We start from the raw sequence: 71,199 nt of genomic DNA, 5'->3' as shown, positions 1-71,199 counted from the left end.
GAGGAGGAAGGAAGAGGAGGTGAAGGAAGGAGGAGGAAGGAGGACGACTGACTGTGGGCTCCTTGGTGCTCTCTGAACTTGGTTGCTTTTTGCAGACGTTTCATTACCCAACTAGGCAACATCATCACTCCTAGAAGGGAGCAGGGTTTATTCTTTCTTTCTTTCTTTTTTTTAACATACTCATGAACCGCCAGAAACACTCCCACCATCACTGACAGGGCAAGCCAAACAAGGATGTAAAAATAAGAGCCAATCCCACTCTCTTATAGCGCTGATGATGTTACCTAGTTTGGGTCATGAAACGTCTGCGAGAAAAACCACCAAACTCAGAACAGGACATAGGTTGTGGTGGTGCGGGGAGGGCTTTCCCCTCTTGTGTTCCTGCTACATTATTATTATTATTATTATTATTATTATTATTATTATTATTATTATTATTATTATTATTATTATTATTATTATTATTATTATTATTATTATTATTATTTCTTTTCTGGACACAAAGCCAAATGTTTCCGGAACTGCAACCGCTGCCTGACCTCAAACAAAGCCAAAGAGGAGAATGAGGGAGCTGTTAAGGTGATGAATAACTCACAGAGCCGGTTGCAACGCACTGGGTGATGTCAGCATGCCCTTATCACCCAAAGGTTGAAGAAATGACTTAGAAGATTGGGGGGGGGGAGGAAGAGGAGGGGTGGTGGTGGGCAGACAGATGACACTGAGACAAGGTTCTTTGGGAGGCTGAAGCCGGGAGAGAAAACCAAACCAAGCTTAGCTTCTCCTCTCCATCCAGTCCCCTCCTCGCAAGTGGTTAGAATTTGCCTCCAAACCGAGTCTAGGAAATGCAAAAGGACCAAAGAGCCGAGTTGGAAGGGACTTAGGAGTTCTGCTCAGGCAGAAAAACCCTACACCATTCTGGACAAACAGGTCTCCAATCTCTTCTTGAAAGCCTCCAGTGATGGAGCACCCACAAATTCTGCAGGGTTGTTACCAAGTTGTCCCGCGGATGAATCGCTCTCCCTGTCAGGAAATTCTTCCTTCCTTCGGGTTGCTTCTCTCCTTGGTCAGTTTGCATCCATTGCTTCTTGTCCTGCTTTCAGGTGCTCCGGAGAAAAGGTTGACACCCCGCCTCCTCTTTTTGGGGGGCAGCCCCTCAAATATTGGAAGGCTGCTATTCTGTCACCTCTAGTCATTCTTCTTGTTAATCTAGGCCTTGAGGGCATCAAGTCCAGCCCGATGAAAACACCGGGTCAATCTTCGGCTTGAAAATATCCACCTAAGGGGGAATTTAGCGCTATCCTTAGTCGTTCGTTCCCCGGCTGAACTTTTTGCCTCTAACTTTCCTCTAAGACCCGTCATTTTGGAACTGAAGATGGTTATTCCCTACCTTGTAATCTGAAATTAAGAACTGCTCTTGATGGACTGCCGTGCAGCGGGTTTACCTATATAAACGTTCAAGAAAACAAAATGGGAATGCTTCTCCGTGGGAGAAATTTCCCCCAAACTTTGCAACAATGCGGTGGGAAATTTAACGCAGGATATAATAGCAGGGTTTCAATATTTGAAGGGCTGCCACAAAGAGGAGGGGGTCAACTTATTTCCCAAAGCCCCAGAAGGCAGGACAAGAAACAATGGATGGAAATTCCTCCAGGAGAGAAGCAAGCTGGAAAAGGAAGGAAAAGGTTCCGAACAGGGAGGATAATTAACCAGTGGAACTACTTGCCACCAGGAGTTGTTGGTGTTTCATCCCTTTAAGAAGAGATTGGAGAGCCACTTGTCTGAAATAGTATAGCATCTCCTGCTTGAACAGAGGGTTAGACTAGAAGATCTCCAAGGTCCCTCCCAACTCTATTTTGTAACTAACTAACTAACTAACTAACTAACTAACTAACTAACTAACTAACTTTACCAGTTCTCTTTATACATGTCAAGATTGTTTCTTTCTGCTCTGTGAATTAGACAATCTTGCAATGCCAAGATTATCTCAGTTTCCACAATCCCTAGTTTGCAGTCCTGGGTGAAATAATACAGTTTGGTGTTTTTTTTTAAACCTATTATGCTTGTAAAAAAAAATGCTCCCCTGGTAACCTGAAAGCTCCCTATGATCCTTTTTGATTCTCCATCGTCGTCCTTACATCTTATTCGTCTGGAAAAGAATTTGCAACAGCCCTGAAAAAATCATAGATTCCTCTCGGTTAAAATGATAAGCCGAAGTCGGGCAGCTGACATATAGTAACATGATTCACTTGGACAGTTAGTGACTGTACATCCAATTCATTCCTCCTCCGAAGCACGAAGTTATTATCTGGAATGCGCACGGTGTCTGAACTAACGTATGATCAGGCTGGGACCCCTCCTGACGGCTGGAAGAGCAATCAATAAGAATTGTCTCCGGCAGTTTTGTAGACTATGGAAGTTGGGGTGGAAATGAAGTGATGGAGATTAAGTGGTGGAGGGAATGACCCGGCTCTTTCAACCTTGCTTTTTTAATTAAAGATCCAACATTGCTTTGAACCAAAGTGGGGGAAATCCTCTCCTCATCTTCTCCCTCCTCCTCCTCCTCCTCCTCCTCCTCCTCCTCCTCTTTCTCCACCTCCTCCTCCCTCATTCTTTCCTCCTCCTCTTCCTCTTTCTCCTCTTCCTCCTCTTTTCCCTCCTCCTCCTCTTCTTCTTCCTCCTCCCTCATTCTGTCCTCCTCCTCCTCCACCTCACCTTTCAAACACCCGTCCAAGAGGGCAACCCACGTCCATTCTCATAATGCACAGCCACAATCTGCCCCCGCTCCCCTAGAAATCCTTAGTCAATTTTCTTTTGGATAGAAGAGGGTATTTGTAGCTCAGGGTCAAACTGTGTGGGGTCCTTGCTGCTCTCTGAGCTTGGTGGTTTTCTGGCAGATGTTACGTTAGTCAACTAGGACCTACTAGGTGTTACTAGGTGACATCATCAGTGCTACAAGGGAATGAGGTTTGAAGAGGAGGAGGAGGAGGAGGAGGAGGAGGAAGAAGAAGAGGAGGAGGAGGAAAAAGAGGAGGAGGAGGAGGAGGAGGAGGAGGACTGTGGCATCCTTGGTGCTCTCTGAGCTTGGTGGTTTCCTGGCAGATGTTACGTTAGTCAACTAGGACCTACTAGGTGTTACTAGGTGACATCATCAGTGCTACAAGGGAATGAGGTTTGAAGAGGAGGAGGAGGAGGAGGAGGAGGAGGAGGAGGAGGAGGGAGGAGGAGGAGGAGGAGGAGGAGGAGGAGAAGGTGGAGGACTGTGGCATCCTTGGTGCTCTCTGAGCTTGGTGGTTTCCTGGCAGATGTTACATTAGTCAACTAGGTGACATCATCAGTGCTACAAGGGAATGAGGTTTGAAGAGGAGGAGGAGGAGGAGGACTGTGGCATCCTTGGTGCTCTCTGAGCTTGGTTGTTTTGTAGTAGTTTCTACCTTACCCAACTAGGTAACATCAACAGGGCTGGAAGGGAGTGGAGTTTGCTATCTGTTTATACACAGTTCCTTGGAACACCTGCAGGAAAACAACCAGGCTCAGAGAGCAGCACCAAGGACTCCAAAATTTCCTTTCCATCCTGAAGTTAAGCCTTAAACAGGACCTCTTCCCTTCCTTCCCCCCTCTTCCCCTCCCCCAATGTCCCACCTGCATCCTTTCTGGCTGCTAAGCCTAATTTTTTGACACCTTCTGCACCGCACTTCCAATACCACAGGCTGTCATTGTGAAATGCAAGCACAGTATGGATCCTGTCTGACAACCCCCCAGGTCTTTGATGGGAGGGGGGAGGGACTGGGGTGGGGGGGGAAGAGAAAGAATTGAAGTCGAATCACTGAACTGAGAAAATGAAATGCCTCACTTGAAGCTCGCCCCTCACAAATCTCACCACGGCCCCTCCCTTGAAAGCGGCCTTCTTCGGGCTCCAATTGTGAAACCTCAAGACGGAAAGGAAAGGAAATCTCTTCAATGGAACGTTAGGTGACATTTCTCACGTTTGCAAATAATGCATTGGCCATTCTTCTTCTTCTTCTTCTTCTTCTTCTTCTTCTTCTTCTTCTTCTTCTTCTTCTTCTTCTTCTTCTTCTTCTTCTTCTTCTTCTTCTTCTTCTTCTTCTTCTTCTTCTTCTTCTTCTTCTTCTTCTTCTTCTTCTTCTTCTTCCTCCTCCTCCTCCTCCTCCTCCTCCTCCTCCTCCTCCTCCTCCTCCTCCTCCTCCTCCTCCTCTTCCTCCTTTGTCCCCAACCTCTGGCTCATTTCCTTCACCTCCATTAAAAAGAAAGAAAAGAAAAAAAAAGTCTCCAAACAATAAATGCGGAATTTATTTATTTATTTCCCTCCCTGTCGTCCAAAACATCTGTTCTGGCAATACCCAGGCAGTCCAAGTTTTGTTCTTGCGGGGATTGGAGATGTGACGTATTCGTTGTGATTTAAAGCTGCAGCTGTGTGCGCATGGGTTATTTTGGCTGGTAGGTTAACAGGAGGGTTCAGCCAAACACACATGGATTTTGACACACTGATTGCCCATGTTATTTCGGCATTTCTGTGTTGGGAGCCTCTCTTCCTCTCTCTCTCTCTCTCTCTCTCTCTCTCTCTCTCTCTCTCACACACACACACACACACACACACACACACACACACGTCCTTTTGTGCTGCTGGCTTCCACCCATCTCTAAATCACACTGCATGTTTAAATAATAGATAAGGTTAGAAACTCAGCACCCTTAATATTCTTCCTCCGTCTTATCTTATTAAACTAATATTTCAAGAGACATAAAAAGAGTTGGGCATGGTTGTGTTTCCGGATGGATTTGGTGGCCAGGTCACTTTTAATCACTGGGGGGGAGGGTGTGGAGAGAGATTATGGGTTGCAGGGATGAGGGGTGTGTGTGTGAAATGATCCCTCCTAGTGGAAGCAATAATCGGAGAAAAATCAATAGTTTATCCACTAAGAAAGGAAATGCGTAAAAAAACAACAACGGACGAAAGTATTGTGATGTACAGGGACAAATGGTGTAGGGTCTCCTGCTTGGGTGGAGGGTCAGACTAGATGACCTACAAGGTCCCTTCCAATTCTGTTAATCTGAATCTGTCTTGAGTTGCGGCCGCCATGGAGCCCAGCACTGATGTTGCTAAGTGAAACATTAGTTGAGGGGAGTTTGTCTCATGTTACGGCGGTTGGTAAGTGAATCTGGATTCTCCATCGGAGGTTGCAAAAGGCCATCACAGGGGACACACGCACACACACACACACACACACACACACACCGGGGACCCACTGCAACTGTCGTAAATACGAGTTCGTTGCCAAACGAGTGAATTTTGATCACAGTGACCGTGGCCAAGCCCCAACGGTTGTAAGTGTGAAAAAATGGTTATAAGTCACATTGTAGCTTTCAATGGTCTCTAAATGAACTGTTGTAAGTCGAGGAGTTTTTAGGTGGTAGGACCTCTTTCTTTCTTTCTTTCTTTCTTTCTTTCTTTCTTTCTTTCTTTCTTTCTTTCTTTCTTTCTTTCTTTCTTTCTTTCTTTCTTTCTTTCTTTCTTTCTTTCTTTCTTTCTTTCTTTCTTTCTTTCTTTCTTTCTTTCTTTCTTTCTTTCTTTCTTTCTTTCTTTCTTTCTTTTTGGCTTTCCCAAAAAGCAGAAAACTAAGTAGAATTAAAGGGGGAAAAATTATTTTAGACCATGCTGGAAAACTAAACTGGCTCCCAGTCACGCTGGATTCTTAGACCTTAAGTTTGAGCAGGGCTTAAGATCCAGGAAGTAAATACAGGTAGCCCTTAAACTTACAACAGTTCATTTTTAGCGACAGTTCAAAGTTACAATGGCAGGGGGGAAATGTGACTTATGACCTGGGGTGGGATTCAAATTTTTTAACAACCGGTTCTGTGGGCGTGGCTTAATTGGTGGGTGTGACTTGGTGGTCATGGTATTGGCTGGGCGTGGCCAACTCAATATCACTCACATCGAGGCACGCATCTCCTTGCCTGGTCTCTCATGACTGTGGGGATGCTGCAACAGTTGTAAGTGTGAAAAATGGTCATAAGTCACTTTTTTCAGTGCCTCTGTAACTTTAAATGGTCACTCCACACAAGCAAAGTACCAGCAAAGGAGGGGAAAAAAACTCCAGAGAAGTTCCTGAGACAGGAAGTCTAGTCCTGCCAAGAATGTAATAAGGGTTAATGGAGAGGCAGTTTCTGTAAGCAACACCAGAATGTTTCTTTCCTGCCTTCCTTACAGGATTAGCCCAGTAAGGAGTCGTATTTCCTGCAATCAAGTTTGGTGCGGTTAACATTGAGTTTGTATCTATTGTGTGCTCTTGTATTGTTATGGTTGAAGCTGAAGTATTCATTGACAGGTAGGACATTGCAATGTATGATTTTATATACTATACTTAGATCGGACTGAAGGCGGCGTGATTCAAGGTTTTCTAGGTCTAGAATTTCAAGTCTGGTGGCATAAGGTATTCTGCAACGAGTAGAGGAGTGGAGAACTCTTCTTGTGAAATATTTCTGGACTTTCTCAATTGTGTTAATATCAGATACGTGATGTGGGTTCCAGACTGATGAGCTGTGTCATCACAGGTTCTAGGTTGGAAAGTGAGGCAGAAGTTTAACAGTGCCGTTTTCATCGGCATTCTCTCATTCAGCAGCTCATCGGATTCCTCTGAAATGACTACAAGCGAGGAAAGAAAGCAGGGGATAATTATGCTAGTCCAAAGTAGGGATAAATACGATGCATCAAAATTTACAGTGAATTAAAAAATCTCTAACATCTGTGAGGCCAGCACGGCGCTGGCGGCCTGATTTGATTGGCAAGGGAGTCCCCAGAATATTAAATCTTGGCTTGCAGTTTTATTGGCTTATATCCTTTGTTTTTTTCTAGAACACACAACCGTTGGAGGAAGGCAGAAGAAGCTGGATACTGGGAATGAGATGCCAGGGTAGCCTGGAACGGCATTTAGCATCCGTGGCAAATGGTGGTGCAGTGGTTAGAATGCAGGATTGCAGGATGACTCTGCCCGCCGCCAGAAGTTCGACCCTGATGGGCTCAAGGTTGACTCAGCTTTCCATCCTACCAAGGTCAGTCAAATGAGGACCCAGATTGTTGGGGGTTGATATGCTGACTCTATAAACTGCTTAGAGAGGCTGTAAAACACTGTGAAGAGGTACATAAATCTAAGCGCTATTACTATCCCTCCTTCTTTTTCTCCTCCTTCTCCCTCTCCCTCTCCTCCTCCTCCTCCTTCTCCACCTCCACCTCCTCCTTCCCCTCCTTCTACTTCTTCTCCATTATCATGAACATCCCTTGTCCTCATTCTCGTCCTCCTCTTCCTCCTCCATTTTCTCCTCCTCTTCCTACTTTTCCATCATCATCATCATCATCCATAATGGAGCAGTGGTTAGAATGCAGCATTGCAGGCTGATTCTGCCCACAGCCTTGAGTTTGATCCTGACCTGCTCAAGGTTGACTCAGCCTTCTATCCTTCTGAGGTGGGTCAAATGAGGACCCAGATTGTTGGGGGTGATAGGCTGACTCGGCAAACCACTTAGAGACAGCTGTGAAGCACTATGAAGCGGTATCTAAGTCTAAGTGCTGTTGCTATTACTATCCCCTTCTTCTCAGTCATGTGGGTAGCAATCCCTTCCAAACTGTACATTGTCCTCAGTTGGATTTAGGTTTCATTCAACCGATAGAAAAACTTAGACCTGTTGCTCCGCTGTTGTTCCCTTGTTTGATGATCTTAGCTCAACCATGGCCTGTGAATGAACCAAGTCTTTTCTCTTACGCAGTTAATTTTCCACTGTGCCCATTGGCACCGTTTGAGATCCTGTTGGGTGCAGGGCTTAAGGTGCTGACCTAGAAACTGGGAGACCGTGAATTCTAGTCCTCCCTTTGGCTTGAAGTTGGTTGGGTACCTGTCTGGGTTTAAAACGGAGAGTGTACAGTGTACAGAGAAATTTTGTGATAGCGTCTAGCATCCAATCTGGAAATGGGTCCAATACAAGTGGTTTAGAGATGTATCCTCTTTCCATTACTGTTTGGGCCATTAGCTGGATAAATAGACACTAATATTCAGATTTCTCTGAATAATTCAAGTAGGAGGATTCCACAAACAGGACAATATAGGAAGGTAATTGTCAGCACCTGGTAGTTAAGCTCTGTCAGAGCAAGATAAGGGTGTAAAATATACTAAGGAGGTCAATTATTCGATAATCTTAATTTTCTTGAGCGTCCTGGTGGTTAGCGAGAGTCAGCCCCAATTAAAACTCTTCATCCATTAGGGAGCAGAAATTTCCTTCCCTTACTAAATCTATATGAGTTCTATTCACTTTCCCCACCTACCTACCTTCCTTCCTTCCTTCCTTCCTTCCTTCCTTCCTCTTCCTTCCTTCTTCTTTTCTTCTTTTTTCTTTCTTTCTTTCTTTCTTTCTTTCTTTCTTTCTTTCTTTCTTTCTTTCTTTCTTTCTTTCTTTCTTTCTTCTTTCTTCTTTCTTTCCACAAAACCTACTCCCTCCTAGCACTGATGCCGTTACCTAGTTGGGTTGGGAAACTTCTGCAAGAAAACAGCCAATCTGAGAAAGCACCAAGGACCCCACAGTCCTACTCCTCCTTATCTCTGCCTGGTTGAACGTTATTCTGAGTTAGCTCCAACCTCCAAATATCTAAATCATCCTTTCCCTGGGTAGGTGGGTGGGTGTTTTACCAGGCCCAGCCTACTGGCCTACCACTGCCTTCTTTTTAATCCCCCCCCTCCTTTGCTTGATCATCCCAGTATTTGCTGTCTGTGGCCACAGCAAGGGAACAATCCTTTATGTAAATACCTTGTAAGTGGAGTCCCTCATTATTAATGCGGACAGTTTCGAAGAGGAAGGCAAACAGCATTTGGCAGCCAAGCTTTTTAATGAGTGTGTTGTTAAGCCTTTGAACCCAGCCTGTGATTCTCTCAAGCCCTCCTAATACCCCTCCTCTCTTCTGTCCACCAAACATAAAAACACAGGCTTATGTTTTTCTACTTCAAAGAGCTGGACCTTGTCTTCTTTCCTCCCCACTTCTTTTGTGTGTTTGTGTGTGTTTTTAATTAACCAATTTATTAGCCAGACACGTGTGCAGACATCGGGTGCTCTGGAGGGCTGACTTTTGACCCTCGGTGACGGATATATTTTTTGTCTCTCTCTCTCTCACTCTGAAATTCGCAACCAACCTCATTATTTATAGCATTCAGACATGAGGCTCGTGATAAATCTGGTTTTCTTGTGTCACGGAGGCTGGCATGCTGGATGGAGTCAGGAGGTAGGGCTGTGCGTTGTGGGTGCCCGTAGTTCTTCTGGTGGCTAGCAGATATTTGCCTGCCTCCACCAACATTTCCTCCTTATGGTTGAAGGGAGTATTTGTAGCTGGGGGTTGAATTACAGGGTCCCTGGTGCTCTCTGAGCTGGGTGGTTTCTTGCAGATGTTTCAGAAACCTCTTCCTCCTCCTCCATGCAATCCCCACTTCTGTCTAGCACTGATGACATTGCCTAGTTGGGCAATGAAACATCTGTAAGAAAACAACCAAGTTCAGAGAGCACCAAGGACCCCACAGTCATTGTCCTCCTCCTCCTTCTCCTCTTCCTCCTCCTGTCTGCAATCCCCACTTCCATCTATCACTCATGACGTTACCTAGTTGGGCAATGAGACATCTGCAAGAAAACAACTAAGCTTCTTCTTCTTCTTCTTCTTCTTCTTCTTCTTCTTCTTCTTCTTCTTCTTCTTCTTCTTCTTCTTCTTCTTCTTCTTCTTCTTCTTCTTCTTCTTCTTCTTCTTCTTCTTCTTCTTCTTCTTCTTCTTCTTCTTCTTCTTCCTCCTCCTCCTCCTCCTCCTCCTCCTCCTCCTCCTCCTCCTCCTCCTCCTCCTCCTCCTCCTCTTCCTCTTCTTCCTCCTCCTCCTCCTTTTTTCCTTCTCCTTCTCCCTTCTCCATCCCTACAATTCTAAGAGTTTGTAGTGGTCTCCTCTCCATATACTGTTTAGAAGTGCTTTTTTAAAAGTCTTCCTCTTAAATGAGGTATTTACTAGATTCCAGCAAGACTATTAATCAGGCTGCATCCAAGAGAGATGATCAATAACAGATCCAACCCTTCAGCTCTGCTAAAAGACCAGCTCATCTAGGCTCTCTTCTCCTCACTGAAGTTTAATAAATCAGTGTCTAGCAATTAAGAACTAGTATTCAGCTTTAAGAATCAATGCCAAGGCTGGATTTTTTTTAATTTTCCCTCTTCCCTCCTTCCCCCCCCTTTTTGTCTCCTGGCCAGCAAGAGGGGGTTTTCTTCTTTTGTTGGCACATCAACCATCCAGGGAGCCTATAAAAGGGAAGAGAGTTCTGCAGAATCCTTTCCTATATCAGCTGAGCCAACTGATTTCAGCTAGCCCTATATGCAGCCAAAAAAAACAACCCAACACAATCCTGTTGCATTACCAGAGGGACACAATCAAGATCGTGTGTGGTACTAATACTACTCTATAAAGCCTTAGTAAGACCACATCTAGAATACTGTATCCAGCTTTGGTCACCACACTATAAAAAAAGATGTTGAGACTCTAGAAAAAGTGCCGAGAAGAGCAACCAGGATGATGAGGGGACTGGAGACTAAAATATATGAAGAACGGTTACAGGAACTGGGCCTGGCTAGTCTAGTGAAGAGAAGGACCAGGGGAGACAGGAGAGCAGCCTTCCAATATTAGAAGCGCTGCTCCAGAGAGGAGGAAGGGGTCAAGCTATTTTCTAAAGCACCTTTGAAGGCCAGACAAGGAACAATGGATGGAAACTGATCAAGGAGAGATTCAACCTGGAAATAAGGAGGAATTTTCTGACAGTGAGAACAGTCAACCCATGGAACAGAAGTTGCCTTCAGAAGTTGTGGAAGCTTCATCCCTTGAGCCTGGACTGCCATTTGTCAGAAATGGCGTAGGGTCTCCTGCTTGAGCGAGGGGGTTGAACTAGATGACCTATAAGGTCCCTTCCAACTCTGTTAATCTAATCTATAAAGCATCTTTAGGGCACTGGGATGGCCCATATTTTCTTCAGCCCAAGGCTAAATAACTTTTTTCTTCTTACAGAACCACCATGGGCACCTTCTCCTCCCTGTCTTAGCTAATTTGACGTCTTAATGCATTTCTGTGGGCTTCAGAAGATTAGTTCAGAACGACAGTGGAAAGTTTCTCTCTGGGGCTACATCCCTTTGCCTTCGGATCTTACACTGAACCATGGCTGTTATTCCCTCATGGACTTCCTCATCTCCATCGGACGGCCGTTGTCTCCTTTCTTCTAACCAATCCTTGTCAGATTGTGCCCTCTGGCTTCATTTGCAGAGGCAAAGTTTCCGTAAATCAATAATGCAGACCAGCGACGGCTTAGGCAGATTTCCGTCAAGAGAAATTGGATCTCATCTCCACCACAAAACATCTAAGCCAGCCAGTCAACCCAAACATTCCCTGGATCTCCAAAGATCTTTAATGGAGTTGTTGGCAGCACGCAATGCAGACACTCAAGGTCCGGCTTTTGGGTTGGGAATGATTGCGTCTTTGCAAAGATAGGCATCTCGCACAGAGGTTGTGCCAAGAAAACTAGACACAATTGTCCGGACAGTGACTACTGACCTAAATGTGGTTAAAGGTGTTGATGTACAGTGGATAGAATGATAGGTAGAATTAGATATACGGTAGATAGATAGATAGATAATAGATAGATAATAGATAGAGATAGAAGAGATAGATAAGATGATAGAATTAGGTAGAGATAGGTAGAGATAGAATTAGGTAGAGATAGAATTAGAGATAGATAGATAGATAGATAGATAGATAGATAGATAGATAGATAGATAGATAGATAGATAGATAGATAGATAGATAGATAGATAGATTGATAGATTGAGATTCGTTCAGAAGATTTTGCAAATAGTGTAAAATTAACTTTCCAGAGTGAGATTTTGCAAAGAATAGAAGGTCTCCACCAAGATCAGGTAAATTGTCTTCACATGTTTAGGACAATGTGAAAGCTCTTTTAGAGACAAACAATGTGTTTTGTGCCCTTACTCTGATATGGTTGTGATCCTTAATTAGTTAGGATCATCCCCTGGAGAAGCTGAAATCTCTTTGCTACTGTTGTGTTTTAAGAAGCAGCCAAACCACACTCCTGAGCGGGAAATGAAAATGCGCAGGGAACATAGAATAATAGGGTTGGGCGGGACCTTGGAGATCTTCTAGTCCAACCCCCTGCTCAACGAACAGACCCCCAGATGAAATAACTGATGAAACCTCCCCCCTCCACTTCCTCCTCCTTTTTGTCCAGAGTTGCTACTAGATAGAAAACCTGGCACTAAGTAATATCATTTGTGACTGGTTTTGCTTCTTGCAAGGTAACCTTTAAATTCTGTTGGTGGTTTAAACTGTCCTTGTTAGCCCACCTTCCTGTCTCACCTACATTTAATTCTTCGAAATCTTGCCAGGAGCCTTAGATGCTTTTGTGAGGTGCCAACAGCTCCATCGTGTGGTAGAAGTGCTGAAATTGCTTGATTTCAAATGAATTGTGCAAGTGTTGAGTACCGAAGGGGCCAGGAAAAAAAACAGAGAAGAGAATGCAGAATACAGAGAGAGGAGGATATTTATAGCTCGGGGTTGAAATGAGCGGGCCTTGTTGTTCTCTGAGCTTGGTGGTTTTCTTGCAGACGTTTCATGACCCAGCTAAGTAACACTACCAGTGCTAAATGGGAGGAGGAGGAGGAGGAGGAGGAGGAGGAGGAAGATTTTAGAGTCCTTGGTGCTGTCTGAGCTTGGTGGTTTTCTTGCAGAGGTTTCATGACCCAAACTAGGTAACATCATCAATACTCAACATCTGCAAGAAAGCATCCAAGCTTAGAGAGCTCCAAGGACCAGAATATGGAAGGAATCTTGGAGATCTTTGAGTCCAACTCCTTGCTGAAGCAGGAGGCCCTCTGCTAAGGGTCTTAGAACTTGGGAACTTTTAAGACTTGTGGACTTCAATTCTCCAGAGTTCTCCAGCCAGCAGGAACCCTGGGAGTCCACCAGCCTTAAAGTTGCCAAGGTTGGAGAGTCATGCCTTATACCAATCCAGACTAATAGCGGTCCAATCTCTTCTTCAAGACCTCCGTTGATGGAACAGCCACAACTTCTGCAGGGAAGCAGTTCCACTGATTAATCATTCTCGCTATCAGGACATTTCTCCTTATTTCTAGGTTGGATCTCTCTTTGATAAGCTTCCATCCTTTACTTCTTGTCCTGCCCTTCTTCTCTGTGGCAGCCCCTCAAGTCCTGGAAGACGGCTATCATCTCACCCTTAGTCTTTTCATATTCCTGAGCCGTTCGGCGAGACTTTCCTCCTTCAGATTAATTGGGGATGTTTTTTGCTATAAAAATTGCTTCCATGCAACCCCTTTGGAGACCAGCTCTGCGTTCAGCAAGCAACAAAGAGAGCCACCGCTGTTCCTTTCTTCTTTCTTCAGTAAAGCAAATAGCATATCGCTAGACATGACACCTCTGAAATACCGTAACAACATACACATTCATTTCCATTCCGTTCACACCTAGAAGGCGGGAGAGGGAGGGTAATGCTGGTTCGAAATTGGTTGAAAACACTCGCTCTGACCCAGTTGGGAGCCGCAGGAGAAGGCCATTTTGTCAATGGCTTGATTTACACATCTGGAGGTGTTCCTTGCTTTAAATTGCAGGGCGAGAATCTTTTGGAGGGACTACTAGCCAAAGGATGAATCACGAGAGGCCTGCAATGCGTTGCTTATAAAGAATGGAGGGCTTGCAGAGCAGGGGTGAAATGTGACCGGTTCGGGCTGGTTTGCCCGAACTGGTAGCAAAAATTCAGCTGAGGGGAGAAAGAAAAGCACAGGATCGGCCCTCCCATCTTCCCCTGCACTTTTCTGTTCTTCATCCTCTCAGCTGGCTCAGTAAAGCCTCAGTTGGTGTTTGGAAAGCTGCGCGCGCACATACACGTGTTAGGTGTACAAACGTGCACAAAGCGCGCCATCATCAAACCGGTAGGGAAACTGGTAGAATCCCACCACTGTTGCAGAGCTGCCTTTCTTAGGCTGCCGCCTCTCCGTGCTCTGATCCAAATTTTCGTCGTTTGCTTGTTCAGAAGATTAGGAGAAGTTCTGTTAACAATGCCCTCCAGACTTGGACAATTCCAGATTTTAGTTTTAGACATTTTAATGGGTTTTGTTTTTTAAATTTAAAGGTGCTTTAATGATTTTTGTTGTTTTTATTTTAATTGTGACAGTGGCGTGGTGGCTATCTATCATCTATCTATCATCTATCTATCATCTCTCCTCTCTCTCTCTCTCTCTCTCTCTCTCTCTCTCTCTCTCTCTCAATCATTGTGAGCCACCCAGAGTTGTTTGCTGAGATGGCTATAGAAATTTAATCAATCAATTAAATTCCCGTAATCCTTGGGCAGGGGATTGGACGAAAAGACCTCCAAGGCTCCTTCCAGGCTTATGGCTCTAGGACTCTGGGACTCTATGGTTCTATTATTTGTTGTCTGGTGAGGCTGGAGAAGCTCAAAGGTGTTGCAAGGACTCAGCAGCAGCCACCATAGGTAAAGGTGCGTTGCTTGAAAGAGCCGACCTGGAATTGCCACTAGGTGGAGTCCACCCTCCCCTCACACCATCCCAAAATTTTAATTTCCTGGACTCTTCGGGATCCCTTCTCCAGAGCTTGAAAGATGCTCTCGGGTCTGCTTCTTGTGGGGTGGCAGGATCTCAGCTGGCAAACGCAGACCCAACCTTGCAACCCCACTCCATTGACTTGATTGTTGTCCTAACATCCCCCCTCACCCCCCTTGAATAAGCCCGGCCTTCTTGATACGACCTTTCCTTAGGCCCCCGAGGGGTCAACGGGGGCTAACACGGGCCAGTCCTCGCCGCTTCTGCCGTTCCCCTGACGGCTTTCCTGAATGGCAGCCGGCAAGCCGCGCCGGGTAGAGGAGAGGCAACGAGGCCAGTTGTGACAAACACTCGCAGGGAAATAATAAAGTGGCAAACTAATTTTGCATCGGACACACTCACCGGAGCATAAAGAGCCTCTGAAAGGGATACGTCTTGAGCCATCTATCTTCCTTAAACACCCAAGCTGTGACAAAGTGGAAAGCAAAATTATGATGAATGATGGGAGAGGCTTGCAGTGGTACCTGGGTAGTTTAACCGGGCAGGATGGACGCTAATGGAAAACAGAACTTCTATTGGCAGGAGAGTTATTGGGGGGAGAGAGATGGGGGAGGAGTAGGTGATCTTAAGACTCGCACACATGTGGAGAGAGAGAGAGAGAATGAGAGAAAGAGAGAGAGAGAGAGAGATGGAGAGAGAGAGAGAGACAGAGGGAGAGATGGAGAGAGAGACACACCAGAGAAAGAGAGAGATGAAGAGAGAGTCAGAGAAAGAAAGAGAGAGACAGAGAAGAGAGAGAAAGAGAGATGGAGAGAGAGAGAGAGACGGAGAAAGAGAGAGATGGAGAGAGAGAGAGACAGAGAGAGACAAAGACAGAGAGAGAGACACACACAGAGAGAGAGATGGAGAGAGAGATGGAGAGAGAGAGATGGAGATGGAGAGAGAGACAGAGAGAGACAAAGACACACACACACACACACACACACACACACAGAGAGAGAGAGAGAGATTCTTTATGATAAACCACAGCTTCGTTTTCATCAAAAGAGCATAATGAAGGTGCATCTCGTGACATAAATTAAAACCAGCAAGGGATAGGTCAGCCCAGCGCTACGTTGTGTGAAGACAAATAATCCACGATCCCTTGACAAGGGGCTGTATCTCATTTACCATTTCTCTCTGGGTTTTTTTTCTCCCCCACCCTCTCTTTTTCCCCTTTTTTTAGTACATTTCGCAATGGCAAAACAACAACAACAACAATAACAACAAGGTTTTGTTCGTCAACAACATTGCCGTCATTTATTTTACTGCCTCATTTGAATATGATGAATATGAGAGACGTTGATTTCTTCACCGCCGCCAAATAATTGTAGATCCGCTTGTTTCGCAGCAATTAATCACCGGGATGGGGCTCAGCCCCCCCCTTTCCCCCCCACTCCACAAACAATTCCTTTCCCCCTACAATTGGCTACAAACATGACATTGAACAATAAAAAACATTAACCTTTGCTTTGCGGCAACACACACACACACACACATACATACACACACAATGCATGCATACATTTGACGATTAAAATTACTGTAGCTTTCCAGAGGCCACGTCTCCAATTTATCATTGACTTCGTTAGTTCTAGCAGGGGGCTCTATTTTCACCAGCAGCTAGGGCTGAAAATATAGCCCAGGGGACCCACCGGAAGGGATGTGGCAGGGAGGAAAAAACTTAAAAGAGAAGTTTAAATCTGTGGAACAAAATCCCTCATTTTGAACGGTGGAGGTTTGGGAGGTTGTGATTGCGCACAATGAAACCAGTGGTTCTGCCTGAGAATGCTGGCTATTCCTCGCCACTGGTCCATGTTTCAATAGAAGGGAATGTTTGCAGCTCAGGGTTCAACCCAGGGGTCCTTGGTGCTCTCTGAGCTGGGTGGTTTTCTTGCAGACGCTTCATGACCCAGCTAGGTAACATCATCAGGGCTAGAAGTGAATGGGGTGTATGGAGGAAGAGGAGGACTGTGGGGTCTTTTGGTGCTTTCTGAGCTGGGTGGTTTCCTTGGAGACGCTTCATGATCCAGCTAGGTTACATCACCAGGGCTAGAAGGGAGTGGGGTGTGGGGAGAAGGAAGAGGACTGTGTGGTCCTTAGTGGTCTCTGAGCTGGGTGGTTTTCTTGGAGGCGTTTCATGATCCAGCTAGGTTACACCATCAGGTGAGAGGAGGAAGGGGAGGGGAGGAAAAGGAGGAGGAGGAAGAAGAGGAGGAGCGGGGAAGGAAGCGTACTATGAGGTCCTTGGTGGTTTTCTTGCAGACATTTTGGTCCATGCCTGCTTGTGAGCAAGTAGAATCATATCTACAAAAGGGAAAGGGCATATATTTATAGCATGTTAAGTCCCAGGTCTTTTTTGGATCAGAAAAAAAAAAAAAATGATAGGTTCCCTATTAGGGTTTTGGCCACAGCTCTGAGACGCCTGAGTCAGCATAGTTAGAATCCATTTTAATTTCTTGGTCAGCGTAAGGTTCTCTGACATTTGACACAGCAGTTGTTAATTCTCTTTATTGCCTGCTTGGATGAAGCCACAAAAGCAACCAATTGCTCTTTATGAACATGAAGGTGCAATTTCTTTTCTTTTCTTTTTTAATAACCAACCGAGTTTAATTCTGATCCTCTTTTCCCTGCCCATCCCAGCCTTAAAGCTGGCTGGTTTTGGGTTGCTGACTTAACCGACATCTCTGCCCTTAGGAAGTCTGACTTTCAACTCCAGATTTGAAAGAGACGGGTAGCTGAACAAGACTTTCAAATGGTTTAGGAGAGACCCAGGAAGAAGTTGGGGGAAAGTTTTCATTCCCCGCCCCCCCAAGTGAGTTTGTGTGTTTCTGTTTATAGGCCACTCTGCAAAGCAACTCTGGGTGGAGTACAATGAAAACGCTTTGCATTTTATCTGGGGGGAAAAGGTGTTTGCTTCTTTTCTCTTATCCTCAGCATCTTTGAAAAATTTCTTTCAAATTTCTCCTGGTGATAGCAATAGCACCTAGACTTATATACTGCTTTACAGTGCTTTCCAGCCCTCTCTAAGCGGTTTACAGAGTCAGCCTCTTGCCCCAAACAATCTGGGTCCTCGTTTGACCCACCTCGGAAGGATGGAAGGCTGAGTCAACCTTGAGCTGATCAGGATTAAACTCCTGGCAGTTGGCAGAGTCAGCCTGCAGTTCTGCATTCTAACCACTGTGCCACTACCACTCTGTTATGGTCATGTTTTTGATCTGAAAGGATGGTTGAAAATGGTGGAAGATGAGACGCTTTTGGTTGATCTTACTATGTCCTTCCAAGTTTCCATGTTATCTAGATTCCGTGGGTGTCCAGGTTTTCCCAAACTAAAAAAAGCCCCCTCCCCTTAAATATCCTGCCAAAGTTCTCACATCTAAGGATGTCTTCCCTCAGTTACTGTTTCATGCTCCAGCATGTCATCAACACACATGTAGAGGTCTACTTAGAAATTAGAGCATCTATCACACCCCAGATTTGGGAATAATCTAGGCAGAAAAAAATATGGCTTCAAAACATGGATGGATGGGGATGAGTGCATCATTGGAAGACCCGAATGACCAAATTAAAGACATCTAGGAGAAGATATATCTCTATGGTCAATGATTTGATGGCATATAATCATACGAGACATGTAATCCCTACAGAACTCTAAAATCCTGGGATAGTGGAAGGAAAGAGAAGAAGATGACCTTCTGGAGCTATATAATCTCGGTAATCTTTATAACATTATAATACCGGGATAGGTGGAAGAAAAGAGGAGAAGGAGGTTGACTTGTAGACTTTGGTCAACTTATTTTCCAAAGTACCTGAATGCAACAGAAGAAGCAACGGATGGAAACTAACCAAGGAGAGAAGCAACCTAGAACGAAGGAGGCATCTCCTATCAATGGGAACAATTGATCAGCGGAATAGCTTGCCTCCTGGAGTTGTGGGCGCTCCATCACTGGTGGTTTTTAAGAAGAGATTGGACAGCCATTTGAAATGGTACAGGGTCTCCTGCTTGAGCAAGGGGTTGGACTAGAAGACCTCCAAGGCCCCTTCCAACTATGATGATGATTGATGGTGATTGGTGACCAACAAAGAATCTTCCATGGGAACTCCTGAAGGACCAAGATGAAGTCATTGAGGAGAAGGTCTATTTAGGGTGGTCACCAAAGGCTACCTTGACTTCACGGCACATAGTCAATCGGTGGGTCCTTTTGTTCCTTCCTTTCTTCTCCCCACCTCGCCTTTATTTCCAGGCCAATGGTGATGAAGGCTCCAGCTGCCAGGGCCTCGCTGCCCTTGTGCAGTTCTCTGCCAGTTGTGCGCTGCCGATTGCAACGGATGCCACCATCTGCCATGCCACGTGGACATCATCATTCCCCCCCCTTAATTACATTAGCCGTGCAATCACTTACTGCATTACAAGGCCGGCGATGAGCTTTTAAATCTTGGTGGAAATCATAAATAATTGCAGTAAGTGCCAGGCGCCAGATGCGTGCGCCAACTCTGCTCGCGTTGGATAAATAGTAACCTGACGCTACGGCGTCAGAGTAACCTTACGAGGCAGACCGCGTGCCCTGCCGCTTCTGGATTTGGTTCTCTTTCGCCCACTTCCCACCTCTGCTCCGAAAAGGGGATTGGATCTGAGAAGAGAATTCGAGATTAGCCTAGCATTGGTTAAAAATGGGGCAGCCCATCCCTTGTTTGGTATCAGCCGCCGCCAGGCTGCAAAGGAGCGAAGAAATCCAGTCTTTCTTTGTGTTTCAAGCTGGCATCCTTTCCAGATTCTTGAGAATGGCGTCTCAGGCATAAAAACTGAGGTGCCCGCCTCAGAAAGGAGGCAGGGGATCAAAATTGGCAATTAAATTCTAATTGATGGTCCAGCAGCCGTTAATGAAGAGGCTTTGGTCATTAATCCAAGCTGCAAAGAGAATTTTTTTAAAAAAAAAACACAACAAACCAGAATTCTTCTTGGGTGGCTTCCTTATTATCGTGGAATGATAAACCAGGGGTCATCCAGTCCAAAGTGCCACTGTGGTTATTTAGGATGATGGGATTTGGGGAAATTTGGCCCTCTTCTTTTGGCTCTGTTCCCACACCTTCAACTCCAGCTGCTACTAAGCACTCAGTTCGCAGGCTGACAGATAAGTAAGTCAACTACCCTCATTTGGGGAAAACAGAGTTCCATTTTCTCCAGGAATGTGCCTAACCCAGGGGTGTCAAACTGGCTTTCTTTGAGGGCCAGATCAAAATGGTAGTTCTCCTCTGTGGTCTGGCGGGCAGGGGTGGGATGGGTGCCTCCTGCATCATCCTGCTGGCCAAAACCGGGTGCAGGGAGTCCCTGTGCCTCGTTTTCACCCTCCACGGCCTCTTGTTGCACTCTGCTGGACATTTTCAGGCCTGTTTTGGGGCTGGGTGTTTTGGCTCATTTTCAGCCCATTTTCAGCCACTTGGGGGGCTGTTTTTTGTCCTTTTCGGCCTGGGTTTTTGTTTTTTGGGGGGTTTTTTGGCCATTTTTCAGCTCATTTTTAGCCGGCAAAGTGCTCCAGGAAACCATGGAGAATGAAATTTGACCTCTCTTTGCATCTGAGTGCAGTACACCAACCAGCTCAGAAATTGGAAGGAATGTCTCTAGGTTTGAGATAAGAGGCTATATTCTGAATAATTACAGGGAAGAGTAGAAATGAAGTCAGATTCCGGCAATGATACACTGGGAGCTGTCCATTCCTGAAGGCTAGCTATCTGACCTTTGTCCCAATCCTGTTTTCCAATCTTTGTAAAAAAAATTTTTTTTAATTAAAAAAAAAAAAAACCTTTATTGAAAATTAACTGTGATTAGTTCAAAAACCACAAACAACATATGTGAGCTTGTTCCATTCACACGTTGTGCTAAGCCGCAATAGGCCTCCTTGTAACTTAGCACGGTGTGTTTATTCTTCTTATTTATTGAAAATATCTGTATATCCGCCCATCGCAAAATGACCATGGTTGGTTTACAATGCTAGCGTGTTTGTGTTTGTTCATATTACAGAAAAAGGTGTCGAGGCCATTTGGAGACTGAAGGATGGGTGAGAAATGGGTCTGTTTGGATTGTATATGTGACTTAAGTGTTTTAGTCTGTTTACAGGTCTACATATTGAAGGAATAAGGTTCAAAATGCATTTTTAAAATTTTTAAATAAAGTTTTACTAATTTTCTACTATTACCTTTAATTAGTGCTTAATAAACATCGTGTTGTCTGGATTGTTTTGTTTGCTTAACAATACAAATTATATTCCTAATCTTTACCCCTTTTTTCCAGCCACTGATAAAATAAATTCCATGTTTGGTGGTATTCTGTATCTTCTTTCTGTTTAATCTTCAATGTAAGTCTGTCCATTTCTGCACAATCCAATATCTTCTTAATTATCTCTTCATCTAATGGTATTTATTTTTCCAATGCTGCATGAATATAATCCTCGCTGCTGTTAATACATGCAATATTCAATATATACTTTGTTTATCCAATTTTTCTGGTACTATACCTAATAAACAAAGTTCAGGTTTAAGATCTGCGTGTTTTCCTGACATCTTTTCTAGTCACTTGTGTATTTTTGCCCTTTTTTTTTTTTTTTTTTGGCTTTAGCATCAAGGCCATCACATATGATAATATGTGTCAGATTTTTGGTTACATTTCCATCATTTACTGGAATGCATTTATTGATTTGGTCAGTTATGATGTCCCATCGAGAGGACTGATGGGAGGATTCAAAGGGATGAGAGAATCTGCTTATAGACCAGGCCGTATTTGGGCAATGCCAAGACTAGATCTTGGGGGAAAAGATGATTTTGGAAAACAAGGGTGGTAAAAAAAATAATTATGCTGGAGGTTAGGGAGAAAGGGGAAATGACCACGCAAAAGAAAAGAAATGCAAGGGATATTTATGGTGATGACAAAGTTTGTTGGCAGGGATGTGAATGGGCCTGGGTGTAGTGTTGCTGTGTCGTTGGCAGAGAATCTGAGTAATTTGCAGCAAATGACAGATTGTATGATGCAATGTGGAGTGTGTGGTGTATGTAGTTGAACATCAAAACAGTGAAGGTAAGGCCGTTGCATTGGTCTGGAAAGGATGGAATGGCTAAAAATTATACATAAATGGCTGACTTAACTGTGATCAAAGATTAATTCCTATAGCTTGGTTGGAATATTTTTAGGGATGGGAAAGCGGCAGAAATATTGTTTAACTTTTTTTTTTTTTGCTGCACTCTGGATATTCCCAAAATTGATGGATGGATGGATGGAAGGAAGAAAAGAAAGAATGAAAGAGACAAAAAGCATTAATGACAGGTAGAGGTAGACAGACAGGGTGAGTGGTAAGTAGGAAAAGAGAGAAAGGATTAATAATAGGGATAGATAGATAGATAGATAGATAGATAGATAGATAGATAGATAGATAAGATGGATAGATGATAGATAGATAGATAGATAGATAGATAGATAGATAGAGATAGAGATAGAGATAGAGATAGAGATAGAGATAGAGATGGATGGATGGATAGAGATATGTGGATGGATGGATGTATAGATAGATATAGATATAGATAAATAGATCAATATAGATGGATGGATGGATGGATGGAAGGAGATATATGGATGAATGGATGGATGGATAGATATAGATAGAGATATATGGATGGAGGGATGGATGGATGGATGGATGGATAGATAGATAGATAGATAGATAGATAGATAGATAGATAGATAGATAGATGATAGATAGATAGATAGATAGATAGATACCGGTAGATAGATACCGGTAGATGATAGTTGATAGATCAGTGTGCAAAATAAATAAACAAACAAACAAACATAAAGCCAAATACTGAAACTCCTTGCAAAAGAAGATGCAGCTAGAAAAGAGGCCCCCCCCAAAAGAGCGCCCCTCGAGGATCAAAGCCCCCCACCGACCCCCGTGCTTCTCCTCCTGGCAGGCGAGCAAAGCCGGCGGAAAGGCAGGTGCGCCCCCCACCTCACCCCACCCCTCGCCGGGCCAGGATCCTCTCTCCTTCCTCGCGCAGCCCGTCTGGACGCGGTGCGTCGCGGGCGCGCTTTGGAGACGGCTTCGGGGAGTCCCCCTCGTGCGCCCTGGGCGCACACGGCCGGGCCAGCTAGGCCGGAGGGGAACGGGCGGCGTTGGCTGTGGCTTTGCCACGGCTGGCTGGCTGGCTGCGCCGCTTCTGCCTGGGGCCGGTGGGCGGCGAAGGGGAGGCCGAGCGAGGCAGCGGCAGTGCGGGCTCCGGGAGGCAGGGGGCTCTGTGGCTATAGCGCGGCGGCGGCGGCGAAGGCGGCGGCGTCGGAGCAGCGCCCGGCTGGGTGGGAAGCGGTGTCAGCTCGCCTCGGCCGCCGCTTTCCTCCGCCCTCGCTCGGCTGCTGACGGGCTGCTCCGCTTGGGATCTGCCCGGGGCTGGGGGGCCTCGCGTTTGCACGCCCGGTAAGGACCGTCGCCTTCTGCGGGCCCAGCCGGGCCTCCTCCACCTCCTCCTCGTCCTCCTCCTCCCTCCCACCCGCTGCCGCTTCTTCTTCTTCTTCTCCTCTTCCTCCTCCTCCTCTTCTTCTTCTTCCTCCTCTTCCTCCGCTCCGGTCCCCGCCCTGCCGGGCAATGAAAAGCTGCTTCTGCCTGAAACGCGGGAGCCGCCACCAGCCGCCACCAGCTGCGCCCCGGGCAACAGTTAAGTGTCTCTCCCCCTCCCCACCATCAAGGCCTGGCTGTTATCCCCCCCCCAATTGCTCCCCTATCCCGGGCTGGGCCTTGCGCCCCTTTCTCCTTGCGCTCCTGCCCCCTCTTCCCTTCCCCCACATGCACCTTTTTGGGGTGCATTGAGGGAACCCTTCTCCCCCCCCCAATCCCTCAATCCTAAACCTGGGGAAGGAGCGCGGAGGCCTTGCAAGGCGCGTTCGGGGCTGCTGCATGTCTCTATGCGGGGGTAAATTCGCCCCTTTCCTTAAAGCGGGGGCCGACACCCCTCGCTCTTGATTCAGGGGCTAGGCTAGAGAAGGGGGGAGGCTGGGGCCGGGTGGGGGGCGAGAGGAGGAGGGGGAGGGGGAGAGACCCTGCAAAGAACAAGGGGCTGGCTTTGTCTGGTGCGCCCCTCCCTCTTTTTTTTTTCTTTTCCAATACAAGGCGAGGAAAAAATCTCTGCCAGCCAATCAAAGACCACAATCGGGGGGGAACGCCTGCTCTGTGAATCGCAATAGCTCCAACCCGCCAGCTTCCTTGATGGTGTTTGGGGTCTCCTTGCTTTGGGGCTGGGAGGGGAGGGGGACAGGCTGCCTGAAAGCCCCACCTTGTGTTTTAGGAGCAGACCCTAGAGGCCAGCCCCCCCGCCTTCATTGCATTAAAGGGCCTTTTCGAGGCTTAAAGGTGGGCAGTTCCCTTGCATGACCCCAGTTTCTTGCAGAGGGGGAGGAGGGCTGCCCACTCACCCCTTCAGCTCCCCCAATGGCAACCAGGCCGGGCATCTTCCGGTTTGAAGCCTCCCCCCCCTTGGTATTGTGTCTCTGCTTTCTTAGTTCCGACCTCACAAAGGGTCCCTTCTCTGGAGCTGCTGGGCTTTTCACATTTTCCCTTTGAAAAAGGGGGTCGAACAAGGAAGGGACCCTTTAAATGAAGAGGGGTGGGAAATGAGCTTTTCCCCACCTTCTTCCCTTGAAATTTCATTACAAACGTGCAGCATTGTCCTTGGGAAAGCTCAACAACAGGAACAAAGTATCTTTACTAGCTGTGTTTACTATTATTATTATTATTATTATTATTATTATTATTATTATTATTATTATTATTATTATTATTATTACTATTATTATTATTATTTTAAAAAACTGCTACTATTAGGTTAACATGAGGTAATAAAGTTCATTTTTTCCCCCCAAGAAAAGCTGAACGGAAGCCAGGAAGGGCTACAGGATAAGGCAGTGACTCACTGACGGTGTAGTCACAGGTTAGCAATAGATCTGTATTGGATATAATCAATAGGTTGACTGTAGATTGGTTCAAGCTTGTTCGGTCAACCTGCTAAGCTGTAATGTACTTTCCCTGGTTTGGAACAGGGTATGTTGTCGTTTGTAAAGTTGTACAGAATGATGAAAGTTATAAACGTTGCTAAATGCCAGTGTAGCAAGTTGTAATGTATACAGTTCAGCCAGTTGTGTATTCGGTGAAACAACAATGAAGGGTATTTGGTGTGTGGTTTACTGTCTTGGCATCCAGGATAGTTCTCAAAGCTATCCTTAATCTAGGTTTCAGTGTAGCTGATTGTGTGTGTGTGTGTGTTACAATCTTCATGTCTGGTGTGAACTAAAATCATAATTTGTTCACCGCAGTTTATGAATTCGCGATGTAAGAATCGAGCCAATTGTGGTGCAAGGAACAAGCCGTGTTTCACAGAATTAATGCACCACATCTGAACCATATCAAGGCATTAATGGTGTGTGGTCTTTTCAGGATGGTGTAGCTACTCTTAAGTTTTCTCCCACCAGGTTGGGGCGGGTTTTGAATTGGATTCTTCTTCAATATTGCTGCTCAGTTTTGGAATATTTGCAGTTGAAATTCGGAGGGCTTTGTTGGGACATTTTACAGTGAGTCCTCAACTTACAATCCCAGTCCAGCCCAGAATGTATCTTGCTAAGTGAGAAAGGTGTTAAGTGATTTTTTTCCCCTGCCGTTTTATGACTTTTCTGGCCACCGTTGTTAAGCAAATCATCGGGACATTAAGTGAATCCGGCTTCCCCATTGATGTTGCTTGTCAGAAGGTTGCAAAAAGGGGATCACATAACCCCAGGACCCTGTAACCGTCGTAAATATGAATCAGTGGCCATAGGTCTGAATGTTGATGCCGAGGATGCTACCACGGTCGTTAAGTGTGAAAAATGGTCATAAGTCACTTTTTCCAGGGTCATTGTAACTTCGAACGGTCAGTAATCAAACTCTTGAAAGTCAAGGGTTGAACTGTGGTGTCCTTGCGGCTCTCTGAGCTTGGAGGCTTTCTTGCAGACGTTTCATTACTAAACTAGGGAACATCATCAGTGCCAGCAGGGAGAGAGAGCACATCCCACTGTTTTCTGTTGCTGATGATGTTCCCTAGTTTGGTAATGAAACGTCTGCAAGAAAACCATCCGTCTCAGAGAGAACCAAGGGCCCCATAAACCTCCTCCTCCTCCATTCCACAAACCCCACTCTCTTCCAGCACTGAAGACGTTACCTAGTTGGGTCAGGAAATATCTACAGGAAAACCGCCAGGCTCAGGGGCCTCAGAGAAAGCCCTTAGGATCCCTGCCATCCTACATACCTTGCAGACATGGAGAGGGAGTAACTTTGGGGGGAGGGAAGAAATCCCCAAAATGCAGCCTTCTCCCATGACAGGAAAAAACTACCACAAAGGAGTTGCAAAAAAATAATAATAATAAAAAAGTGGTCATACTTGATTGTGCGGTTTGTGGGTGGCGTCCCCAGATGCCCGGGGCGGGAGAGCCCCTTTCTAGGAATGCAGATGTGCCTTGATGAGTGTGTTTTTATGCACCCAGAGAAATAGGTGGGAGGGTGTATCTATATGCAGAAACAGAGGTGGGTGTGAGTGCAAAATCAATAGCTCAGGGATGGCGTAAGTATTTTAAACAGCCCAGGATCCTGAAACCACATTTATTTCCTTCCTTCCTATCTATTTATATCTATATCTCTTTCTTTCTTTCTTTCTTTCTTTCTTTCTTTCTTTCTTTCTTTCTTTCTTTCTTTCTTTCTTTCTTTCTCTTTCTTCCTTCCTTCCTTCCTTCCTTCCTTCCTTTCTTTCTTTCTTTCTTTCTTTCTTTCTTTCTTTCTTTCTTTCTTTCTTTCTTTCTTTCTTTCTTTCTTTCTTTCTTCCTTCCTTTCTTCCTTCCCTCCTTCCTTTCTATCTATATCTATATCTTTTTCTTTCCTTTCTTTCTTCCTTCCTTCCCTCCTTCCTTCCTATCTATATCTATCTATAGCTTTTTCTTTCTTTTTTTCTTTCCTTCCTTCCTTCCTTCCCTCCTTCCTTCCTATCTATCTATATCTATATCTTTTTCTTTCTTTCCTTCCTTCCTTCCTTCCTTCCTTCCTTCCTTCCTTCCTTCCCTCCTTCCTTCCTATCTATATCTATCTATAGCTCTTTCTTTCTTTCTTTCTTTCTTTCTTTCTTTCTTTCTTTTTCTTTCTTTCTTTCTTTCTTGCCTTCCTTCCTTCCTTCCTTCCTCCCTTCCCCTCCTCCCTCCTTCCTTCCTTCCTTCCCTCCCTCCTTCCTTCCTTCCTATCTATATATCTCTTTCTTTCTTTCTTTCTTTCTTTCTTTCTTTCTTTCTTTCTTTCTTTCTTTCTTTCTTTCTTTCTTCCTTCCTTCCTTCCTTCCTTCCTTCCTTCCTTCCTTCCTTCCTTCCTTCCCTCCTTCCCTCCTTCCCTCCTTCCTTCCTATCTATTTATATCTGTTCTTTCTTTCTTTCTTTCTTTCTTTCTTTCTTTCTTTCTTTCTTTCTTTCTTTCTTTCTTTCTTTCTTTCTTTCTTTCTTTCTTTCTTCCTTCCTTCCTTCCTTCCTTCCTTCCTTCCTTCCTTCCTTCCTTCCTTCCTTCCCATCTATCTATATCTATATCTTTTTCTTTCCTTCCTTCCCTCCTTCTCTCCCTCCCTCCCTTCTTCCCATCCCTTCCCTCCTGATTGGGAGAGGTTGAATTTCCGTTTGTGCGCCGCTGTGAAATGACATCTTTCCTGTTTGCTAACAATACCAGTCCTGGGTGGGGGAGAAATACTCTATTTTACTACCCCTCCTTTCCAGTTTAAGCCCCTGCAGCCATCTAGCCTTCCACCTGAACCAGAATAACATAATTGGACTGTAGAATTCTAGAAAAAGAACTAGAACAGTATCAATAAAACCCAAACTTCTAGAAGGGCTAGAACTCTAGAACTCCAACATGATTATAAATAAGCTAGGATTCTAGAAGAAGAGCCAGGCCTTTAGAGGGATTCCAGAACAATATCACTTAACTAGAACTCTAGAAGACGAACTAGAACTCTAGAAGGATTCCAGAATAATATAATTCAATACTAGAAGATGGAGGTCTCTGGAAGCTCTTCGTGGTTCTGAAGTTTTAAGTCCCCTTAAACTCTCATTTTTCTGTTCAATGCTTGAAGACTGAATTTCGGGACGTAAACAGCTTTCTCAGCAGTTTAGGAATATCTTGAATGGACAACATGGCATGCAAGGAAAGTGGGATGGGGAGGAAGGAACAAAGTAGGAAGTTGAGGCATCAGTTCTCCAAGCTTCAATCCTTTTCCTAGTTCCTGGTGGTCAAATCACTATGGGGTTCTCTTCTTAGTTGTGGAAAATTAAAATATCTCGGAATATCATGGAAAGGGTGCCCTGTTGCTTGGAAATCCTTTTTTTTTTTCTCCTTCTCCTGCTTGGGTTTTTTTTTTTATTTTGGCCGAGACCAAGTGTGGGAAATCCATCTTCTTCTCGTTGAGATGAAGGTGTCCTCTGTGCTCTCTCGCCCTGGAAGGAAGCGCTTCCAAGCGCTTCTTAAAATGTTTTGCAAGCTCTCTGGAAAGGTAGCCGTGATCCGAATCAGAATGCAAACTTTTCAGAAGAGCAAGCCGGAACAAGTGAGCCCTTAACGGCTTTTTACAGACAAGATACACAGCCTAATCCAGCCGATTTCTTAGGATGCATCAAATCTCTACATTTGCATTCTGACCTGTCTCCTCCCTCTGGACTGTTCTTGTCTTCCAGGATCCGTCCACCATGCCCGAGGTTAGAGAGCTCACCGATGCTTTGGCCAATGTGCCTATGGACCCCATCACCGGCGTTGGCGTCGTCGCCTCCCGGAGCCGAGCCCCGACCAATTACGACGTGGTGAGTATGAAGTCTGCACAACCATCGCCTGAATTGTTTCCTTTCTCCTTTGGGTTTGTATCTATCATCTTTTAACGACCTCATAATCCCTTGCGGGAGGTGGAGAAGCTGAGCAACTGAATGGAGCTAGCACAGGGTTTACTGGCCAGATGCCTTTCCTGTTGCCGGTGTGGAGCTTTGTTCAGCAGAGATATTCCCACTGTGCCCAGTGAGAGAAATATCTGCCTCTACCTAGGATCGAACTCCTGATTGTGAGGTGAGAGCTCCACCTCTGGGCCACCGTACCACTCCACTCCTTCTCTGTATAATGCAAGCAAATTGCTCTTCGTGCATTCTTTTTAAAAAGCACAGAACTCTGTGGAGCTATAAGCCAACTTTAAGCCGGGTTAGCAAAACAACATAGCCAGGTTTGTGGCGCATGATTCCCAAGCGAATAAATCATGATCTTTTTCTAAGCTGCCCAAAGTTGCTTTATTGGCATGTAAACATAATATATAAATAAGAAGGGGGAATGTCCTTGCTGGTCTCTACTTCTTGCAGACATTTCATTACCAAACTAGGTAACATCATCAGGGCTAGTAGGGAATGGAATCAACTCTCATTTTATATTGTAGTGGCTTGCCCTCTCAGTGTTGGTTTCCTCCTTTCAACCCTGAGCTACAAATATTGTCCTTTATCAATAAAATAAAATAAAAACATTAGAGTCCACTGGATAGGCTGTTTCACCTATGCTAAAGTAAGGATTGAGATAAATGAGGATGCAAACTGTCTTAGCACAGTGTGAGAACACAGGCTGGCTGTTCTCCCAGCAGCTGTGCAGAAATTTATCCTGGTTTGGTGGGTGGTCATACCTGAATCCAACTTTCTCTGCTTTTTCCTTTCAGCAATACTTGGTGATTGTTCAGAGAATTCCACTTTTTTTTCCCCTAGAGCAATTTTAAAATTAAAACACGATAAATAAAAAAAAGTGGGGGGGAATAAAAATTAAAACCAGTGCACCCACATTGCTGAGTTTAGTTAAAAAACAAACAAACCCCAAAGTCATGCAGTTGATTGGTTATTCTAGCAAGCAGCGTGCTGAGACAGATGTCGGTGGATAGTTTTCACACCCTCAAGAGGACTAGCGGCTTAAAAAAATGGAATTTATGTGTAGGGAAATGTACCTAGACGACGCTGTATTTTATTTTTAATGCTAACCCTCCACAGGCTGTTTCCCAAGGCTGTTTCTTAAGACTATGAATCTGGCTTAAATGCTTGTTTGTTCTTGTAACCTCTCTCTTTGCAACCCAACCCTAGTGCTTTTTTTTTTTTTTTTTTTTTGCCCCGAGCCCTTAACTGCGTAGCCTGCAAAAATGCAGTTTTTTGCGAGTTTCTTGAGGGTTGCTGCTGTGTTCCTATTTAATCTGTTGGTCATAGACCGCCGATCCGGTTGTGTAGCTTAGCCAAACCAGCACCTTCCTAATTTTATGATATTGTTTGGAGAACTTGCAAAAAACAAAAACACAAAAAAACACTTTTTAAGGGAAAACTAAATAAAGGAGAGGTTCAAAGAACTCGTTGGCATTTCAGTGCCAGCAAAAAGAAAATAAAAAGAAAAGAATTTTGCAAAAATCACCTGTCTGGAATCTCAAAACAGGAGCCTTCTATCCATAGCTACTGTATTTCCTCATACTTGACAGTTGATAAGGGAGCGTTGAGTTCACTACTTCAAATTCCAAGAAGGATGGTTTATTTGTTTTATTATCACACACACACACACACATGGCAAAGTGAGAACTGGCTTTTGAACTGTTTTGCAAGAAGGAAAGGAAAGGTCACGTTGATGTACCAAAGGGATGTAAATCTCATTTCTCAATTCCAGTTGGCTGGAAAGTTTTGTTGGGTCTGCTAAAGTGGTCTAAACACAGGCAGTTCTCGACGTCGAGCCCCAAATCCCTGTGGCTAAGCGAGGCATCTCTTTGGTGAGTTTTGCCCCGTTTTGCCATCGTTCCTGCCATCGTCGTTAAGTGGATCATTGCAACTGTGATTAGTCCCACGGTTGTTCAGTGTTCTGACCCAAACCTTGTTCCAAGGAAACCAACACGAAACGGAGGTAACGGCAAAACCTTTTCATGATTCTTTACGAATTCCGTTCCTTCCCGGTTAAAAGGCTGTTTCATAGTAATTGTCTCTGATAAGAAGGAGCCTTGCCAAGGTGGTGCAAGGCTGCCAAGAACACTAGATAAAGTTGCCAAGAAATAGTTCAAACACAAAGAGTCTCCAAACACAAACTAAGAGTCCAAACGTCCACAAGGCTTGAGTGCAAAAACTTCTTTGCTTCCTGCAAAGAACTCCCGTTTCTCAGCTGGCTTTTATCTCTTAAAGGAGGGGGCCATCACCTTGCAGCCTTATTCCCAAGTCGCCTGTGCTGCTGCAGCTGCTCTTTCCTTCGAGCAGCCCTGTGCGCACGGCACTGGGCACAGGCTCCTCGGGGACCTCTTCATCACTGCTGCCAGCCTCCACAATCTCCGAAGGCAGCACTCCACTCCCTGATGGTCCTGGCCCCATCTTTGCATCACACGCAGGCCCCGCATCCAAGTCCTCGCTCTCCGAGACCTCACCTGCTGCTGGCGAACCACAACATTCAGCGAATCCGGCTTCCCCACTGACTTGGCCTGTCACAAAAGGGGATCATGTTAGACCCCGGGGACAATTTCAACCATCATAAATAGGAGTCGGTTGCCAAGCATCTGGATTTTGATCATGCGATCGTTGGGACGTCACTGCAAAAAATGGTCATAAGTCCCTTTTTTCAGTGCTGTTGTAACTTTGGACACTAAGTGAACTGACATATGTCGAGGACTTTCTGTAGTTATTATCTAGGTTTCTGGATGGTGGTTATATAGGAAATGAATCATAATTCTGCCTTGCAAACCTCACCCAACTCCTTATAACTCCACCGAGTTGATCCAGTGTGGATGTTTGCTTTTCCTTGGCATATTAACATAAATATTGAAATACAATAATCCATACTAGTCAACGCACAGCATTTATATTAAATGCCTCACATTAATATTAATGGATTACATTAATTTATATTAATTTATATTAATGTGTTACATTTCTACCCATGCATTGCCTTTATGCTAACATGTGACATTTATTTTAATCAATGCATTACGTTGTATTAATCCGTGCATGGCATTTATATGCCACCCAACTCCTAGCAAAGGTGACCTTTTTCCCATGTGGTCAGATATTCCTGGTCTTGGAAACCGGTGCAATATGATTTAATTAACATGGTTGACGTGTTTGGTGTCAAAGAGGCCAAGTTGCTAGTCCTCAGGGTTTCAGTAAGGGCAAGGAAGACGAACATGCCAGAGTCAAGCTAAGGATATTTACCTGATAGGGAGGGTTAATTGGAACCTCAGTTCCTCACCCATCTCTCCGTTGCGAGGAGCACACAGGAATCCCAAAGTTGGCACATTCACCCAAGTTGTCCTGGATTTTAATGTTTACGTTTTTATTTTGCATGGGGCAGGGATGAATTAATTGCGCTTTTGGCATTCGGCAGGGAAAGAGGCAGAAAATGTTCTTGGAGGATAACATTCGAACATGTGCAGGCTGGTGGCTCAGTTTTTGGCAGTTTTCCAGGCCAGGGATGGGAAGCAAGTTTGGGGATCATAAGGAGAGATACCTGTGTTTTTTGAGGTCTCAAGATTATGCTGCGTCCTGGGGTTATGTGATTACTTTTTGCCACCAGATTCACTTAACAACCATGCGACTAATTTAATAACTTGCAGTGAGCCACTTAACAACGGTGGTGAGAAAAGCCGTAAAATTGGGGCAAAATTCACCGAACAAATGTTTTGTTTAGCACCCAGAAATTTCAGGCTCAATTGTGGGTCGTAAGTCAAGGACTATCTGTCTTCTAGAAGGAGGGGAAAACACCAAATCTGGTCCAAAAAGTGTGAATATTCCCATCCATATCTCCCACCTCCTTTTCTTTTTCTTTTTCCTTAATCTGTTAGGGAAGAGATGCCTTCATTTTCAAAACTCTTCTCTTAAAAATCTTGATATAAAGGGATCTTTTCTTCCAAACTTAAAAATGCTGCATTCTGTAATGGAAAAAAAAAAGGCCAAAAGGAAAAAAAGATACTATATATGAAGGACTTATTTGACTCTTGGAAAGCCAGGCTCAGCTCTTCCTCTGTTGCAAATTTCAACTATTTTCCACTGTTTTTGTGGTTAGTGTTTTCTTCTCCTAGTCGATTCCCTCATGCTTGAATTTCCCAGGCTTTGGGTCTGGCACACTCTCTTTTTCCTTCTTCTGGCATCTCCCCAAAACCTTCTCCCCACCCCCCAAAGATTGAAATAAAATCGCATTGTCGACATTCCACCACTGTACACATTTTGTGGCAAACGTTTTGTTGTCAGAATGCTCAAGGCAGGGAGGAAATTACCCCGAGATGAAACCAGCTCTTTGAAGTTTCTTCTTTTAAACCTTCCCCCACCTCCTTTTAAAAAATAAAATAATAAAAAAAAATAATGGAATGCTGGGTTTATTGGCTTGCTGTTATAAACAACGGTTGAAAAAAAAAAAAAACCCAATTGCATGCCAAGGTTCTTAAACCTGGCTTAAGCACAGCACAGCATTTAATAACCCAGAATTTCATCTTTTTCAGGTTTTTTTTTTACTTATCTTTACATGGGGGAAACATCATAAAGCAAGGTAAAATTTACTAGCAAGAAAAGATGGATGGATGGATGGATAGATTAGAGAAATAGATGAGGAGATTAGAGATAGGTAGGTAGGTAGATAGATACATTAGAGAAATAGATAAGGAGATGATGGATGGATGGATAGATGATAAATAGGGAGGATAGGGAGAAAAGGGGAGGGAGGGAGGGAAAGAAAGAAAAAAGGAAATTAAACATCAACTCCTAAGAGATGTGGACACCACAACTAGGAATTGTTATGAGCAGGTAAGGACAGAGGATCCAGAAGTTATATCCTGTCCTTCTTTCAAATTTCTCAAAGAGAAATCTTAACAGCTTTTTGTACATGGCCTAATTTTTTATGTCAGGAACAATTTTCTTCTGCTAAGGTTGAGATTGTCCTGTGTCTAGCCAAGCCCTGATTGGGTTAGCTATCGTTCATTCAAGATGCTGTTGGAGACCCAGGTTGGATGGTCCTGTCTGCCGATGGCACAGAGTCTGTGAACTCAAGGTTTGGGGTTAGGTGTGTCACTCAAGCCCAGAATGTGTATAAGGGAAAGGGAGAGACAAACAAGGAATGGCACATAAAACTTCTTGAAGAAATTAAGATTTATTTAGCACATCCTGATAGCATGTCCCAGTAATTAGAATGGGCTCAGAGCCCAAAAAAACCTGCCTATCGTTCCAACAACAGCATTCCTTTCTTGAAAGCACTTGGAATAAAAATGCAGACGGAAATAAACATGTCCCTTGCTTTTTCAACATTGTTGTGCACTGTGGAAGTTTGGAGATGGCCCCCACTGTGGTTGAAACAAATTGCAAACTGGATTTGAAGAGGTGTTGGTAATCTTCTTGCACAGGGTTGTCCACTTTCCAAGAGTTGTGTTTAAAAACAACAACAACAAAGCTTTGCAGATATTTGCTGTGAATTCACATGTTGCTTGATGGTCTTCTTGGATTGTGGGTCAGTTTGTGTTATTTTTCAGTTTGTGTTTAACCGCCAAGTCTTCCTCATCTCTAAAAGAAGTTTAGGATCTCTACTTTGGATTGCGGTACTATTGATTTCTTTGCAACATTTGTAGAGGCTGGTTTGACGCAACTCCTCAAGTCAATGAGAAAGGATGGAGAAGAATGGTTTATCTCTGGAAAGCTTGGATAGTTTTTTCGGCTTTCTGAAAAAGGGAACATTGGTAGGACTACACAATCCTCAGAGAAAATACCCTTCATGGAAACCACTCCAGAAATGGTCCCATCTCTTGGTATGACCATCACAACAGCTCTGCCAACAGTGTATTTGCCTCTGTAGTGTACTGTGGTTGTTTTAAACGTGGTTTATTAAATGCATCACAAGTTGTGGTATCCTTGGTGCTCTCTGAGCTTGATGGGTTTCACATTTCATTACCCAACTAGGTAACAACACAGTGCCTGAAGATGTGACCTACCACTGAATACCCAGCACTGATGATATTCCCTAGTTATAGACACAACTAACCTGGCCCTTCCCTTTCTCTTTTTTCCCTCCTAGGTCGCACAAACAGCAGATGGCTTAGATGCTGATCTTTGGAAAGATGGCTTGTTCAAATCCAAGGTCACACGATATTTGTGTTTCACGCGGACTTTCTCCAAAGAGAATGTAAGTGGATTGCTTTTTTTTTGGCCCAGACATTTTCTTAAAGTCCAAACTTGGAGCAAGAGGTCTGTTGCCTGATACTCTAAAGAAAATAAAAAAGGAATATAAGAAAGGAAGAGAGGGGAGAAACATTCGTGCATGTTTTGGTTCATTTTCCTTGCCTGATATCCTGGATCTGTCGCTTGACTCGCCAAAGCAGGCAGATAGGTACACTAATCGGTGTGGTGTAACGCTGAAGGGGTTGAAGTAGGATCAATGAGGACATATTTTGACTCCCTCCTCAGTGGTGAAGGTCCCAGCCCAGCTGCTGGTTGGAATTGTGGTTGTGAGAAGGTTGAAGGGGAGGGTGTTTTGGGCATTAACTATTGGTATAGCTGGTTCCTAAAGAGCCAGTTTGGATTAGGGGTTAAGGCCCTGGATTAGAAGCTGGGAGAATGTGGGTTTGGTCTGGGAGCCAGGAGATCACAAATTCGAATTAGAAATCAGGAGACACTACATTTGGATTTGGAGATCATGAGAAGAGCGGAGACCATGAGAAGCAGGAGACCCTGGATTTGGAGCCAGGAGACCATGAATTCTACTCTTGCTGTAGGCACCAAAGCCAGCTGCCTGGTTTTTGGCTTGTGCCTGTCTCTCAGCCCAAGAGCCAGAGTCAAATAATGGCGAAGGTTTTTCCTTTTCAGCCCATGGAAATTCCCTGGGGGAGGTTCTCCCTCAGCCCCAGGAAGCCCTTCCAAAAGGCCTTGCCAAGAAAGCTGTACGGTCTTGTCTGTGAGTTGCCAGAAGCTGAGTCTGACTCAAAGGCAGACACATAAAACATCACTGGTTCCTAGTCAGGTTTTGTTCCCCATTATTCACATTCTCTTTGGTCTCCCATGCCAAGATTCTTTGGGGAGAAGAAAATGCATCTTGATGTTGCAGGGTGCAAAATCCATTTTCTCTCCTTCCATTCACCCCCCAAGCAAAAGATGTTTCCAGAAAGGCTATGCTGACACAGGATGATGGGCTTCTACTTGTCTGGTTGTCAAAACAAGGGAGATCCCAGATACAGTTTCTGATGGAAACGTTATGAAACGTGAGCGTAGCAGCTTTGCTGTGGAACATGGTTTCTTCTCCAGTCAATTAATAAGGAACGACGTTGGCTTGGTTTCCAAGCGGGGTTCCTTGTTCCAACTTGGCATGGAAGAAACTTCTTTTTCCCCCGCATCTTACTCTGCTTTCTGGACTTCTTGGGCCTAAAGCTTAAAAAAAGAAGAAGCTGATTACAAAATGGATTTATGTCTTTTCTGCCCAGATAAGGATCTTCTTTGTCTGTGTAATTTTTTTTATGGCTGTGTTATATAAAACTGGAGCTGTGTAATTTTGGGAAGAGAGCCTCTGGAAAGATGTGGTTTCCAAAGGCTCCTTCTGGTAGTATGTCATCAGCGCACACACACACACACACACACACACACAAAAATAAGGGAATTATAAGCCAATGTCACAGTCTGATTTATGCTGGTCTGTAACTATAATACAGATTTGATTGATCGATTGATTGAATGTTTATGATCTTTCCAACCTCCTTGCCAATGCTCAAATCATTGTCTTTATCCAAGATTTAAATCTTCCAAAGCCATGCCTCTTGATCCAGCACCCCAACTTGAGCTTCAACCTCAGATGAGCAGGAATTGTGTGTGAGAAAGTCTGGATGCATGGATTGTGTTTGTACAGTAACCTTATTGACTGGGTGAATGGAGTCATCAGATTAACGATCTTGTGGGAATGTAATTTATGTTCATTGGGGTGGTTTAGCTTTTTGCTGAGTTCTCTCCACTATTTGCCAGTCACGGAGTGTCCTGCCTTTCTTCTAACAGAGTCACTTAGGTAATGTTTTGGTTGACATGAAACTCATAGACGTAAAAGATACGTTGCCCGTGGGCTTCATCCCAATTCAAGAAACTATGGATACACGTAAGTAGAATTAGTAGCCTTCGTTGTGCTCAGATCCTCTCTAGGTTCAACTAGGGAGAGGATTCTCTGACATAGCCAGCTTATGCATTGAGTTGAATTCTATCTGCATCCCTATCGTTGGGTTGCAGTTGAAGGTCAACCCATCAAAATCCAGACTAGACAGGAGAAAAGGAGGGAGGGAGTTAAAGACTGAGGTTCAGCGGGGAAAGAAAGCTAAAAAATCCTGAACTATAGAAACATCTTGGTCAACATTCTGCCATCAGGACTGGTGCCTTCTGAGAAGTTCTGGATGAAGTTCCCCTCACACATAGTAAGGCACCACCATAACTGGAACCAATATGAGCTTCATCCAATGTAGCTGGATGTCCAAGTGTTACAATCCTGCCCTCTCCTCTGTAAGAGAGCATTTTTCTTTAGGATTGAGACCGTACACAAAGTCCACAATTGGCACTTCCCTTTGGCAGAAGTTTCACCAAGTTTTAAAGGTCCAGATATTCGTGTCTCTGCATGATTCAGGGTTAGAAGTTCTCTACAACTTGACCAGAAAGTTTGGAGATGGAAATGCACAAATGGGGTGGGAAGGAGAAACTGGGATAGTTGAGAGTAATCATTGTTAGTTTTCTCTTTCTTTGTGTGTCTGTGTTTCTCTCCTCTCCTCTAAGCCTTCAACTACTTGTAAAGAGAAGAGATTCTTTAAACTCACCCTGTCTTTTTCAGAAGAAACTGCTTTTCGGAAAAAGAGGTTGTGCATTAAATTTATTCCCCGGGATTCCACAGAAGCCGCCATTTGTGATATCCGGATCCTGGGCCGAGGCAAACAAACTCTTCCACAGTATACATACATAGGGTATGGAGGTGTTTTTGTTTTTCTCTGATATTAGGACCTTTCCTTGGCTTTTTTCAGATGAGGTTTCCCTTCCAGTAGGACCCCTAGCTCATTTCTAAAGGGTCTTTGTTGTGTCTTCTACCAACTGAATAAAGCATACAATGAATAATTAAGGGCACTCGGTATGTCTAGTATAATAAAAAGAAGGACTATGGGTGTCATAATAGCAGTTTTCCAATATTTGAAGGGCTGCCACAAAGAAGAGAAGATCAACCTATTCTCCAAAGCATCAGAGGGCAGGAAGTAACAGATAGAAATTTATCAAGGAGAGATCCAACTTAGAATTATGGAGAAATTACCTGACACTGAGAACAATTAATCAGTGGAACAGAATTTGTGGGTGCTCCATCACTGGAGGTTTTCAAGAAGAGACGGGACAACCCTTTATCTGGAATGGTTTGGGCCTTCTGCTTGAGCAAGGGGTTGGATTAGAAGATCTCTAAGGTTCCTTCAAACCCTATTATGTTATATTTTACGTTGAATGGGTCTTGCATTGCTTTCTCTCTTTGCTCGAAAAGGGAATTGAACAACATGGGGATCTGGTATCGGATGGGGAAGGTTCCTCGAAACCATGAATCATCTCAGCCAACCACACCTTCTCCACAAACACCAGCCACAACACCAGCTGCCAACCTTCCCAGGTGAGACGTGGGCAGTTCACTCTGCCTTGCCGAGGACGGTTTCCAGGTGAACCTAAGTCATCAGTCTTTTCAAGCAAAAGAGACTGGAAAAGAGGGCTTTCGAAGCATAATTCCTTGAGAGGGACACCTGCTTGGCTGATAAATAGGGGCCACTTTGAAGAGTCCAGATTAAACTCCTCGGTTCAAAAACACCCAGTTACAAGATCCCTTCGCAACATCTTACACTCCTGTTCTACGTCTAACCTATTTATTGCCCATCTGTGCCTGTATTTGTCTTCCTTTCTCAGCTGTAGTAACAACTATGACGTTATAAATATTTTTTGAATGGGCAGTATTAATCAATGACAGTCATGCTGTGAACTGGAAAAGGGGTGATACTTTGTCCCACCTAACATAAATTTTGGGGTCCCATTATTGTAACAAAACTCCCCTTTCTCTTTCTTCTTAATCTTCTCCTTTTTCTCTGCCTCCTCCTCCTCTCATTTCTTTGTATATTTCTTCTCCTTCTCCTCCCCTTCTCTTTTCTCCACCACCATTTTTCTCCACCATTCCTTCTCCCTTTCTCTTTCTTCTCTCCTCCTCCTCCTCCTCCTCCTCCTCCTCCTCCTCCTCCTCCTCCTCCTCCTCCTCCTCCTCCTCCTCCTCCTCCTCCTCCTCCCCCTTCTCTTTTCTCCCCTTCTCTACCATTCCTTCTTCACTATTCCTTCTCCCTCTCTCTTTCTCTTTCTCCTTCTCCTCCTTCCCTTCTCTTTTCTCCTCTTCTCCACCATTCCTTTTCCCTCTCTCTTTCTCCTCCTCCTCCTCCCCTTCTCTTTTCTCCTCCACCATTCCTTCTCCCTCTCTCTTTCTCCTCCTCCACCCTTCTCTTTTCTCCTCTTCCCACCATTCCTTCTCCCTCTCTCTTTCTGTTTCCTTCCTCCTCCCCCTTCTTTTCTCCTCTCCTCCACCATTCCTTCTCCCTCTCTCTTTCTCTTCCTCCTCCCCTTCTCTTTTCTCCTCTCCTCCACCATTCCTTCTCCCTCTCTTTTTCCTGCTCTTCTTCCTCCTCCCCTTCTCCTCCAACCCCGCCACCACGACCACTACCCCGCCTTCATCCTCCAACTCTTAAGCAGGATAGTTGACGGTGAACGATTTATCGGTAGGAAAAGAGAATAAGCTGACATTGGTATTCCGCTCACACCAAATTGTAGGCGAGCAACGGAATCCAAAAATCGGGCAGCTTCCATTTTGTCTGGAAGTCACCAGAAAACCGGGCGAGATCGTTCCTTCTTTGTCGTCCCTTTACCCTGGTCTCCAAGGCTGTTTCCCCCCCACACACACACACAATTTACGGAGAGAAGAACACCCACCCGCTTGCACAGACCCACACAAAAAACCCCACACAAATATAAACACACACACACACACACGCAGAGACATTATTTCTCTTCTTCCTCTTTAATAAACCCTTTTTCCTGTGCTGTCATTTGAACACTGATGGGGGGGGCAAAGGGGATGGATGCGTTGCTCAAGGAGAATTAATTGGCATTTGCTCATATTAATGAGCTGCCCCTCCCTGCTCTCCCCCCTCCTCCCCCCAAGATTCTCTCCAAGTCCTAGTAATTAATTGTTAATATCTTTTCAGGGCGAACTTCGTCTACTCGCTCGAGTAGGGCAGGAGGGAATAGCCGGATGCCGACATGCCACACATTGCAAGTGGCAGCGGTGTGTGTGTGCGTGCAGTCCTCCGCCGTGCTTTTGCCCCCCGCTCTCCCCCTTCAGGCAGCAGCGTGTAGCGGGCGGAGTCGTCATGCATCGCCGGCGCATTCGGCAACGGTGTCAAAACACAACTTCAATTAATTCCCTCTAATTATGGCTCCAGAGAGACTGGCTTTTTTTATTGTTCCTCGTTAAAAGGCATTGCCTTTTCCCTTTTTATTTTATTTTTTAAATATCTGCCTTTTTTCCCTTAAATCTCTCCGTCAAATCTGACCCTCCTCTCCACCCCCCAAAAAAATATTTCAGTGCCCCAAAGGCAGCAAGAAATCCAGAAACCTCTTAAGAAGAAAGGAAGGGAAGTTGAGGCCGGATTTGGTGCATGATATGTCCCCCTCCCCCCCCACAAAAAAAAGGGTGTGTGTGTCAAAAATACAGATAGTTCTTCGACTTATGGCCGGTTCAAATTTCTGACGGACCTCCCTGAGGGACTTCGGGCCAACTGCCACCGCCCCTCCCCCCACAGGTCACAGGACTGCATGTTGGACGCTCGTTAGCTCTTAGTTGGCAGCATCCCAGGCTCACCTGGCCACATTTTTACCTCAGGGGTGAAATATTTTTGTGGTAAACCTGCGTGGTTTTTTTTGGTAAAACAGGCCCATAGTGAACAATTGGTTCACTTAACGATCGACACACACAAAAAATATGAGGCATAAAATTAGGTTGGTCATACACTTTGGTGCTATTATTTTCTGGAGTTCATTGGCTATGTCTGTTTATCTCTCTATATTACTCTCTCCCTTCTATCTATCTGTATCCATTTGTCATCCATGTTTATCTACCTACCTTACCTACTTAAATACCTACCTACCTACCTATCTAAATAGAAATATTTATTTTTTATTTAGAAATCAAAATAAATAGAAGTAAAAAGCAGAATAAAAATAGAAGTAATAAATAAATTTCTCTATTCTTCTATCCATCTGTATCCATCCATCTTTTTTTCTATCTTTCTATCTTTCTATCTATCTATCTATCTATCTATCTATCTATCTATCTAGAAATAGAAATAGAAATAAAAGGCAGAATAAAAATAGAATCATAGTGATAAATAAATTTCTCCATTCTGTCCATCTGTATCCATTTGTCATCCATATTTATCTGCCTGTCCATCCATCCATCCATCCATCCTTCCAAATAGAAATAGAAATAAACAGCAAAATAAAAATAGAAGTAATAAATAAATTTCTCCATTCTTCTATCCATCTGTATCCATCCATCTATTTTTCTGTCTATCTATCTGTCTGTCTGTCTATCTATCTATCTATCTATCTATCTATCTATCTATCTATCTATCTATCTATCTATCATCTATCGTATCTTAACTATTCTATCTGCAAATAGAAATATAAATAAAAGCCAGGATAAAAGTAAAATCCTAGCAATAAATCACCTAATTTCGTGTGTCTAAAGATAGGGTTGAAGACAGAGGCAGTTCCCCTAGGTAATGGAAACTTTTTAGATAAAGTTACTAATAGTATACAACTACTGTTACCACTGTTGTTAATAATAATAACAATAATAACAACAACAACAGTAACAATAATAATAATAATAATAATAATAATAATAATAATAATAACAACAACAACAATAATAGAAAACCAGCAGTTGAAAGCAGAGAGTTCAGAAGATTTTAAAGATTTTAATATTACAAAAAGCTGTGCGGGGAATCAAAAGAATTTTGCTTGGTAGTTAAATCAGGCTAAGGATTCGTTTTCAGATTTAACAGACATTTGTGTACTGACTAGTCTGTTAAATCAAGCTTTTGCTGTGTTAACATTGAGCCTCATCCATGCAAGATTTCAGTTACCCCAGCTTGGACCTTAGCGCATGTAGAGTTGAGCAAGATTCAACACTTTGAGCTCTGAAATGATGCAATTCTGGGCTTTACGTGTCTTTGCCTGTTTTATTCCCCCACTTAAATGCAAAACATTTTTGGGGGGATAAAAATTTCTCCAGAATGGCCTTGCTAACCTTTCCCCACTGAATTAAGCCTTGGAATTAGTCATCATGTTTAAGTGTGACGGCTTGAATTGAAGGACTTTCCTGAGTTCCAAATGATGCATCTCCCCTCCCAAGCTCTCTCTTTTATATCAATAGGGCTGCTGGAAACGATGATTAATTATATTCCAAATTCTAGCAGCCTCCGTTCACCTCGGCTCTGTTATTGTTTCCCAATTGTTCTTCCCTCTCGCTCACCATTTCTTTCTCTCTTCCCTCTTCTCCACTTTTGTTCGGAGGGCTGTTATTTATTTATTAAAAAATAAAAAACCGTGCGTGTGTGAATATGAATTTCAAAATTGAAAGTAGTAATTGATTTGCCATATGCTGCCAAGCTGTTGGCGTTTAACAGTGTGCGTTCAAGGAACTTGGGGGTTGTATTAATCTTTTGCCTCCCAATAAATTAGGTGGTTTGGGGTTTCTGAGTGGCACATTTATGTACATGTACAAGAGAGAGAGAGAGGGAGGAAGTTCCCTGTTTATAGTTTAAAATGATTATAAAACGTGGATTTTGAAAAATAAATGCCAGCAGAAAACATAGTTGTGGTTTTGGCTGGCAGCAATAATGAGTTTAGGATCCATATCTGGCTGATGCTTGTATTGGTATAAAGTCAATTCATGCCAGCAATTAGGGCAGATTTAAGATTGTTTGTTTGTATCTCGCCTTTATTATTTTTACAAATAAAGTGATAAACATATCCGACACACCTTCCTCCTCTTATTTTCCCCACAACAATAACTCTGTGTAGTAGAGGAACTGGCCCAAAGTCACCCAGCTGGCTCTCATGGCTAAGGTGGGACTAGAATTCACCATCACCCAGTCAGCTTTCATACCTGACAGGACTAGAACTCACAGTCTCCTGGTGATTGGCTCAAAGTCACCCAGCTAGCTTTCATACCTAAAATGGGACTAGAATTCATTGTCACCCAGCCAGCTTTCATATCTAAGACAGGTCTAGAACTCACAGTCTCCTGGTGATTAGCCCAAAATCGCCCGCCTAGCTTTCTTTGTCTAAGGCAGGACTAGAACTCACAGCCTCCTGCTTTCTAGTCTGGTGCCAACCACTAGGCCAAACTGGTTCTATTATGGTCAAGTCAAGTCCTCTCCTACTTAAGCTGGATAACCCAACTTTGCCACTGTTTTTTCCATTCACTAGTGTCCAGTTCTCGGGTGTTGCCTGGACTAATCCTTGCCGTTTTCTTGGCAAGATCTTGATTTGCCATTGCCTCCTTCCTAGGGCAGAAAGAGAGTGACTGGCCCAAGGTCATCCAGCTAGGCAAGACGAAAACCAATCTCCATGAGTATCCCTGCCTCCCTAACTTGGGTTGTTGTTCTTGGAAGTACAAACATGTTCTTTGGTCTCTTCTCTTTAGACATATATCGTTGACGCTTCCTGCCAGTTTCCGAGGGAAAGGGCATGGCACTCGTCCAGATTTTGAGTACCAGCACTCCAATTTATATGCCATTTCAGGTAAGAGACAAATCTCCTTGCTTTATAAGAGCTTTTAGCTCTACGTAGCTCCCTCACTTTGGGCCAAGAAGAACTCACAGACCTTTACAACCATAGCTACATGTGCTAAAATTACATGATGTTGCTTTAGGCAGGTAGCCCTGAACTTACAACCACAAGTTTTCCGTTGCTAAGCAAGACTGCCGTTCAGTGAATTTTGGGCCACTTTACGACCTGACGACGACCGTTGTGAAGCGAATCACTTCGATTGTTCAGTCACTAACATGATTGTTAAAGTGAACCTGGCTTCTCCGTGGACTTTGCTTGTCAGAAGGTCACAAAGGGGGAAATACTGCAACTGTCATAAAGACATGCCAGTTGCCGAGCCTCTGAATTTGGACCACCTGACCATGGAGATGCTGCAACCATCGTAAGGGTGGGAAACGGGCATAAGTCACTTTTTTCAGTGCCGTTGCAACTTTGAACAGTTATTAGAATAGAAATAGAAATAGAAATAGAGTTGGAAGGGGCCTTGGAGGTCTTCTAGTCCAACCCCTTGCTCAAGCAGGAGACACTATACCCTTCCAGACAAATGGATGTCCAACCTCTTCTTGAAAACCTCCAGTGATGGAGTACCCACAACTTCTGTTCCACTGATTAATTGTTCTCCCTGTCAGAAAGCTTAATTCCAGGTTGCTTCTCCCCTTGGTTAGTTTCCATCCATTGTCCGTTGTCCTGCCTTCTTGGTGTTTTGGATAATAGCTTGACTTCCTCTTCTTTGGGGCAGCCACTGAGATATTGGAAGACTGCTATCATGTCTCCCCTAGTTCTGACTAGACATACCCAGTTCCAGCAACTGTTTCATCCTCCAGTCCCCTAATCATCTTTGTTACTCTTCTCTGCGCTCTTTCTAGAGTCTCAACATCTTGTTTACATTGTGGTAACCAAAACTGGGTTGACTCCCTTGTAACAATTTTTGTAGGCATTGGGAGAAAGATGGCATGCCCACACTGAAAAGAGATGTGGCACTTCTGAGGCTTTCTGTTGGTGGTCAGGTGGTCAGTTGAATAGTCCTTCTCAACATCAATCCGTCCTCAGACTGGATTCTTGACAATGTGACAGCACAAGGTTCTCAAGAGGTTCCATTAATCTTCTGACCTTGGGGATCTTAAGAGTTCATTGAGAAAAGAACATCCACACCTTTCATGGCTTCTTCTGAAGGGTGGTGTTGAGTCAGAACTACAAGGGCAACCAGAGAGAAGTCCAAGAAGGAGAGACACAGGGCAGGAATGATTTTTACCCAAGGACCCAAGCAGGGGGTTGGACTAGAAGACCTCCAAGGTCCCATACCGACTCTTATTCTGATAACATCCCTAAAGCACAGAAGGAGGACAGGCTGCTGCAACGGAGGAGGAGGAGATGATTTCTAATAACGGAAGTCAGAAGGAGGAATAAGTCACTTTAAGGAGGCATAAATTGTTGACGGTGGCGCATAAACAGCCATCGTTCTCCGCCGTCTGTCCCTGCCAATAACAGGGGGACAGTGCCAACATAAAGAAGAATCTCATCAGGGAGAGGGAAGGGGACAAAGCTTGTATTTCGGATCCTTGTGTAAAAGGTTAGTGGCTAACAGGTGGCGAGGTTTTCCCACCTTATAAAGCCATGTGCAGGCTGTCAGACTCACACAGCCTGCCTGGTTTCATGTGATGGATGGCCTGTTTTCTTGATTAAACCTTCCGTCACTTAAGGAACAATAAGCTGCAGCACCGAGGTGTTGAGGTGTGTGTGTGTGTGTGTGCAGTGCGTGCGTCTGTGTGTTTCTGCTTTCCATTTTTGCAGACGGTGGGCGCAGCGCGCAGCATGTATTATTAAAATGAACCTGGCGTCAATGGCATCTTTATTTCCTTCGCAAGAGAAACGGCCCTTAAATTTTGCCCTCGTAACAGGATGGGACAGAACTGGCCCCTTCATCAGGGTAATTGGTAGATTAATCAACTTAAACTTGAGTTGATTAATTCAAGATTTTATATATATATATATATTCCTCAAGGGTTTTTTTTTTTTTTTAATCATCTCTGGTCTTTGAGGTTTTCCATGATTTTGTCAAGGTACGATAAAATGCAAGTACAAATATATATTTTTTTCTCCCTTTCAAGGATAAATAGTTTTTTTTCCCCTCTCGCCCTTATTATATGCCATCTTGTCCTTGTGTTGGTGTCTTAAGCAGACACATCTGGAGATTTTGGAAACATGGAGGATTTAAATTTTACGAATTAATTGTTGCTTCCGCCTTTGTGATTGTTTTTTTAATTGCTGTTTTTTTTGGGGGGGGGGGGCTTCCTTGTGAGCTTTCTAGAATGGTTCGATATAAGATAGGCAGCCATAACAAATAAAGTCGTATGGTAAATTAATTGAAATGTTTCCCATTGCGCAGCGGTTTTACTGGATTATAATACGGCATGACCCCAGATCCCTCCAATTATCCCTTCATATCAGTTCTTTCATTGTTGCCCCGCTTCAAGACTTAGAATTCCCATCGATGGCTCTCTGTTAGTTAGAGAACTCTTCTATCTTCTAAAATAGTAATTTTTGGTGGAAAGAGTGTCACTGTGTGCTTCCAGCCCCACTGGGTTAGGGTTCGATTAAGTGAGAGTAATGTAGACTTAGCCCCAAATGCTGGCAAGCATAAGAAGAATAAAGATGGTCGATTTTGGATGAAGAATTGAATTTGTGTGATGAAGCAAGTTTCATCCCTTGAAACATGGTCCTAGAGCTGGAATGAACCTAACAGATAACAGATAATCAGAGTTGGAAGAGAGCTTATAGGTCATGTAGTCCAACACAAGCCTTGGAGGTCTTATAGTCCAACCCAACGTCTAGTCCAAGGCAGGAGTCCTTATACCATAGAGCGGGAAGGGACCTTGGAGGTCTTCTAGTCCAACCCCTGTCCAAGGCAGGATTCCTTCTACCATTTTGGACAAATGGCTGTCTAGTCTTTTCCTAAAAACCTCCAGTGATGGAGCATCCACAGCTTCTGGTGGCAAGGAGTTCCACTGATAAATTATTTCCTCTGCCCAGAAATGTATCCTTAGCTCCAGGTTGGATCTCTCTTTAATGTTTATCTCAAAACTTCACCCCTTCTAGAATCTTAACAGCGTGGTCTAAATATTTGAATTCTGTGGATCTTTCTCCTCATTCAAGAATACTGGAACAATCTTTCTTTCTTTAATATTATTTTAAAAATTTTCTTTTAAAAATCAGAAGTGTTTCAAAGAATGTTATTCACATTGAAGGTTTAATTTAAAAAATGGGGTGTGCTGGTTGAAAGACAGCAGAATAGTCCCCTTATTTGTGAAGATGATGGAGACAGAATTATGTTCTGTCCGTTCCTCTTTATTATTAAATATCGGGTGGAGAAAATCACAACACACTTTAATATTCATTTATAAGCATGCTCCATAATCAACAAGATTTATTGAGAGTTAAATCAATGGCTTTCCGGTTTATTTCAATGGGCAAAAATCTAGCCATTGGGTATCTCTTCCCTTTGATATCAGTAGGATGTAGAAACTATCTAAATTTCCTCGGCATACTCTTGTGTGTTTATCAATTCAATGTCTTTCAAATTAAACACGAGTAAAATAATGGGGTTTGTCGTTAAACTGCAACATCTTTAAGCTTACTTTTTCTTGCTGTATTTACCTCAGTGGGCCTTGCATTGTTGCGCTACTAAATCCCAAACCTTACCCTTCCTATGAGAATGTCAGTTTGAGGAGTGCAGATATTCCATCAAAAGTTTCGGAGTGAATGGATGAGCTTTTTAATACCTTGGCAGCTTTGGGGGGGGTGTGTGTGTGAAGTTAATAAACAGCGTGTTCCAAGACAATATGTTAATGGCTCCCGGAGGGAGAAAAGTTGGTTTTGATTCCAAAACCCCAAAAGAGGAGGGGGAAAAAATGCTTTGGCGTGAAATGCTTGGGTTGCAAGATGTTTCATCTATCCACAAAAGGCTTTGGTAAGACTTATGGGCAAATCATACGTTACCGGCGCGGAGTTGAAATTCTTCTTTGTTTTGTTGCGAGAGATTTTGGCAGTGCTGTCCCAATCCATCTTTCCTTTTTTTGCTTCTTGGCTCAGCTCTTTCCTTCATTCCTGGCCAGTGCAAATTCCAATGCAATTCAAATTCTAAATTATACCAAGAATCACCAATGCAGGATCCTCTTAAGAGACACTTAGTTTCCCTGGCTGGTTGGGATCATTTACGAATTAAAAAAAGGGAGCTTAGGTGTAAATGTACTCAGCAATGGAGGAAAATATTACAGAAACTTCTGTCCACCTCTTTTACAAGGCTGACTTCAATATTCAGGTGAGGGAGAATCTGTGTCTTCAGGTTTGTATTTGCAGAAGCCGTTGTAGAGTCTTGCATAATAAAACTGTAGCAGGTGTTGGATTTCATCAGATTAGCAAGCTGTTGCTTGTATCCAGTCGTCAAACTTGATAGTTATGGTATATGGTGACATCCTTAATTTACGTGGGTCATATATTTTGGGTTTCTCAGTGCCAAGATTAGGAGCAGGTAGATGGTGTGGGGTCTTTGGTGCTCTCTGAGCTTGGTTGTTTTCTTGCAGATATTTCATCACCCCACTAGGTAATATCATCAGTGCTACAAGGGAGTGGGGTATATGGAGAGGAGGAGGAGGAAGGCTGTGGGATCCTTGGTGCTGTCTGACTTTGGCGATTTTCTTGCAGAAATTTCACGATCCAGCTAGGTAATATCATCAGGGCTAGAAAGGAGTGAGATTTGCTCTCTGTTTATAGACAGTTCCTTCCAGCAGTGATGATGTTAGCTAGCAGGTTCATGAAATGTCTGTAAGAAAACCACCAAGCTCAGACAGCAGCAAGGACCCAGAAGGCAATGGATATTTTCTTCTTCTCCTGATGGGGAAACTTAAGATGAACCAGAAAAAAAAAAACCTTTCAAAACTGTTTGAGGAAACCACAATAATTTACCCCAAAGTTCTTCCACATATTTCCAAGGTTGTCTGATTATTTACAAGTGGCTTTCGCTGTCGGATAACCCCACTCCCTTCTAGCACTGAGGGTGCCCCGTGGAAGAAACCATGTTTGTATTCAGAAGGGGAATTTAGTGCGTTAAATATGGTTGTAGACCTGATTTCCAAGTCATCCTGGCTCAAATCCTGGTTCAGCACTACCAGACATGGGTCCTTGACTGATATCCCTCATCTGGACAGTTGTCTGTCCCCAGAGGAGGACTTTAAAAAGGGAATGAACAGAAAGCCAAAGTTTAATGTGTAAGCTGCCTTGCCTATAAAGAGCACGAGACCCCCGTACATTAGCTCAACAAAGAAAGAATCTGTCAGTTTGCTGCAAAAGGAGCTAATTATTGGGGAGATTTCTCTCACTGTTGTCTATTAGACAATGAGCCATGCCAGGCTGAGCTCTTTTGTTCGCTGGTGTGAACTGCTTCTTGTTCTTTTCCCTTCCCTCCTTCTCTTGCTTGCCACCGCCTGATGTTTTATGGCATTAAGGACTTAGCTCTCTGCTGACAGTGCAGCTGTTTTCAGGATTGCTGGCTTCCAGATCACCCGGCTGCAAAATCAGAAGGGATCTGTGAGATCAGGTAGCCCAGCTCTCTTCAGGTCAAGAGCCCCTGATCATGCTGCTTGGAGGTGCTGGGATTTTTAACCATGATTCACACAATGAGCTTAACTAAGAAGGTCACAAACTTAGTGTTTGTGTTCACTCTGTGGGAAATCAGGAGTCGAGGTGGCTCAAAAGAATCTGAACTACTAATGATACGCCAATGCTTTCTACAAGAATCTGAACTACTGACAGTCAAAGCAAATTGGTGGTAGTCAGTGGAATTCAAGATGGGCTGGACTTAGATCACTTGTGAGTGCCAAAGGATTGAAGATTGATGACATGTTTGACCCCTCCCTCAGGCTCAGCGTGGTCATCTCCTATAACTTAGTGAATGTAAATGTTAAACTGTCTTCAGTTCAGGAGCTAGGGACTTCAGCTCCTCTTAATTCTAAGCCTGGAGCGGGTGCAAACCTGATCGGTTTGGTCAGATCAATGCATTCTCCAACCCAGGCGATGGGCTAATTCCTTAACCATGTAAAGGATGTTGGTTGAAGGCCAGTATGATCCAGGACAAGAGAAGGTTGTTGACAGTACATCTCTTCTTTTGACCTCCTTTGTGAGACTGAGCTGCTCTCTGGATATCAGCAATATGGTGATGTCAACCCATGAACTTCAATCTCCTTTAGGATGGCCCCACTCTTAATAGGGCTGGTATAAAGTGGTCTACTTACGAGAGTTATAATTGTGGCTATCTGTGCATGTTCCATTTTATGTCTTTTAGGTTTTTATCTCTTCTAATTGTATATTTGGATTTTGTAAGCTGGCCAAAGTCCACTGGAGCGGCTGTCCCCCGGAAAAGTTAATGAAACATATAAATTAATAAGTGTTCTCACTGGAGGATTTCAAATTGCCCATTTATGAATGTAAAAAGTAGTGTGCATTTAAAAAAAAAAATGCGGCAAAACTAGGAGGTGGCTTAAGTGTGCTGTGTGAAGACTTCTGCTAAGGCTCTAAGCTTCCTTGACTAATGTTTGATGAATTCCTGTAATAAATTCCTATAAAGAGGTATCACCTCTTCCTTATGGATTGGACACGAGATCTTAGTTTGCAATGTTTGGGTGGTGGAGTTAGTTCAACAAACAGTGATGAAACTCAACCATGTTTGATCTCTTCATGGACTTCCAAGCTATTATGAGGTAATCAGAGGTAGCTGTCATTTTCATATTTCTCTCTTTCATGATGTAAATGGGCAACTCAAGCTTTGAGAGAGTGTGACCAGGCCAAACGTTAATAATAATAAAAAAAGTAAGGCCCAAATTCCAAGATAGCCCTTGGCACGGAAAACCCAACACCCAGCTGATGATTTGGGCAATAGCTTTTTCTGACTCTTGAGTCTATAGAAATACGTTGGCATTGATTAATGAGCTCAGGTGCCACTCTGAATGGGGTGGTGGGTAGAATCACTTCCCTTGAAAAGAAGGGATGCCAAAATTCTTCGATTCTCTTTCCATCCCTATTGTGCCATTTCCCCCCCTTCTTCTTGTGTTGGCCTCCCCCACCAAACAGCCATATGCTTCCTGCCACGATATTATGTGGACTTCAATTGCCTCTGTTTTTTTTTTTTTTAATAAAGCTTTTATCTGCCTTCGATGGGGAAAGACAATTTAATCAACGCTTAGTCATGTCTTTTCATCCCAGAACTATTGTTTTGATTCATTATCCACCCCTCACACACCATTCACTTTTCAAAGATAATTAAATAGTTCATACGGCCCAGTAAACTACCTTTATTAACATGGATAATTTTGGAGCGGGAAGGAATGCTGTTGCTTTAATTTGCTGCAAAATAATTCCCTTTAGCTTTGCTGGGGAATACAGTTTTTGCCGCCTTATGCTAAGGATGTTTGCGATGTTTGTTGCTGAATTCCTCTTTTACTGCATCCCTGCTGTTTTGTAATCCCATTCTAGCCATATTTGCACACTTTAGGGTGATTTTATTGAAGGCAAGCTAGATTGTAGGTCTTTATTAGCCTCAGGAAATCTTAGTGTTGGTTAGTAAAGTCTGTTGTCTTCTCCTGGCAGATTCTTCTTAGTCTTAGGAAAAGACTGAGGGGAAAAGAACCAAAGTCTTTATTACCCCAAGAACTCATAGCATTGATTAGCAATCTCTGTTGTCTTCTTCTAGTGGAAATCTTCCTGGTGGTCCAATCTTAGGAGAAGATTGAGAAGGTTCGCATGGAGCCAAGCAAAAGAACTTAGGGGTGAAGAAAGAACTTTATATTCCAGAATTGATGAGTTGTGTTGAACGATTTTCTTCTCCCATGCAAACAAACAACGAAGCATTGTTGGCTTTTTTATTTTTAAGAACTCTTAGGCTCCATACAAAAATATTTAGTACAAAATATGAGAGCTACTTAGATGCCAAGACAATGGAATATATACATTAAAGGAAAATATTTATAGTTCAGGGTTGAAATGAAGGGTCCTTGTTGCTCTCTGAGCTTGGTGGTTTTCTTGCAGATGTTTTATTACCAAATGAGGTAACATCATCAGTGTTACCTAATTTGGTAATGAAACATCTGCAAGAAACATCTGCAAAAAACCACCCTCCTTCCCTTCCTCCCTCTTCCCCTTCTCCTCCTCTCCACAAATCCCACTCCCTTCTAGCACTGATGATATTACCCAGTTTGATAACGAAACATCTTCAAGAAAACCACCAAGCTCAGAGAGCACCAAGGACTCCTCATTTCAGCTCTGAGCCACAAATATTTTCCTGTAATTATATATTCCATTGTTTGATGCAGCCACTTGACTTGGCATCTAAGTAGCTCTCAGAATGTGCATGTTTTGTACGAAAGATTTTTTACATGGAACCTAAGAGTTCTTTTAAAAATCTGCAATGCTTCCTCGTTCGTTTGCATGGGAGAAGGAAATAGTTCAACGCAACTAATCAGTTCTGGAATAAAGTTCTTTCTTCACCCCACCCCCCCAATCTGCAATTCCGTGCTTGGTTAATTATCCCCACCGGTGTGAATATCATGTTCCAGATGTAGCAAAATGTCTTATTAAGTATGTAGCTTTGCTTCTGCTCAGCTAGCTGTTTTCTTTCTCTGTTCTTTTATGAATAGGATGCTCCTATGCCAGTTGGATATTTAAACAGTTATTAACAGGATGACAATTAACAGATTGCTGGGAGTGATTTTTTTTCCAAAGAAAGAAAGAAGAAGGGGGGGGGGAGTAACATGCCTACAATCTCCTTCAAAATGGAATACACTTTGTAAAAGTATTGCAACGCCACAATGGCAGTGAATTTTGATTTCCCGGAACTGATATTAGACTCCTTATTAAACTATGTACATCTGCTTTTAATTTAGTCCAAATAATTGGAAAATGCAATGAAGCTTTCCAATTAAAACAGGGGCTTTATGCTGTTTAATAATACCCCCATAATATTATAGCTTATGAAATGACAGGTGAGTTGCGCGGAAGGATGAATAAAACATAAATGCAGCAATAAGGACAGGAGAAACCCGAGACAGTTGCTGGGGATTTTAAATGCTCGATGTAATTTGCATATATTAATCTCTCTCTTTTTTTTTCTCAGCCTTAATCGTGCATACTTCAGCATCTGAAGTTAAAACAGCGTTGACAGGCGAGAGCACATGTAGTTTTTTTGAGGATTTATGACTTGTATAATTTCTGATCTTTAATAAGCAGATATGACTGATCCTCATAGTTCTATAGAAATCATTTAATTGTTCCAGATGGCATGTACTGATTATGCAAAATTACTTTTCACACAATTCTCTCTTTTCCCCCTCCTTCCCCTCTCTTTTTTTCCAAGGCTTGTATACGATATGCTTGATGGAGTTCAGAGTAAAATTAAAAACAAGTTTTATAGAGCCTTATCGCACGGTTTTATGGTGTGTTAAAGCACACCGTGTATGCATATACACACCGAGAAGCTGAATTCAATCTTTTCCCTTACGTTGACCAACGTTTGGTGCAGTGTAACGGAGAACTTGTGTCTTCTTCCTTTCCTGTTTTCCTTTTGTGTCCTTCTAGGAAGGTTTTTGTTCCTGGCAGTGTCACTAATGTTTTTTTTTTAAAGGAGGATAAAGAGGAACGGGAAAAAAAACCTGCTGAAAAAATAATAGGGTACCTAATTTGTACGCCGAGTTAAATATGCAGAGAAAATGTTCACACATCTTGGGTTGATACTGCTTGTGGTACAAATGAAAACAAAGCTGCTTGTGATAGTTTTCCCCCTTGTCAAGAAGGATTTTCTTTTAATAACTGGAAAGAGGCGTGAAGTAGTGCTTTAATGCGGCTTTATGTTTTAGCTCAGACGTTCAGTGCAGTCTTTCTGCTGGCATCCTTTTCAGCTGACTATCTAGAGTTTTCTATAATTGAACAGGCCTTTTTGTAAAAACTTCTGGTTCATGGCCAGACCTGTCCAATATCTTTTTTTGATGAAGTAGCTACGCCTCCCGGGAAATATTTCGGAATATGCATTCAACTTAGCTTGGAAGGCAATTCTCTCTATGGTGGGCTTCTCTCTCTCTCTCTCTCTCTCTCTCTCTCTCTCTCTCTCTCTCTTTCTTTCTTTCTTTCTTTCTTTCTTTCTTTCTTTCTTTCTTTCTTTCTCTTTCTCTTTCTCTTTCTTTCTCTTTCTCTTTCTCTTTCTTTCAAATGTTTTATTTTATTAAAAAAAAATTAAAAATACAAAACTCCAAAAAAAATTCAAGAATAGAAAAAGCAAACAGAAAAGAACACAAAAACAAGCTTGAGATTAAAAAAGTGCTTTGAAAAAGAAAAAACCTAACACTTATACACATGTTATCACCCCTAGTTGAATACTGATTAATATATTACTACAACATTAATTTCTCTCCCCCCCTTGCAAAACAAGCCTGAAAGATTTTAAACCACCAAATCCATTTGCACAGTACTAACCTGTCATCTATATACTATGTTAATGACAACATAGTCAACAGGAAGAACAATAATAATAAAGATAAGATTAAAGTTTCAGAACTCTCTGTTAACAAACTGTGAACAACTTGTAAAAAAATTTTCCCCTGGCATCTTATTTATCCCATATCACCTCAAAGGTTAACAGTAATTCTTCTTGGATCAAATATCCATGTTTGTTTCTTAATGTGTCAGTGAAGACTTTTTAAAATGCCTTTGCTTGCTTTGTATTCTTTTTATTTATTTTCTATTCTTCATTTTTTTAAAAATGTTGTTTCTTAGTGCCATTTCTGGTGGGCTGGTTTCATTAATCTGATTGGAGCTGCTGTATTTTTTGAGGTAACAACTGGATTGTTATCACTCGCTTTTCCAAACATTTTGATGATTATTATTTTGCAGAGTCAAGTGGAATGAAAACATTTGACATGGCCCACTATGGAGGACTAGTTAGTGAAATGGAGAGAACTTGTAGTATTTCCTGAGATGGATAAACTGACTTCTCGGATTAGGGAAAGGGCACTATATCTGCATTTATTGGTGATTGGAAATCCCTTATGGATTTGCTTTTGTGAAAAATGAAGCTGTGATTTATGGTTTTGATGATTAGATGGGATAGAGTATGGAAAGAAGAGAGTCGTGATGTAACTTCGGAGAGACAGGTTAAAATATAATTGCGCTTATAACTGCTGTGAAGAATATCGGAAGTGACTTCTTTTTGCTGTTATATCTTCCTGTATATCTTCCTCTTTTTTCTACTTTCTTCTATTTTCTTATTGTACTATAGCTTTCCTCCCTCCCCCTCTCTTTCTTTCTCTTTCCTTCCTTCCTTCCTTCCCTCCTTCCCTCCTTTTTTCTTTCTCTCTCTCCCTTCTCTCCCTTTCTATTTTCTCCTTCCTTTCCTTCCTTCCCTCCCTTCCTTTTTTCCTTCCCTCCTTCTTTCTCTCTCCTTTCTTTATTTCTTTCTTTTCTTCCCTCCCTCCCTCCCTCCTTCCTTCCTTCCCTCCCTCCCTCCAAGCAGGCAGAGTAAAATACCTTTTTCATAAACTTTGCCTGCTTTCCTTCACGCAAACTATGCCACTAGGATCAGTTAGAGACGTTGCAGCCACATTAGTGCAACATGTAAAGTCTGATTAGGGGGTCAGCTGTACTGTGCAAATACAACCACCGGCTCCCTGAGAAAAAGCCGGCAGAAAACTTATCCCAGGGTCTCTCAGGAATGTGAAGGGTGACTTGCCTAGTTTGAATAATCACGGCAGAGTAGAGCAAAGCAGAGCAGGTGGGATGACGGCTGCTGGAAACGAAAATGTGTTGCAATGTGGGTCTCCCGATACAAACAGAGACGACTTCCGGTTAGCGTCCGACTGCAACTCCCACTTTCCCATTTGCTTTTTGATCACCTGAAACCTAGTGAGAACTGTAGTCAGAAGCAGCAGGCTGGGGCTTATGGAACCAGGATGCTTGTGGTTCTTGTAGTCTGGAATAAATCCTCTCCCACCGAACCTTCTTTCCAGCAGTGAGGAAAACAAACAGGCTGCGTGGGAGACATACGCCACCCTACGTTCTTTCGTGGGAAGGCAGGGGGATTCAAAATAATAATAATGATAATAATGATTTGATGTTGAAAAGTGGGGTGCTGTTCTATTATGTTATCTCTGAGCTCTTCAATTAATCAAGAGTAAATTGCTCGGGATGTATGCATTCATTCAGAACCGCGGTAGTTGGAAAACCCTGTTATTGCCACCATTTCTGTGTTAAGCAACGTTTCAGAAACCAAATCAAACACCCAACCCTCAGCCAACCTCTTCTACCCTTTCAGCGGAGAGGGTGAATAGCCTTAATTTTGCACCAGCAAAAGAAGGGGCTAATAATTACATCGTTAATTGGCATCTGGGAAAAAAAAAAGGAGGCTCTTAATTATAAAGTGCTATTTCCCTAATAGCTACAAGAGTTGGGCATTTGATCTATATGGAAATTGCTGGCTATTATTAGCTAATTAGCAATTACGTTGATGGGGGCATCTTGTTTTGGAAGAATTTGCATGGGCAAATAAAACATACTTCATGGAAAATACATTGCTGTCCCAATGTTTCTTGTTAGTTTTTTTCTCTTCTCTTCTCTTCTCTTCTCTTCTCTTCTCTTCTCTTCTCTTCTCTTCTCTTCTCTTCTCTTCTCTTCTCTTCTCTTCTCCCCTTCCTTTTCTCCCTCCTCCCCTCCCCTCCACAAATCCCTGTTCTCTTCTTTTCTCTGTTTAAAAACAACTATTCACAGTCAACCTTCGGAAGGACTTTTTCCACCTCATGTGGCTTAAGAAGACATGTTGAATCAAATGAAAGGCCTCTTGGCTAGAGTTTGGGTGTTTTTAGACTAGGAGGATCTTAGAACAGGGAACTGGGTGACAGCGATTTAGTTTTACCTCTAAAATTAAGTAACCGTAAGGTTTCAAAGAAGGGTTGGAAGCCACCAAGAAATGACATGTCGCCCTCCTCTATTCTGGAAGTTGTATAGAGTCCTATTTTATATATATTCTCCTTGCCACATTGGGCTGCTTCTTCATTACAACCCCTTCCATAACTTTTCCTCGCATTCACATTTGCTTTAAGGTCCGTCTCCTTCAGGTTCTCCTTGTGGTTTGCCTCCCCGTGTTTATCTACATAAGGGCTCATCCAGGTGGGCGGCGTGAAGAATGACCTTCTGGATTTAAAGATTCCCAGGGCCAGCTTGACTTTGGCTAATCTGGTTAGAGCAGGCTGCCAAGACAAGCTCTGTTGGTACACAGCAGATGGCAAGGGCCCAGCCCCAAAACAAATGGCACTATATCTTTGCCATCCGACGATCCGTCAAAGAGCTCTCTTAGGCTTGGGGATTAAATCTTTGGCTACGTTTTTACTTTCCTGCCACCTTCTGTTTAGGCACCCTGAATTTCTAGTAAACTAACGATAGTTTATGACAGAGAAAGAAAAAGAGACAGAAGGAAGGGGGGGAAAGGGGGGGGGAATAGATCAACCTTCCTTTGCATGTTTCTCCACACCTGTTGAAGGGAAACTTCCAGGAATTGAGGATTGTGGAACCTGGAGTCCAGGGCAGTAATGGTCATCAAGTTATTTTTCCTTCTGCAAAACTTGGGGCTGAGTTAAACTGGAATTCGCTGCCCTTGGAAATGGGAATGGTCACCGGTGTGAATGACCTCAAAAAAGAAGCGAGTCTTGGAGGATCTGCCTATCAGTGGCTCTAGTAGGGGTGTCGCTTCTATACTCTCACGTAGCTTCCAATCCGTCACGACAAGATAATTTCACACACCAGGATCATTTCTTAAATTAAATGACGATAAAGTCGCCGGGGGGAGGGGTTGTTTTAGGTGTTTGGCAGTTCATGGGAAGCCTGTCAAGTCATTAATAAGTCGTAGTGACAAACCACTTGACGGGGAAAGAGGAGTAATTAATTTGACTAAATAATAGCTTGGCCAGGTTCTGCAGGGTTTTTGGCCTTGGGAGTTTCCCACCGAAGAGGTTTCAGAACAAAAACGAAACAGGCTGGAAGAGGGGTGAGATTTGACACTGGCCCTGAGTTAGGATCTGGCATCAGGATTTTGGGCTCACTGAATTACGGTGGCCTCGACTTAAGACCACAAATGCAATGAACATTTCCATTGCTAAGCGCTCCGGTCATTAAAATTGAGTCGTGCCAAAATTTTGCGATCTTTTTTTGCCATGATTGTTAAACAAATCACTGCCGTTGTTAAACAAATCACTGCTGTCATTAAGTGAACCTGGGTTCTCCTGTTGCTTGTGATAAGTCAGCTTGGGGAAAGCCACAATGTCCCTGAGATGCTACAACTGTCAAAAGTACATGCCAGTTGCTAAGTACTCCCAATTTTGATCACGTGACTGTGGGGGATGCTACACTGGTTGGCAGTGCAAGTAGTCATTTTTCTCAGTGCCCTTGTGTCTCTGGTCACTCAACAAACGGATGCAAGTCGAGGATTGCCTGCGTTGTGATTCAGCCAATCTGGAGTGAGGGGTGCTAGCTGCAAAATGGATTTAGAACAGACAGAAGAGGATATTTGTAGCTCAGGATTGAACTGTGGGGGTCCTTGTTGCTCTCTGAGCTGGATGTTTTTTTTTCTTGGAGACATTTCATTACCCAGCTAGGTAACATCATCAGTGCTAGTAAGTGGGGCTTGCTCCCTGTTTATCTACAATAGCTCTGAGCTCAGTTGTTTTCTTGCAGACGTTCCATTACCCAACTAGGTAACATCACTGGTAGCACTGATGATGTTACCTAGCTGGGCAAGAAAACCACCAAACTCAGAGAGCAACAAAGACCCCACAATCCTCCTCCTCTCCACACACCCCAGTTCCTTCTAGCACTGATGATGTTACCTAGCTTGGTAATGAAATGCCTGCAAGAACTTGGCCTCCCCCTTGAAGCTTGCAAGGGGTTTGAGAGCGACTGGAAGGGACACGGCCAACGTTTTCAGCCCTTCTAGAGGAACTTTGGAGAGAGGCGAGAGAACCAAACCGTTCTCTTGCTTTATTTCTCTCCCCACCTCCCCAAAAAAGGATGACCCTGGCTTTGATTGGCATCACAAGGGATGGTTGGCCAAGTTTGCCTTCAGGAGGATCCCTTTTTCTGAAGGGTTGATCAGGACGAAGCCCCTACGGCGAAGCCTTCCACCCAGAGGCTGTGGAGATGGGGTTTCTCAGCCCCTCCGAAGCTGCCAGCAAGCGCCTGGCAGGAACCCTAATGCTTCCTGACAGCCATATTTAAAACCTCTCTGCCTCCCTTCATTTGTTCGGTTGGAAAACTCGCCTCGCGCACGTTGCGCTCTCGGCGGCAGAAAGTTCTTTCCTTCTATTATTGGCATTGATGGGAAGACACCACCTGATATTTCAATGATTCAGAAAGAACAATGGAGTGTGTTTCCATAAAACCCCCAGGAGATGCTTGGTGGAGGGAAAGAATAACGGCAATTAGTGCTTAGATTTCCACTTGTTTCTGACGCCCATTGTGTTGTGCCTTCAAAGAAACAAGTAGTGATTATGCTGGGGAGGATGTTTTTCTGCTCCGTTTCAAATTCTCGGTCCTCATGCGCGACTCATTTCTATTTAGCCTATTTAGTCGGCATCTCGGAGGAGGAGGAGGAGGAGGAGGAGGAGCAGAATGGAGCGGGCACTTAAATTTAGGACCATATTCAATCGTATTTGCCACCCCAGAGAGAGGAGAATCAAGAAGCCCCTTCAGATGTCGAGGGCGCTTAATACGGGGTGGGGGTTGGTGTCTGGCACTCATGCCAGAAGGTTGTGTTCCTCTCCTGTAGAGGAAGATTGACAGGGGAAGGCGGGAGCTGGCTTCGCACAACCCGGTTGATTGATTAGGTACCGTCAGGATTGACAAGGGGAGACAAAACCTGGGTTTACATAACCTGATTGATTGATTAGGCACCGTCAAGTCGGTACGGAGCCTTAGCAACCACCTAGATGGATTTTCTCCATGATGCTCTGTCTTCCACCTGCTCCTTCACATATACTCATCACTGAGTTGTTGTTGTTGTTGGTTGACCTCTTCTCCTTCTTCCTCCTAGGTCAAAGGGTTTCTTCAGGTATTATATGGCTTTCTTGGATAGAAAGTTGATTATGTGCTCTTAGCAACCAGATTGCCAGATCTTCTTCGGGAGGATCTGTTCCTCACCTGACCCTTTGGGCCTCCCTACGTTGCGCCAATTGCCACTGTGGCTGAGATCCTCCACCTTTCAGTCATCCTTCTTTTTCCTTCCACCTTTCCCAGATTAGAACCTTCCCCTGAGAGATAGGCCTTCCCATAGCACGACGAGTCTGCATTGAACCACGTTATGGCTGAAAGTGGGATAAACCTGCAAATGTGGCCTCTCGTTTATGGTTTAAAGCTGGGCATGCCATGCAAAGAGCTAACCTTGATGCACTTGTTAAAACATGGTAGAGCTGATGGACGTGTGAGGTTTGATCTAGCAGTTCTAAGAGATGAGGAGTTTGCTGTGGACGGAAGAGAAGAACGTTCTTCCCATCTTTGACCAAGGAAAGGCAGAAACTGGAATTCCACAGTTAGAATCCAACGTTGGGGCAGAAAGGCATTACGACTCGTCTTGACAGGCTGCTTAGGTTGAGGGCACCTCTGTCCCTCTAAATCTCTCCATCCTTCCCTCTAGCCCACCCGTTCAGATGCTCCCCACAAACCGATTTTATAAATAATCTCGTGGCGACAGCCCTGGATGGGGGCTGAATCTCTCAGCCCGCCGTGTTCACGTCTCGTTGGCATTAATAACAGACTCCATTGTGTGCTCTTCTGCCATTTCTTTTAAGTGCAATCATTCTGAGAAAAGGGCATCTCCTTAATTACAGGTCTGCTTAATTGCAGCTCTGTGGAAGCTCATTTGCTCCAAGGAGCCCACATGGCAGCATTGAAGCATTTGGACAGATTGCTTGCTTTCCAGCTGCTGCGCATTTGTTCCCAATCTTGGTGGCTCCTCCGTTTCGTTTGCAGAAACTTAGGACTTCATGGCCTGGTCTTTTCTTCATTTGATCTCCCTTAGGGCCCAGTTGGGTAAACAAGGCTGAGGCAGAAGGAGAAAAAGTCATCTAAAGATTTAATGAGTACACTTACACGTGACTCACAACCAAGTTCATTATTTTAGTGGATGAACCTAAGCAAAGGTTTCCCTGTCCAGTCGTGTCCAACTCTAAGGTGCGGTGCTTATCTCCGTTTCTTGGCCGAGGGAGCTGTCATTGTCTGAAGACATTGTCCATGGTCATGTGGGTAGCATGGCTATACGCCAAAGGCACATGGAACACTGCCTTCCTGCCAAAGTGGTACCTATTTATCTACTCTCATTTTTGTGCTTTTGAACTACTAGCTGGGCAGGAGCTGGAGGAAGGAACGGGAGCTCACCCTGTTGTGCAGCACCTGGGTCTGGAATGTGGGCTGCCAGCTTTCCAACTGACAAGCTCAGTGTCTTTAACTACTGAGCCATCGCGCCCCTTACTTTGGGGGCTGTAGAGATAAAAAGACACCTCAATTATCTTAACTTCCGTTCTTTGTGGGTTTTTTTTTTTTTTTTTGCAGCAATGGAAGGTGTGCCTTTTATGATCTCAGAGAAGTTTGCCTGCGCTTCCGAAGGGGTGAGTTTCCCATATTTATTCATTTATCCGTGTAATAGTCCTCTGGAGTTACATACTTAAACTCCTGGCACGTAACCATTGAAGAACATCACCCGTTCAAATACTCCAAAATCCATAGTCTCATCCATTGCTTCAAGTCCCCCGTGCTCCCTTGCCTTCCAAAAGCTCTGCAGAAAATTTCACCTTGAAATTTTGGAAAGCCATGAAGTTGAATGAATGCCTTGGGTGGGTGAGCTCGGCTGTCACTTTGTAATCTCTGTGTTGTCTTCGTCCACCCCTCCTTGAATCTTCTTGGATGTCCTTGAAAGGAACACCCGCTTCTTAGGATGCTCGGTCACTTCCCAAGCTGAGATGCTGGCCTAATGCCTCTCTTGGCTCCCACTTGACAATGAGGTGCATGATGATATCTGGCTTTCCTCCCCTGCCTGCTCTCCTTCACTGAAGACCCAGTTCTGTCTCCAAGCAATGGACCGCATCCCTTTTGCCACTGGGTACCACCATACTGCTTCCCGATCCTGGACTACCGTTCCCATGACCTTGCAGACTTGGAGCGGGGGGCGAGGGGGGGAGAGATGGAAGTGTTAGTCCAGCCGACCATGCCAACGGAGACAGGAAAGGCTGGCTTGGATTCCTAAGATTTGAGTGGCACATTTCTGTCTTTTCCTGTTTAGATGCAGCCTGTAGACCTCCTGGGAATCACAATCAAATCTCTGGCTGAAATTGAAAAAGAGGTGAGGGTTGCTTTTTTCCTGCCATACTCTAGTTCCAGGGATGTCATTGAGGGCCACATCAGGGCTGTGGTTGACCCTTAGGAGGGGCGGAGAACTGGGTGGGTGTGGCCAATAGGGTAGGCATGGCCAGCTTGACACCACTCCCCCCAAATTAGGGCGTGCGTCGGAACCCTGACAGTTGGCATGTTTCCTCTTGGCATTGGGTAGACCGGGCCAAAGGGATGCGGGCCAGAGCCTTACATTTTCCAGGACAGTTCTGCAGGCCAGATCCGACCACAGGCCTTGCGTTTGACACCCCTGCTCTAGTCAGAAATCTTGGAATGAAACCGCCAGAACTGAGAGGAAAAGAACCCGAACTAGTCGGAGGGATCCAGCCGAGAAATGAAGGAGAGATTTCCTGAAGGTGAGAACAATTAATCAGCGGAACAACTTGCCTCCAGAAGTTGTGGATGCTCCAACACAGCCGTTTGTCTGGAATAGAATAGGGTCTCCTGCTTGAGCAGCGGGGGTGGGCTAGAAGACCTCCAAGGTCCCTCCCAGCCATAGGATTCTATGTTCTATGTAATTTGATTCAGATCTTCTGGGATGCTGCGTGTTGATTTCCAAAATCTCTTCCTCCCTCCACCACTTTAGCCCTCTAGAGCACAGTCTAACGTAATGGTCTTTAAGTGAAATATATTTGCTAACTGGCAACATTTCAGAGGGATTTTTTTCCCTCTCCCTCCCCTCTCTCTCAATATCTTTGAGTTGAGAATTTGGGTTATCTTCCCCTCCCCACCCCCCTTATCCCCCAATGACTGAAGAGATCGGTCTTGATTATAATTGCTCTTACCCGCTCATATCTAATTTGTGTCTTTTTAAGTGTTAATTAGTAAACAGTTTGAGCTGACATCTTTATGCCTTGGCGTGTTTGAAAAATGGCTCGCGGGGTTTCCATTCGCTCTGGGCCCATGCCACGGGCTGCTTCGTGGTGTTGGCGTGAAATTAACAGCGACGTGGGCTCTCGGTTTGATTTAAAAAAAAAAAAAGATCTTACAAAGGATTTTGTAGAAACACTCCCGGTTGTCTCCTGATTTTTATTTCTTGGAGAGAAGGGGCTGGCAAATGGATGCCCCCGAGTCCTTCCTGTACTGTGTATCTTTGCAAAGCAGTTTGCAAACGGATCCTCATTTCCTTGATAAACTTAGCAGCAAACAACCCCGTGTCTATCTGAAGGAAGGTTTTAAAAAGAACAGAAATTGCTCGATCTCTTCTCTTCTGCTGCCCTCTATCTTTCTTTTGTTTCAGGGTATAACTAGGTATCAGTCATAATTTTCTTTTGAAGTATAAGGAGGAGGGGAGGGAATAAGAACCCCTAGCATTCATTTATGATCGCACAGTGCCATCTACTAGTCTTATCAGTGATTGCATCGGGAGGAGCAAAAAAAATAATGGTATAGGGAAGAGGGAGGGAGGTGAGAGAGAGAGAGAGAGAAGGAAGAAAGATGAGAGAGGAGGGAGGGAAGGAGAAGACGAGGGGAAGGAGGGAAGAAAGGAAAGAGGGAGATGGGAAGGAGGGAGGGAGGAAGGAGGTAAAGGGGAGGAAGGATTAGAAGGGAAAAAAGAGGAGAGAGAGGAAGGAAGGAAGAGGAAGAGAGTGAAGGAGGGAGAGAGTGGGGAAGGGAAGAAAAGAGAGAGAGGTTAGAAGGGTAAGGGAAAAGAAAGTAGAGGGAGATGAGAGAGAAAAGGTAAGGAAAACCTTCTATAACTAAGGATTTCGGAGGTTTGATAGTTGCGTTAAGGTACCCCTGAGTAAATGAGAAGACAGAATTTAAACGCCCTCTACGCCATCCTGATGCTTAACATATTAAGTTATGGGCGGGGGCGGGGGGGGCAGGGGAAGAATAAGAGAATGGATAGCATCAGTCAATCATTTCATCCCAAGACATTAAAATGTATTTATTGCATGCTCCCCTGCGCTGTTTGTCCTAGGAAGGCATGTTATTTTTGATTGGTCTACTGCTGCACTTGGACCACCAGGCGGCACCATTGCCACGTACACTTTGCACTGCCTATTCGCCTTCGATGAAAAGTTTGCAAGTGTGCAACCCCACGTTCTGCTCTCCCCTTCGCATGACACAGGGGAGGCTTTTCTCTGATTGGTTGGTTGGTTGATTATGTGCCTTTGAGCTGGAATAGGATGATAGGTTATTCGCAGGGGCCTTCACACTTGACAGCTTGAAGACTTGTGGACTTCAACTCCCAGAATTCCTCCTCCTCCAGCCATGTTTGCTCGGGAATTCTGGGAGTTGAAGTCCGCAAGTCTTCAAGCTGTCAAGTGTGAACACCCTTGCGTTATTCTGCCATCAGGTTGGTACCAAAGGTGGTTACCTGGATGGATTTTCTCCAAGATGACCTTCAGTCCTTCCACCTCCACCTTGAAATGTGGAGTCCTTGGTACTGAGCTCGGTTCTTTCCCAGCATTAGGAACCTCTCTAGGAATTGTTCGACTTACCCAGATAAAATTGCTGGATTGATTGATTGTGCGCCAAGAAGTCAATGTCGACTTTCATAGATAGACAAGATGTTCTGTCCCTAATGTTCGGCGTCCTTCCAAGTTTACACTCATCGCCTTGTAGCTGAGTCCCTCCCCCTTGCTGCTTCCCATCCTCTTCTACCGTTCCCAGACCTTCCCCAAACAGGTGGGCCTTCGCAATGTGTCTGAAGTAGGACAATTTAACATAATAACAATTGGAAGGGACCTTGGAGGTCTTCTAGTCCAACCCCCTGCTCAAGCAGGAGACCCTATCCCATTCCAGACAAATGGCTGTCCAGTCTCTTCTGGAAAGCCTCCAGTGATGAAGCGCCTACAACTTCTGAAGAGAAGCCGTTCCATTGATCAATTGTCCTCACTGTTAGGAAGTTTAATTCTGGGTTGCTTCCCTCCTTGACTAGTTTCCATCCGTTGCTTCTTGTCCTGCCTTCTGGTGCTTTGGAGAACATCTTGACTCCCTCTTCTTTGGGGCATCCCCTCAAATATTGGAAGGGCTGCCCCAAAGAAGAGGAGGCCAACCTCTTTGAACCAGTTGAGGGCTCTGGATGGATGAGTTCGACGACGGTGCGTTGGTTGGTTGTTCTTGGCTGCCCAATCGTTCACCTCTGGCTTTTTGTCTCCTGCAGTATGACTACAGCTTCCGGACAGAGCAGAGTGCTGCGGCCAGACTGCCTCCCAGCCCCACCAGATGCCAGCAGTATCCCCCTTCCTGAAATCTCTCGACTCCTTGGAGTAAAAATGCACACGTACTACTGAGCAGCGAAAGGATTTTCTTCCTCCTCCTCTTCCTCGCTTTGTAACCTTCTCCCCCTCCCCCAACCCTTCCCATCCCTGACGAGCAGTATTAACGGAGGCCCTTCCAGGAAAAGACACAGGAAGCCGTGATGTTTGTCTGTCCCCCATCCTCCTTTATACAAAACAACTGGATATCATCTCTCTCTCTCTCTCTCTCTCTCTCTCTCTCTCTCTCTCTCTCTCTCTCTCTCTTTCTTTCTCTTTCTCTTTCTCTTTCTCTTTCTCTTTCTCTTTCTCTTTCTCTTTCTCTCTTTTTTTATATATATATATACCAACTTGTCCTTGCTGGTTGGCAAATCTTGACTCAGCTCCTTGAGTCCATTCCGACAACAGCCCTAACTCTGCAGGTTCCCCCAGGATCATCCCCGCCCGTCATGACTGGAGAGACTTAGATTTCCGTGGAGGACTTCTGTCGGTCCGCTTTTATTTATTGTGGGTTTTTTTGGTGTGTGTGTGGGTGAGGTTTGATCATTGATTCCCTCTGAAGAGCTGCTCCAACTCAGCCGAAGTGTCTTCTACTAAACCCTGGTTTAGTAGAAGGGATATAGACTTTTTCTTCTTCTTCTTAAACCAGAAGAATATCCTTTTTTTACCTGTTGTCTGTTACACCCGGCTGGCTTTATCTGACGTTCCTCAGCTGATTGGAGCTACGAAGGGCCATCCTATATCTCACCAGGGGTGTCACTTTTTCTTCAGCGCTGGTTTCTAAAGGGGTTTTGTGTTGCTTTTACCGCACAACGCACCACCTCCATGCAACGCATGCCACCCTTTGCGGTTCAGAGCTGCTTAAAGTGTATGGCCTGAAACGGGACGTCTGGTTTTTGGAAACTGTTCTACGAAACCTTTGCCCAAGTGGATGACAAAAGCTATATTTTTCATTGATGGGCAACTTCATTTCTGAGCCTTTAAAAAGAAACAACATGTGATTTATATCTGATCTTTTTTGCAAAAAGAGTCTAGTTCAGGATTTTGTCTGGAAGGTCCAAGAAACCTCCGGGGTCTTTCTGCACGAGCGTTGGACCCCTTCTTCTGTTACAAATAGTTCAATTTAGCAACCGGAGGACCTGTCCATCTAACTGGCCTGCTTAAGGCGAAACAGACCACGATGTGTTCCTTTGGAGGTCTTGGAAAAAGAAACCGAGACTTCCATTCATAATGAGGCCAGTCTAACGTAAGCTCCAGCCCATGACTCCAGAATATACACCCTGATGCAACTTGTCGCCGAAGCTTATGTTGTTTGGGGAAACCTGTGTGAACTTCCTTGCTGCTTTTTTTTTTTGTGTGTGTGTGTGTGATTTGGGTGCCAGAGAACAAATGCTGTGTTGTACAGACAAAAGAGGAGAAGAGATTCTTTCTTCCCCTTTTCATTGGTTTCTTTTATTTTAAAAAAAGAAAACCAGGTGGAAAGGTTCCAGCATGTCACATGTAAATAAATACTAATTTCTCTAATGGTATTAAAAATGCAATTGCCCTGGTCATGGACCCCCAACTGCTCCTGGGGTTAGTTTAGCTTATTCTGGAGTAGTTTATTCATGGCATAGAGGGGCAGTTGTACTGCATAAAACGGATATGCCTTCCCAGTCCTTCCCCCCAGAAGTTTGTAAATTGCATTTTTCAAGAAAGAGCAAACCTAGATTTCTGGAAAATTGTTTGGACGATAGCTCTGCAGCGCAATCCAATCCAGCTGTTCAACCTTCCTCTTAGCAATTTAAGTCTTGATTTCTTTACCATCCCTTTCGGTTTTGCCAAAGCTTTTTAGTCCACTGCCAGCCTCCAAACTGCCTTTCTCTGCCCCACAAGCAGAGGAAAATCATGAAGGCATTAAATAGGTAAGGAGCCCCTGCTTTAGACAGTGCCTGGAGGTATTTTGGAAACCAATAAGGTAAACTGAGGCAATGATTTGATCTTTGAGTAAGTCTTGAAGTGAGGCAAAGCATCTCAAGAAAAACAGACAGATCTGGGATGAAAGGAGTTTTCCGGTTAACAGAGTGGAGAGAGCTAATTTGATGGCCGGAGTACATGAATTGAATCTGGTTGAGGAGTTTGACCTAGTTTGAAAAAGTCAGGCCGAATGAAATTGATTTGGAAAGCCATTCTTATTTATTTTAGAGATATCCTACCTTTGGATCCTGGAAGGGTGTGGAAGCAGTTCAGGCCAGCCATTTTTTAATCCCCTCAATCAGAACGTCTTAATTCCTGAATTATTCCTGAATTGTTATTATTATTATTATTAGATGGTTTCCTTCCATAAGGAGGTGGCCCTAAGGTAGCAAAGAGATTACCCTGCCTCAAATTTTGGAGAAGTGCCGCTGGTATAAATTTAAATGAATCTGAATTCATCCTCTGGCTTTTGATTCAAAGCAATGCCCTGAGTCCTTAACACCTGGAAAGGTAGAAAGAGGAGGAAGTCACCCTCATATTGCATGGACTCCCAAGAGGAAAGTTGCCAGCGGTTGCTTCCTGTAAGAGGAGGGGGGAAAAAAAATCTAACCCAACCAATGCACCTGGACATAAAGAGGAGCCAAAATGGCACCTCTACCTTTTCATGCTCTTAAGAGCCCACGAAGCAGCTTTGGATTCAAGGTTACAATTGCACCAGAATTGCCTTTCAATATTCTGATGCAGGGTTTGAATTCTTCCTGCCTCCCCTTATCTGATGAGGAGACCGTGACAAAAAAAAAATGCATGTTCTGATGAAGTTCTAAAATTCCGGTCGGCTTCCACCCAACCCTTCTTGGGCGCTGCTTCGCCTCCCCTACTCATCCAATGGATAGAATGCAATTTAAATTGTTAGAGAGGAAGCCTTAAGTACAAAACAGACCAGGGTTATCATTGCATCCTCTTTAAATATATGGAACTTAATTCTTCTGTAACATCAGCTTCTTTAACATGGCATTTGACCTCCCAACCGTACTGATAGATCAGTGTTTATTTCTATAGTTGGGACGTATACATATAGTTCTGGATGTTTTTATGCCAGTCTGTAGTCCTTTACCTTGTTCCCACCCCTTTTCCATATATTTCTCTTTAGATAACACAGATACGAACCTCTCATTTCCAGGCAGAGATTGGTAGAATCAGACAGAACTGAAGCCAACTTCAGAAGAAAAGTTTTGTTTCTCTCTCTCCACCCTATGAAAGGAAGGTGACGTTTTTACACAAGAATCGTTGCTTCTGCTCACAGTCAGAAATGGTGGAAGGAAGGAAGCAGAATTGGTAGGTGTCAAGTTAACGAGGCCAAATTTTATTCTTGAGAAGTGGAGTTAGAGAACTCATCCTTGTTCTCCCCGTGCTGGAAAAATTACCTACAAATGAATCTACGTCTCTCTCTTTTTTTTAATTTCCCCTGATGTTGGTCTTACAACAAGGGTCATCAGGACTTTCTGTTGCTCTTAATAGCATTTGGGATGGCTTTTGTTAACTTTCCATGCTTGTTTCTGTTAGACTCAAGGATCTTCAAACTTGGCAAGTGTAAGACTTGTGCACTTCAACTCCCAGAATTCCTCAGCTAACATGACTGGAGGAGGAATTCTGAGAGTTGAAGTCCACAAGTCTTAAAGCGGTCAAGTTTGAAGACCGCTGTGTTAGACCAACTCTCCTTGTCCTTCCTTAGCCATTGGCTAGAGTTGAGAGCACATGAAGAGTTTGAAGGCCATCAATGAGTGGGAAGAAGCACATTCCATTTCTACTTCCTCCTAATAGAGGTTGGTGGTGTGTTGTTTTGACAATGCAACACTGAAGAACTTTTCTTTCAAGCAAGGTCATCTTTCCTGGCAAAAGACTTTGTCCAGGACAAAGCAGTTGTGCATCACAGGTAACAATTGCATGCGTAGAGATTTATTTATTTTTGTCCACATCTCCACGCAATCCCATCATATCAGTGGATGCAACTTGTATACTGTTCTTATTCCACTCACCACCACTGAGGGGAGACAAAAGATTTGTAGATTTTTCCTGGAAACCGCTGGACTGCCTGTTTGTGCAGCTTTTGTTGGGTTTTATATTCACACAGATGGAATATATGTGTGAACACACACACACAACACACACATGGTTGGGAGTCTACATTGCACAAATGAAAAATGGGTGTGTTATTTTCTGTCTCTTCCCCTAAAACAGGAAAAAAAAAAAAAACCTGTTACGATTGGGGAAATCCATGAGACCCCCTAAAACGGGTGTTTAGAGTGTGGCTAATGGGACGACACACACTGATAAATTTAGGGCAGCTGGTTGGTTCAAAATAGGTTAAATTTGTGGTGTATTTTTGTGTGAGTGTGTGTGTGAACTGGATTAAGTATTTGTTGTGTGGAATGATATTTTGAAAGGGGGGGCTTGTTTAGGTTAAAGGCCCTGTAGGTTTTGCCTTTTAAAGAAATATAAACATGGGGTTCCCTTGAGGTCACAGAAAATGACATAAATGCAACAGTAATGCAACACCCTATGAAATGCATGGATTAAAACATCTCTATGCCATTTACTTCAAAAACGAGTATTGTTAAGCATCTGGGCATTTTTTTAAACTGTGTTTGTATGCGTGTGTAGGTATGAATGTAATATTCTTTTTCTTAAAGATGCTATGCATTTTCTTCGTGATGGGATGTTGAAAGTGGATTAAACGTGTCCATTAATCCTATTAATATTACCCTTTCATATTTATTTTAGATGGCCTACTTTGTATTTTACAAAGGGAAGCTCCTGTCTTGAGAATTTAGTCTGTATTCTTAATATAATTTGTTGAATAAAAAAATTTAACCACTTCCTTTTATTCTTTTCTTTGAAGGCTGTGAATGTCTTTTGGCTCCCATTTCATTAGGAAAGGCGGCGTGTTGAAAATGTCAGTGAATATATTATATATTGTAGGACTTTGACGCTTTGTATATGTCTGGAAATCCTGAGACATCTTCTAAGCCATCAGCATAGTTCTTGAACTTTCTTTCTTTCTTTCTTCCTTCCTTCCTTCCTTCCTTCCTTCCTTCCTTCCTTCCTTCCTTCCTTCCTTTCTTTCTTCTTTCTTTCCTTCCTTCCTTCCTTCCTTCCTTCCTTCCTTCCTTCCTTCCTTCCTTCCTTTCCTCCTCTCTCTCTCCATCCAACCATCCATCCATCCATAAGGATCTGTCTGTCTGTCTATCCCAATTTCTATCCATCCTTTTAAAAGACTATCCATCCATCTATTTTCCTACCTACATTTAGTGTGTCTTCTCTGACTCTTGTCTTCTTTATCTACCTTTTTATCTGTCTGTTCGTCCATCCACCCATCCATTCATCTAATTTATATAGCTACCCATCCTACAAGAAGTGACTTGAGTGACCTAGAAAAAAAAAAATTAGAGACTGGCTCATTCTTTTTGGTGACTGCTATTGAACTTTTTGGAGCTGATGGAAAATGTATACACAGGGGTCCATGCCTCTGTTTGGAAAACTAGTTTTTCTATCTGAAGAATCTCTCCCTTGCTTTCTTCCCATCTCCACCCATAATCTTGTTCTTTCGCCTTTCCATTTAAGGAGATTAATCCCTGTGGTTGAGACACTCTGTCTGTTTGTAACCTCCAAAGGAACCACACTTGTCCTGGGGGAAAGTGGGAGCTTGTATGCGTGCAAGTATTGTGGGACTTGGCAATCACTAGATCAACGGATGAATAGGAACCTTCAAATCGCGCAATGGATGTGTGTTTTGCAATTCAGAGCTTGGTCTTAAAGGCATGCACGTTTCTTCTTTGAAAAAGACAGAGGTTCACTTCCAAGCAAGATTGTTTAATTGCCCCCACAAACTTTAAGCAAAAAGGGCAGACAAAGATGAAAATACTGGATGGA

The 71,199-nt window shown here is 43.8% G+C and overlaps 1 protein-coding gene across 5 annotated transcripts; it reads left to right on the top strand.

The window, feature by feature from the left end:
• Positions 1–22,961: 22,961 nt before the first annotated feature.
• On the top strand, positions 22,962–70,147 carry MVB12B (multivesicular body subunit 12B). Of its 5 annotated transcripts, none has more exons than XR_015745432.1 (11): positions 22,962–23,393; positions 28,460–28,582; positions 34,806–34,913; positions 36,767–36,863; positions 37,581–37,710; positions 38,268–38,390; positions 43,524–43,621; positions 61,274–61,329; positions 62,001–62,060; positions 65,220–68,604; positions 70,051–70,147. XR_015745432.1 is itself a non-coding variant. In XM_087944167.1 (10 exons), the coding sequence occupies exons 1-10, from the start codon at positions 23,325–23,327 to the stop codon at positions 65,304–65,306; spliced, it is 951 nt and encodes a 316-aa protein (XP_087800293.1). In that variant the 5' UTR covers positions 22,962–23,324; the 3' UTR covers positions 65,307–70,147. The 5 variants fall into 5 exon arrangements, 3 of the variants coding, with proteins under 3 accessions (XP_087800293.1, XP_087800295.1, XP_087800294.1); XR_015745431.1 differs by having other exon boundaries at positions 69,002–70,147; XM_087944167.1 differs by having other exon boundaries at positions 65,220–70,147.
• Positions 70,148–71,199: the final 1,052 nt, after the last annotated feature.

The sequence above is a fragment of the Notechis scutatus genome, chromosome 15 (genome assembly GCF_049901735.1).
Source record: "Notechis scutatus isolate UNSWTSFEM ecotype Mainland chromosome 15, rNotScu1.2, whole genome shotgun sequence".
NCBI classification, from domain to species: domain Eukaryota; kingdom Metazoa; phylum Chordata; class Lepidosauria; order Squamata; family Elapidae; genus Notechis; species Notechis scutatus.
Note: the sequence above shows the minus strand (reverse complement) of the source record. Positions and strands in the feature narration are given on the sequence as shown.

Bases quoted from the DNA above. Each gene is read 5' to 3' on its own strand.
- MVB12B (XM_087944167.1), top strand. From the start codon at position 23,325: ATGAAAAGCTGCTTCTGCCTGAAACGCGGGAGCCGCCACCAGCCGCCA. The intron at 28,583-34,805 runs GTGAGTATGAAG...TTTCCCTCCTAG, and splicing joins CCCCGACCAATTACGACGTG to GTCGCACAAACAGCAGATGG. The intron at 38,391-43,523 runs GTGAGACGTGGG...TCTTCTCTTTAG, and splicing joins CCAGCTGCCAACCTTCCCAG to ACATATATCGTTGACGCTTC.